Genomic DNA, 72089 nt, shown 5'->3' on the forward strand with positions numbered 1-72089 from the left:
ATGAGTTTTGGGGGGGGGGAGGTCGGTCCTTGTTTTTCATTTTGCATTTGCTCCTTATCTTGATGCCTTGTTCGATTCGCCCTAGGTAACATTTGCCTACTATGGAAGTGCAGTTTTTCGAAAACATGCATTTACGGTAAATCATTTGTAAGTAATGCAATTACTTTTAAAACTACCGAACAAAAGTAAATAGTTTGATCAAATCGTAGACTGTAACATGCTTTGAGACATTGCGACCTTCTTAACTCATAATTTTGAGGACCCCCTCAAAACTTTGCCCCACTTTAATGTATAGGTCTGGCAATTCATTCCTTGGCGATCCTTGATGTAGTGAGATTGACAAAAACTCAAACTCTTGCCCTGGTTTCTGACCATATAGGGGAATGAAGATTTTATTATGATGTGATGGAACCTTTAGGGCTGCCTACGTATCCCCTCTTAAATGTGAATCAGCTCAAGTGTAGTTCATGTTACATCAAAAGAAAGTGCAAATAAAACCTCAAATATAATATCTCTTGACGACGTCCGAATTGATAGGTTTTGGCCATATTTCTTCATGCATCTCATCAAGTATAAGTGCTCCTCCTATCAGTACTCAGTGAACCATATAAGGGCCTTGCTAGTTAGGTGAGAATTTTCCTTTTGCCTCGTCCTGGTGCGGGAAGATCTTCTTCAACACCAATTTCCCTGGTGTGAATTCCCTCGGTCTAACCTTCTTGTTGAAAGACCTTGCCATTATATCCTAGTAGAGTTGACCGTGACATACTGCGTTCATCCTCTTACCGTTAATTAGAGCTAGTTTCTCATACCGACTTCGTATCCATTCCTGCGTCGCTGAGCTCGGCCTCCTATATGATTCTTAGGGAAAGAATCTCCATCTCAGCGGGTATAACAGCTTCAGTACCATAGATCAGTAGATACGAGTTGCCCCAGTTGACGTGCGGACTGTGGTGCGTTATCCGAGCAAAGAAAGTGGTAGCTTCTCATGCCATTGCTTGTAGTTATCCACCATCTTCCTTAATATCTTCTTGATGTTCTTGTTGGCGGCTTCCACGACTCTATTCATTTGCGACCTATATGCTACAGAGTTCTGGTGCTTGATTTTGAATTTTTTACACACGGCTTTCATCAAATCACTGTTGAGATTGGCAGCATTGTAGGTAATGATTGATTCAAGTACTCCGAATCGGCAAATGATACGATCTCGGATGAAGTTTGATATGACCTTTTTAGTCACAACTTTATAGGAAACATCTTTGACCCACTTTGTGAAGTAATCTATAGCCACCAAAATGAATATGTGTCTATTGGAACCAGCGAGTTCAATCGGTCTGATGACGTCCGTGCCCCAGGCAGAGAAAGGCCAGGGTAAGCTTGTTGCATTGAGCTCCTTGGGTGACACCCGTATCATATCAGCATGTACTTGACATTCGTGGCACTTTTGAACATATTTGATGCAGTCTGTCTCCGTAGTCATCCAGAAATACCCTGCCCTTAATATCTTCTTGGCTAGAATAAACCTATTCATGTAACGTCTGCAGGTTCTGGCGTGTATCTCTTTGAGCAACCTAGATGCCTCCTTGGAATCAACACATCGCAACAATCCCAATTCAGGAGGACTTCTATACAGAATTCCTCCTCTCTAAAAGAACTGGTTGGCCAATCTTCGTAGCGTGCGCTTTTGAGTAAGTGTAGCATTTCTTGGGTATTCTCCTTTCTCCATCGGGATAGGGTCAATAAAATTCTTTTCTGGATGTTGTATCATTGAAGACAAGGTAGGCAATGCATCTGCGAACTCATTTTGAATCCTTGGAACATGTTTGAATTCCATCTTCGTGAACCTCTTGATCAAATCTTGCACACGATGTAGGCATCACAATATTTTAATGTTCTTGGTAGCCCATTCTCCTAGTACTTGATGTACCAGCAGATCTGAATCTCCGATTACCAACAACTCCTGAATATTCATATCGATGGCCAATTTGAGTCCCAAGATGGAAGCCTCGTATTCCTCCATATTGTTGGTATATGGGAACCTGAGCTTGGCAGATACCGGGTAATGTTGATCGGTTTCTGATACCAAAATAGCTATGATGCCCACTCCTTTAAAGTTTGTGGCTCCATCGAAAAGCATCCTCCAACCATCATATGTTTCGTCAATATCTTCTCCTATAAACGACACTTCCTCATCAAGAAAATACATCTTCAATGGTTCATATTCTCCATCTACGGGGTTCTCTGCCAAGTGATTGGCCAATGCTTGCGCCTTGACCACCTTTTGAGTCACATAGATGATGTCGAACTCACTTAGCAATATCTGCCACTTTGCTAGCTTACCAGTAGGCATGAGTTTCTGAAAGATGTATTTCAGCAGATCTATCCTCGATATGAGATATGTGGTGTATGTGCAGAAGTAGTGCCTAAATTTCTAAGATATCCATGTTAAGATGCAACAGGTGCGTTCCAACAAAGAGTACCGGGCTTCGTAAGGTGTAAACTTCTTACTCATATAGTATATCGCCTGCTCCTTTCTCCCGGTTTCATCATGATATGCCAGGATGCAATCAAAGGCTCCATCCAACACGGACATGTATAGCAATAACGGTCACTCGGGCTCTGGTAGGACAAGCACGGGTGGCTTGGATAGGTACTCCTTGATTTATGGAAAGCCCTTTGACACTCTTCCGTACAGCTTGCCACAATATCTTTCCTCTGCATTTTGAAGCCCGGCTCACATATTACCGTTGATTGTGCTATAAAGTGGTTTATAGAATTGAGGCGTCCCAAAAATCTCATGACATCCTTTTTGCTCTTTGGTGGTGGCAAGTCCTGAATAGCTTTGATTTTTGACGAGTCTCACTAAATACCGCGGCAACTGATGATAAAACCTAGCAACTTTCCATCAGGGACTCCGAAAGCACATTTCGTAGGATTCAAATTCAGATTATTCCTTTATAGTCGGTCAAAAAATCTTTATATCTGCTATGTGATCCGAACTCCTCTTGGACTTGATAATGACATCATCCATGTATACCTCTAATTCTTTATGTATCATATCATGGAAAAGAGTAGTCATGGCCCCCGTGTAGGTAGCCCCGATGTTCTTTAAACCAAATAGCATCATTTTGTAACAATATATCCCCCATGGCGTGATGAAGGCTGTCTTTTCGGCGTCCTCTTCATCCATCCAAATCTGGTTATATCTTGCGAAGCAATCCACAAAAGATTGGAGTTCATGCTTGACACAGTTGTCGATCAGTACGTGTATGTTGGGCAGCGGGAAATCATCCTTAGGGCTTGCTCTGTTCAGATCTCAATAGTCAACGTACACCCTGACCTTCCCATCCTTCTTTGGAACCGGTACAATGTTGGCTAGCCAAGTTGGATACTCGACCACCTGAAGGACCTTGGCTTTGATCTGTTTGGTAACCTCTTCCTTTATCTTTAGACTCATATTCGTCTTGAATTTCCCGAGCTTCTGCTTTACAAGCGGACACATAGGGTTGGTAGGTAGCTTTTAAGCCACTATGGATGTGCTTAATCCTGTTATGTCATCATAGGACCATGCAAAAATATCCTTATATTCCCTTAGAAATCTGATGTACTCTTCCTTCTCTTATGGCGATAGATGAATGCTAATTCGAGTTTCTTTGACTGTTTTAGAATCCCCTAAGTTAACTACCTCAGTTCTTCCAAATTGGACTTGGGTTTATTCTCAAAATTTTCTACCTCTTTGACAATTTCCTCAGGTACTATATCAGCTTCCTATTCTTTTGAATCACTTTCCTTATGTTGCATTGTCTCATTACATGTCACAGTCATAGGTTCATCAAAATATGTAATAATTATGCGGAAATAGAATGTAAAAAGATATTATATAAATAAACGAAAAGCAATGATGCATTAATAAAACTTAAAAACTGTCAGCAAGCACGACTCGATGTCTCGAGTAATTATTTCAAAACAAAAGACTGAAAATGTCTTAAATGCCAAAAATAATTTTAAAATAAATCATGCTAATTATTCCAAGGCTACCCAGGTGCTCGGCGAGACCGGGATGGTACAACAGTCTAGTTCCTGAGAACAGGCCCTTCTCTCACTGTCTGAATGGTAAGGTCTTCCTCCTCCTCCTCCAAGATTGCACTGTAGTCCATATTTTCCTCGTCCAGCTACATCTTCCTCATGCCAAACAAAACCTCATCTTCCTCGGATCCCAAATCACATCAGTCTGGCAGAATGTCTGGTGTAGTGGTGGTATGGGTTGTTCCAATGGATAGTAAAAGTCACGCCACAGTGGTATCCAATCATTATATTCTTGCACGATGTATTCATATCCGAGACCAAAGGTGGTGCCATGATATTGTGGTCATATCGGTTCTGTGATCCCTTAAAGCTTTGGACTAAGACTTTGCTTGGTTCATACCCTAACCACATCAGTATGCTCTCTATCTTGTTGCTCCACCATCGCCCTTTCTCGTTTGCATTTATCCGCTCAATGCTGTGATATGTTTCTCTTGCCCTAAATTTCCTCCTGTTCTCGAAAGCTAGCACAGTCTGGTTAGTGTAGATAGGGTTACTTCCATCTCAATGAATAATCGCCTCTTGATGATTCCACTCGTACTTCATAGTCTAGTGCATAATAGAAGTGACTGCCATAGCTGCATGTATCCATGATTGTCCCAATAACAAGTTATAAGTAGCGGATATATCTAACACCTGGAATTCAACGTCGAACCAAGTTGGGCCCATTTGCAAATCCAGTTTGGTCTCTCCAATAGTGGCACTCTAAGACCCATCAAATGCGTAAACGTTCATACTTCCCATCCATATCTCATGCAGGTCTATACCTAGTCTCTTGAAAGTAGTCAACAGGCATATGTTCAGACTTGAACCCCCGTCTATCAGAACCCTAGCAATGAACTTGTCTTCATATTGCATAGTGATGTGCAATGCTTTGTTTTGACTTAATCCTTTTGGCGGTAGCTCATCTTTGTGGAAAGTAATCTTGTGGCTCTCTAGTATCTGTCCTACCATATTCGCCATCTCTCGACTAGTGATACCGGTGGGTACATAAGCTTCACTTAACACCTTCATCAAGGCATTCTTGTGCACATCTGAGTTTTGTAACAATGATAAGATGGATATTTGAGTGGGAGTCTTGTTTAAGTGATCAACAATAGAGTATTCCCTCGCTTGTACCATCCTCTAAAGATCATCAGTGCCTGCCTCCACGACAGGTAGTTTCAGTGCGGTCTCTTTACTTGTTCCTCCAAGATTTTCAGGTGTGTAATCCCTGTCGGTTCTAGTCATTCCTTATGCAACACCAGTCTCTTCCATCTTGGCTTTTCCTTTTCTCCTTGCCTTTGACACATAATTACATATGACTATATCAGACTTATAAGACGGTGTTGGAGCTACCATCACAGTGAAAGGCCTAGCTACCTCGACCTTGAATGGTGCCTAGGTTTGCACCACAATTGGTGAGAGGGTGACAGGAGATGTTTTTGGAGCGCCCCCCTCTTAGATAAGTCCGATAGATCCTTCTTGATCCTATTTTTCATTAGTTTCTATCACATTTACTTCCTTGCCCCCTCTTGGCTAAGTCCGATGGATCCTTTTTATCCCATTCTTCATCAATTTCTATCACACCGGTGCAGACTCCTTTGCTTGTATAACTTTTGTGTCAATTAGTGCTTGGATCTTTTCTTTCAACATGCGATATTCCTCGATAGTATGACCCTTCATGCCTGAATGGTAGGCACAAGTCTTGTTGGGATTAACCCACTTGAAAGGATTTTCAACAGCAACAACATGAATGGGAGTGACATAACCAGCGACCTTCAGTCTCTCATATAGTTAGGCTATGGGTTCAGCTATAGAGGTGTATTTTCTAGGATTTCTGCGATAAAATTTTGGTCGTGGATTTAGGTAGATTTGGCGGGAGGGAGTAGGTAAATGGTAATATGCAGGTTGGGTATTATAGATATTGTCAGTAGCGGCAGGGTATTGGTATTTTGGGGTGAGGGTTGATATGTGGGTGGAGGTGTTTGACAGGTAAGGGGAGACTTAAGGCCCTGGGTTACCATCATATCACCCACTTCCTTCTTCTTCAAGATAACTCCTAACTGTAAGGCCTTGTTGGTAGCTTGCAGCACCTCAAAATTTGTCACTGTATCACTTTTGATTCCTTCTTCTATCCTTTCTCCCAACTTGATGATGTCAAATAACTTGTGATTCTCTATAACCTTCAATCTTTCATAATACTGTGGATCCTGAGCTCTGACAAAGAAATTGTTCATTTTCTCTTCTTCTAGTGGTAGCCTCTTATCTCCAATGAGTAGGATACTCACGAAAGGTTTCTGTTGGATTCTTCTTGAGATTTTGGATAAGAAAATGTTTGATGCGTTTTCTGTGTTAAACCTGAATCTATCCATAAAATCGGATGCCATGCTTACCCAGTTCGCCCACTTCTTCGGATTCTGGCTAATATACCAAGATAAGGCATCACTTGTAAGACTTCGCATGAACAGTTTCATGCGGATTTTCTCATTCTTTCCCACCCCTACAAGCTTGTCACAGTTGGTTCTTAAATGCACCTTAGGTTCACCAGCGCCATCAAACATCTCAAACTTAGGAGGTTTGTAACCCTCCGACAGCTCCACATCTGGCTGGATACACAAGTCTTTGTAATTCAAAACTTCAGTGCAGTTCCTACATTTAACACTCTGGACTATTCCTGTCAGTTTCTTTAGCTCTTCTTCTATGTTTCGGATGAGCAGGTCTTTCTTGGTTAGTTCAGGTATGTATAGGGTTTATTGTGGGGTATGTATTAAGGTTTCCACGTATATTGGATTGCCTTGGTGTGTTCCTGGGACTTAGGTGTATGGGTGATCATTGATTGAGGTTTGAGGGGGATGAGGGGTAAGTTGCAGTGCATTTTGAGGGATATGATAAGTAGTGGTTTGCGGATATTAGGCTGGTGATAGTGGTGTTGCTATGGGGTTTGCACTGGTGGGTAGTTAAGGTTTTGAGGGGGTGTGGGGTTGTGATATTGGTGCATTGCGGGAGGATTTTGTAGAGCCATGGGTGGCGGATTTTGGACTTGTGTGTTTTGGGGTGGTGTTTGATTTTAGGTGGTTGTGTTCTGATGGTTGACGTCGAGAACATTTAGAGTAAGGGAGAGGTTTGCAAGATTTCGGACCTACTCAAGCTCACCTTGTAGCTCCAAGATTTTCTGTTCCAACCGTAGGACCAACTCATTCTGTCCTAGTGTACTCCTTCTATCTTAGGTTTCAAAATTTTCTACCATGGTAGCGTTTTCCTTTTGATTACCACTTCGATTATTCATCTTCCCTTTGCCTTTGCTTATTGGGTCGCTAGGTGGAGGACCTCTGGATCTGGTGTGGTATGCTAATGATGCAAGAATTCACGAATCAACCCCTGGGAATGGGAATAATAAAAAGAAGGAAACCAAAAGGTAACCAAGTCAGTAAGAAGAGATAAAAGAGTGCTTGCAAATATTTAAGCAAGTATCACGTAAGGTCATGCAACATATAGACTTGGAGAAAATTCATGCCAACATTACCTCATTCCATTAATGTGAAAATAAATCAAATGAATCCTTACTAAATCGAAATAATAATATGAAGTCACTAATGACAAGAAGTCTTATTACATTGAAAGCTAACAAAATCTAATCTAGAAAGCAATAAAGAACATTATCTCTTAGTCTATTTGGTCCTAGAAGGACCTTCTCCATGCTTGGCTCTTTTGACTCCATCGATCCCCCTTCTCAAGTCGCCTATGTCGAGTAAAAAGTAAGTCATTGCCAGCTTCCCTCCTTCATCATAGCCCATACCTTGACAATCTCAAAGTCTCTTTCTCATTTTCCCCTCTAGCTCTATCAATCCTTGCTCTAGGTGCTCCAACCTCTCTATCGACTTATTTACAATTTCCTTCTTTGCTTCCATGTCCATCTTATGCTGCTCTAGATGCTTAGATTCAGATTCAAACACTCTTTTGCGTAGCCTTTTGTACTTTACCTGAGCCTCAACCACCTCATCTATGATTCTATCATTCAGATTGACCCCCGATATGATGACCCCGGTTATGTTGTCTTCCAACCATGGGAGGTAGTAATACATATGACCAACACAATACCTATTTGATTCAATAGTCTCTCCCATCCACGTCAATCTTTTGGTTCCATATGTGTTGGGCCTTAAATTTGAATAGGATATCATCTCCTTTAAAATCTATTTTATACTCAACAACGCTGGAAACCTGAGGTATGAGTTGCTTCCTCTCAGCCTACCTCATCACCCTTATAGGAGCGTAAGGGTAGATGTGTCGCAATCCAATCAATACCAGATAGGTGGTTCCTTTAGACCTGATGATGAACTCACTACTAGGGAACCTCTCGAACATCTAACGCACTTGCTCGTCTATCAGATTACTGAAGAAACGCACCCAGCCTACAGTATTCCCAGGCTTTGCAAACCTGTCTGGCGCGTATATCATATTTTTTGGATGATGACTGGCTATATAGTCATTCAGTGGCCTACGTAAGAGCTCTTAGCAATAATTTCTCCTTTGAAAGTGTTCTGGCAGCCAAACTTGCAGTAGGAGATTGCAACCCTCAAAATGACCAAATCCATGCTTGCATCGATCCAGAGCACAGTATAGCTCGGCTAAGATCATAGGGATGATTGTGTATTTCTTCCCCTCGATACCCTCCATCACGGTCCTGGCGACCATGGATAAGCGAGTGTGAGTTATCCCTCTTTGCATCAGAAAGATCAACAAACACTATGAAGACGTAAGCCCAACGGTGTACCCATCCCAAAAAGGTAATGTCTAGCTCCTCGTGATGCAAGCGATATGATTTATTTTGCGCATATTAGAGAAACTTGAAGGGGATGTAGGATTTCTTCAGGCAAACCAATTCACCGTTCTTCTTAAACCCTAGCATTTTCAGAAAACCGTGTGGGGTGCGATTTTCTGGCACCAGTAGACTCGGACTATTTCATAGTAACTTGGTGAAGCCTCTTATTTATTCTAGAAGAGGAGTCATTCTATATTGCCAAATCTGAAAACAACTCTCTTTTTATCCCAGAACATGGTGGTTGCCTCAATTAATTCCCTATTGGGTCAAATATTCAACAAAGATGGCAAGTTACCTATTACTCTTCTCACGTGATTCTTGTCACATGGTGCAAGGTCATTCCACCAGTCAATTAGCAAAGGGGGTATATTCTGGACCATACCAAACCTAGGAATTTCTTGCTTCATTTTTTGCAAATAAATAAAATTTAGCTCTTTCCCCCTCCAGATTCGACTATTTATACAATAATGATCAGCATGTTGGCATGTTTTTTCTCCAAGTAATACACATAATATGATAGTGTCCTTTAGGATAATGGAAATCTTATTGGACTTTGGACAAGGTTTATCTAAGCGGGTTGATGCGTCAATGATGTCTCAATCCATATTAGGTTTACCATGATGCGTGTACATTTCAAATCAGAGTGTGGTTTCTAGAAGAGTCTAGATTGGTACTCTCAAGTGGACTACTTGAGAGGGAAAGGCACGAGACTGTCGACTGCACCATTGATCGACTAGTCTACCTCTAATAAGCCTATTTGGTTTAAAAGGGTATTTTTTTAGGAAAGCATGGATACCCATTAAGCGCCACTATGTTGATAATAAGCACAAGTGGAGTATGATATTGAAAGCATGCTTTATGCAGAAATAGTAACACATTTCCAAATATTTGCATGATGAAAGTACATAAAAACAGTAAATAATATAATAAAGATGACATGAGAAGGAAAAGAAAAAAGAAAGACAAAGTAGAGAAGTTAGCATAACTCATACAAACGAAGAAAATTGGGGAGATAGGGACGGGAGATATGATATAGCAGTTTTAATCAAGATAAAGGAAATAGGGGATATACATGTCATAGCAACTTAAGCAAATAAGGGAGATAGGGAGGGGATGTACATGACATAGCAGCTTAAGAAAATAAAGGAAATAGGGAGGGTATGTACATGACATAACAGTTTAAGCAAATAAGGGAAATAGGGAGGGGATGTACATGTCATCAAGTAATATGTTAATCAAAATAAGCGAAACTTCATTATGGTAAGAGCCTAAGTATTTTCCCAGCAGAGTCGCCATGCTGTCGCCCCTGTTTTCTCGCGAAAGTGAGTTTCAACGTGTGACAACTCTTTTAAATGGGTATTAAAAGAGAAGAGTCACCACCTAAAGATTTTAAGGTACGTTAGGGCACCTATTGGCAAATAACTCTGTTTTAACTAGTTCGCATCACCAAAGATCGGGTAAGGGCTTAAATTTCCTTGAAGAGAAGGTATTAGGCATTTTTCGAGTTCCACAACTATGGGCCCCAGACGAAATTTATGTTACATGGAATTATTGGATTATAATTGCCCTATGTGATCATGTAAGTTGAGGGAAGACATGGAATTTAAGTATTCAACTACGATATAAAACAAGTATAAAGAAGATTTTACATAGGAAGGAATTAGACTATATATAAACAATCAGTACAAGTCTTTGGAGGTTACAAGGTACAACCTAATTTGTTCTAAGTTCAAAGAAACGAAGGCGCGAGTAGACAACATAAAAAAGAGGGGTCCTAAGTTTTTTAGCCTAATGGATCACTCCGTGCAACATAAATAATACTCTGTAACTCCCTTAAGGTAGGGTTGCTCATATTATCAGCGGGCAAATACTATCATCTCCTGCTACCTAATTACTATGTTAAAGTTTCTTACCTAAAGCGCTCTAGTTCAATTCTAGGCCGTATCCTATGCGTGCACTACCCGTCCAATGCCTATGGTCCAGGAGGCTTTGGACCTACTAGTTGGGTAGTTCTAGACTGTACTTAGGGTGCTCAAAATGATAAAATTAGGCACACATTCTAAACAAGTAGGACTACATATAAAGACAATGCATGACTCTAGTTAGCCTCCATACATAAGCAATAAAAAGCACGTGAACAAATTCAGATTCTGCAGTAGGCAGTTTTAGAATTGAGATGTAATAGAGCTGTTTAAAACCTATAGGCATGTCTTCTATGTGACCACACGGTTTAAGAATATCTCATGGGCAATAATTCAAATTATCAAAATTACAGATTATATGTGTTATAAAAGCCTATAGACATGATCTCTAAGTGATTTGCGCCTGGGACAGTGAAGCCATTGGAAAACTCAAAATTACTCATTTTTTATCCTATTGGCACGCTTTCTAAGCGAGTAGCAGTATTCTGTAGGTTGATTCTTCAATAGTGGGTATTTTAAAACATATTTACCATGCTTATTCATATAGGCATGTTTTCTAGGCGAGTAGTGTGATAAGAACAACAAAACAACCAATTAGTTAATCAATTAAGGTCTTATAGGCATGGTATCTAGATGAGTATCAGTGGAAGCATTACTTAACACAACCCTATAGGCATGTTATCTAATAATCACACACTGCAATTGCACAAGTTGAAAAAATAGTCAATGATGTTTGATTCCTATAGGCATGCTATCTAATAGTGCATAGAAATAAACATGTGAACAAGTAAAACACTTAGGTTCTTACAAACATGTTTCTAATATTGTGTGGGCATTAGACAGGTTGAGTAGATGAAGCGTTTGAGTTCCTATAGGCATGATTTCTATTAGTGTATAACAATAAAGAACGTCAAACAAATAGCAAACAAAGCCATGAAACCCTATAGATAGGTTTTTTACCCATTCATGCGAGAATTAGAGTATCCCAACCCCCTTTCACTAATTTTTCCATCATTCAATTTTACAAGTTATTGCATACCACATTTAATAATTACAGGCCCATTTATAAATACAGAATAACCCAGTAACACATCTGGGCCTTCAAATAGGCTTAGAACTTCATGCGGACAGTAAGCCCAAACTCCAGATGCAGACAATGTACTTCAAACCCCCAATACCAAAGGTAGGCCTAGCATATAAGGCCCAAACGATTGAAGTAATTAAGCTAATCGATGCCAAATTAAGCCATACATGTAACTAACGACTCATAGAATTGAGTAATAACTTAAACACTTAGTTCTTATAACTGAAACTAATTGTAGCTTCAGCCTATAAATAGTGTAGACATATAATATTTGACCCTCCCCAAGATTTTATGCATTTTAGTTTAAATATTTAGTTTAGGTTTAGTATCGCTATTCTAAATAGTTTTGACTCTTTTACTTTATTTTATCACAAAACTGAAAATTACAAAAATATTTTCCTTTATTTAGTTAATCAATATTCTATCTAGTTACGTTTAGTTTACCTACCTTTCATAAAATTCAAAAGTACAAAAATAGTTCTACTTTGTTTTCAGAAATATTATTTTTATTTTGCAATGATTTTAATCTAATTCCATTTTTATCTTTTAGTATGATATTTGAAAAATACCAAAAATAGGGTTGTTTTAACGGTTAGTTTTATTTTAATAGTTATTTTCTTAAGTAAGTTTAATTAGTATTTTTAATAATTTATCTTGTTTGCTATATTATCTTTACATACAAAAAAAAAAGGAGGGAATAGAGTTAATTTTTGGGCTAATTTTTGTCTTGCTTTTAGCCCAATTAAGCCAATTTCTTAGCCCATTAACCCAACAGCCCAAAACTAGACACCCCTCCAGCATAATACAGAAAAACCAAAAAACCTAGAAGGACCCCTAAGAGATATAGCAGTCGTTCTCCTTCATCTTCTCCAGACCCAAGATCACCAGCCTTCAACTCAAAAAAATACATACACATACACACTACCTAACGCCCTCCTTCAAACGAGATCTGCCGTTGCAGCCCTTCTCCGCGTCCAAGACAACCCCCAACTTCAGCTTTGAATCACCCCAAGACTGCCATAGAACGTCCAGCCATGGACGCCATTAAAGCAGCCAAATCGTCCCCGAAAATCATCGCCTAGAACCTCAGCCAACAGCCATGAAACCTACCTGAAACCTCCGTGAAACAGTCCGATTTCCTCGCCTGAAGTTGTCATTTGAAAGCTCCAGTCGTCGGTCCATCTTGTTCGAGTTCCGTTTGGAGTCGCCGGCGAAGTTCTCCATGCCTGGTCCATCTTGTTCGAGTTCTCTCGTCGAGTTTACATTGTTGTATTCAACTTCATGTATATAAAAGGTCAGTCATTTTGATCTAGTTCACACGTTGTCGTCAATACCTGGTTGGTTTACTTTATTTGTTATTTGAGTTAATGTATAATCTATCCTCCAACTCTTTGTATTTTTGACCCGTTTTCCTTTACTGTTATTGCCTTGCTATGCTTTATTAGAGATAGACAATAGTAGTATTTCTTCGTAAAGAATCCTTAAGCTTGAAAAGTTTTTGTGATTTGAGAGTTGTTGATGTTGCCTGTTGGTAGAGATACTTGTTATCATCGAATTCCCTTGGTATCATAGATTTCAAAGCTCAAGGATTTCAAATAGTAATAGGGAGGAGAATACATATTCTTTCACGAAAATCATTTCGGCTGCTGAATTTGCTGCATTCTATCTCAAATTTTGAATCTTCTGTTTCCTACTTGATATCCAGTGCACAAGGATTATTTTAAAAAAAATACACATTTCTTCTATTTTTACACTTTCTAAATATGTTGAATGGTAAAAATAAATACATATATATTAAATATATTTTTTCATGTAAAAAGTACACATAATTTGGATTGCTAGATAAGAATTAATATGCCATTAGAACTAGTGTTGCCTTAGGCCCTCCCACATTCCTTCCATAAATAGTTCTTAGATAATTCTCATTGTGAGATGCTTTAGGCGCGCTCTTAATTAATCAAATTATCGTGATTGTGTACACGTTCATGTGACATAGTTATGATTCTTTTATAATTAAAATCAAGGTATGCGTTCGTGCAACCTTAGGCGAAACAGTCTTAATAATAATAAAATGTTTTGAATTGTGTACACGTTCGCGTGACACGAGTACGATTTTTAAAATGAATATTCGTATAAAGGCTTTTAGGCGTGATTTTTGTTGTTTTTATCATGATTACGTTCCTTTCAAATAAATTCAAAATATGCGTTCGCACAACTTTGACCAAACCTTTTTTTGAATAAACTAAGTGTTAGAAATTATGGAAACGTACGCGTGACATGATTCTTGACGCACCGAATGAAATGAGTACACGTACGCGTGACTCATTTTAAGATAACTCCATAATTATGAATAAATCAAGTAATTAAAAGCGGTTAAGGGGGTAAATGCACATAGGCTATAAAACAAGTGATAAGACAATTTAATAAGCCAGGCATGATCAAAGCGATCGTGCTAAAACCACGGAACCCGAGAATGCCTAACACCTTCTCCCCGGTTAACAGAATTCCTTACCCGGTCTTCTGTGTTCGTAGACCATAAATAGAGTCAAACTTCCTCGATTCAGGATTTTAAACCGGTGACTTGGGACACCATAATTCCCAAGTGGCGACTCTGAATTTGAATAAATAATCCCGTTTCAATTATTGTCACTTTAATTGAAAAAAAAACTCCCTTATATCCCTTTCGGGGTAGAAAAAGAAGGTGTGACAGCTCTGACAACTCTACTGGGGACAAGAACCCAGAATCTCTGGTTCAAGGTTCAAGAATTCGAGCTTGTTTTGTGATTTTTACTTGGCTTTATTTATTGTTCATATTATCGTATTTGTGGACCTAATGTGCTAACTGCTGCTTATTTATCACTTTGATATTATTTGAATTGTATTAAACTGTCTTATTACGCCTCCCTTTCGAGTCTTCTAAAAATGGTGCACACGTTCACATGGCCCATTTTTCTGTTAGAAGTTATACCATATAGAGTGAGGCTGGGCCAGCAACAAGGCCGGGTAGACTTTAGTGCTCCCGGTACGTTGCCCCCATCTCGGCTCGAGCTGTCCACTCGGGTAATCCAGGTCTAGAACACAACCCTAGATTTAAATCTAGAATAACCTCATGTCGGATCCCTAGTAGGAACGTTTGTTTGCATCACGTGCATTTGACTTTGGGGATTCAACACAGGGGTTGGGTACGTCTAAGACAGGTGTACCCAAAATAACAGACTATCTTGGTGCATCATACGTGCTATATGAACATTTATTTATTTCGGCTTGCATGTTGACCGGCTAGGAAAAGAAAATCAAGAGAAAAACCAAGAGTGATGTAGGAAAGAAATAAAGCCCAGTTCTGAAAATTCCAGTATTTGAAAATGTCTCGAAACTTTGCCGAAATTTTTTAAAAAAGGAGTTAAGGAAAAAGAGTCATCTCAAAATGGGTCAATAACATGTCTTTTCCGATTTTGTCAAAATTGACCAAACTACGCATGTCTAATTCTCACCGGATGTGAGATACGTAGGCAACCTACATAAGGTTTGACCTCATTTTTGCAAAACAAATAAAAAAAATAATCAAATAAAGTGTAGTTTAGGTCTTTGGTAAAAAAATAAGCGGACCCAACTTCGGTTATGTCTTAAGCCGTTCTTGCCGAAATAGCCCTAGAATATCTTTCAATTGTCGAAGAGCTATTTTCGTAAATAACGGATAAGTCTGTCGATAAGGTGTCATTTTTCCATGAAGTACCTTCCCCCGACCTCAAAATTTATTTGGAATTGTGAAAGGGGCGCGTTTACAAAAACGACCACTTTTGTTAAAATAGCATAGGGGGCCATTTTCCGTAGATTTTCTCTTTTAGAAATTGAAAACTTATTTCACAAAAGAGTCCACCGGAGTCAACCCTAACCTATACCATCCACAGGTACAAATGAACACTGTCCAGAAACCATTGCAATTGGTCATACAACAGGCTCAGCTGCAGCTTCGTATGTGGTGGAATGATCTAGATGAAGATGGTCAAGATTGGGTAAAAGAGAAATTGGGTACCCTTATAGACATTATGGAAATCAAACTGCGGGAGGATCTAATCAAGGCTTTGGTAACTTTTTGGGATCCTGTCCATAACATTTTTCGTTTCTCGAATTTTGAGCTCACTCCTACTTTGGAGGAAATAGCCGGATATATTGACTTTGGTCGGGACTTGAGGAAACATAAACTTATATTCCCAAGGGCTCCCTCTATGCACAAGTTCTTTGATCTCCTGAGTATCAGTAAGCAGATGAAGAAAGCCCATATAAACAGAGGATGTTGTTCCTTCTACTTCTTGTATTTCAGGTTTGGGCACTCAGCTGGGTTCGAAACGCATGAAAAGGGATTAAACAACAAACATGATAAGAGTATCTAGGAAATTCATTGTCGATTTGCTTTCATAGTGGCATTTTTAGGAATTATAGTCTTTCCGAATGCAGAAGGGACAATAGATATCCGCATGGCCAGAATTGCATAAACCCTCATCACTAAAAAAGATCACACATTTGCTCTGTTAGTGCTGGCAAACATTTATCGAGCATTGACATTGTGTAAGTCCGGGGCTCAATTCTTTGAAGGCTGTAATGTTCTTCTACAAATGTGGTTGGTCGAGCATCTCCGCCATCACCCCAAATTCATGAGCTATGGTTCAAGTAAAGATAACTTCATCAAGAGTTACAAGAAAAGGGTGAAAGAATACAATGCTCCAGAAGGGTTTGAAGCCTGGGTCTCCCACTTGAAAACTCTAAAAGCAAGTTAGGTCGAGTGGACTATAGGATGGCTCCCGGTGATAAAAATCATACATATGACGGTTACAAAGAGTTACCTAATGTTGATAGGGTTTGAGGAGTGTCCAGCCATATGCACCGCAAAGAGTCTTAAGGTAGTTAGGGAGATACCAGGTGGTGCCCGAAGATGAAGATCTAACCTCCCAGGTCATTGAGCTACATCTAGAAGTTACATTGCCCGAAGCTTTAGTCCAGCAGGATTGGAATGGTTGCTGATATCTGAAAAATGGCACCCAGGTACCAAATGTTGCAAAGGGGGAGGTGGATCCAGATTATGCCGTGTGGTTTGAGAGAAGGTCTAGTGAAAATAATGAGCCCGAGAGGCCCGCCAAGAGACCTCATGTTCAGGCTTTTGATGATAAAGTCCGAGAAAGGTTGGCCTGGGGAGAAAAGGAGAAAAAATATCAAGCCGCCATTCATACCCTAGAAGAAAAATTGAGAAACATCGAATTCAATAATGATCTCCAGGCGCAAGAAGCAGAAGGTGAAATAAGGAGGTTGGCCTAAGAAAATGAAGCCATCCGAGCCCAAATCCAGAAGATGAAAATAGCAGCTGAGAACCCTGCCAGAAGTGGAAAAGATGAGAAACTTATAGACAGCCTCAGGTGGAAAGTATGTGACTATGGATTTGATTTGGAAAAGACTGAAGGTGAACTAGCAAAAGCCCAAGCAAAGTTAGCTCAGAATGCGGAGGGACGGGCAAGCTTCATTCGACAGTTGAAGGAAAAGTACGACAAAAGAATCATGGGTCTGAAGAAAAAGATCAATACCCTTGAGAGGGAAATGACCAAGTAGGTAAGAGACTTCAAAGCAGAAAGAGAACACTGCTATGCCCTGATGTCGCAACTAGAAAAATACCTACAACAACTGCAAGAGCAAAATCATACGGCCACACAGGTTTTGGAGGCCAGATCTCAACAGATTGGACATCTGCGACAAGAGAAGGGTATCATCAGGGAGAGGGTTAGAAGGATTGTTGACTATATTGTGATGAAGTGCAACGAATGTGAGGACATGACCAGGTCCATGTTTTTCGCTGCAGTTATGATTTTTGTCCGTCATATAATGGACGATCTATATCACCTCCGAGAAGATATGGCACGTAGGTCCGCGGCGAGACCGATTAATGGCCCGCGAGCCCCTGGAGCAGCAGTAGGGGCACTTATGTATTCTTGATTTTATTTTTCGAGTCTGTATTGCAGTTTCTTTTGGAGTTTTTTTAGTCCATTTTGAGTCTTGTTTTAGTTATTGTAATGCTTGAGTTTTTAGGGCAGAGTCGTTGTAATAGAGGAAAAACCGAAATGTTTTTATTTAATGAAAATTTGAAAACCCAAAAAAATTATATCTTTCTTTTATTTCGCATTTATCCCCTGAACTACGTAATGATCTGATTCATGCGGCGTCATGATACGTAAGCAATCCCCATAGTATTCAATCATAACCATAAAATGAAAAGAAAAAAAAGAGAGAAAATAAAAAAAAAAGAAATTGAGTGGAAAGAAAGAATGGCAAAACAAGAGAACAAAAGCGAGAAAAAAGGGAGCGACAAGATCCGAGTGGGAAAATCAATAGTGACTCAAAAGGGAAGTAGTGATAAAAAGAAAAAAAGGGAAAGAGAGAAAGAAAGTGCAAAGTGAAAAGAGTTATTTAAAGCCGGGATGAGACATGCAACCGTTCAAATACATAGTACAAACTTTTAATTGTTCAGGTGCATTGCATCCCAAACGTGTAGTTGCCTTCTGTTAAATCTTAAACACTAATAAGTTTGATGTTGTCATTAAGATCAGGAAGGTGGTTAGTTTGTTTGGCATTCTGGCAACCCACCCATACAATACCAGGTCTAAACACAAGGCAATCATGGCTGGAAAAGAATTGGACGCGAGTGTTATTGACCCACCGAGAGAGGAGGAGGAATCTGAGCCTGGTTTGAAAGAGGAGTTACATAAGCTGAAGCACCAAATGGCCGAAATGTACCAGGCATGGATGAAAGGGCATCCTCCACCATCATATCCCGCCAACCCTGCTTTCATCCCACTACTGACTTAATCTCAAGAGCCTCCCACTGTTGATTTATCCCCACAACATGCTCCAAGCTTCACCCCTTACCACCACTATCATGGCATAACTTCCCAAACCACCCAAGCTCCACCAGCCAAAGCAACCACATACCCCCTCCGCCAGCTACCCATGTCTTCGTAGCACCTCCACCGGCTACACTCCATCGATCTTCCAGTGAGCCAGTATTCCAAGCCCAATATAACCATTACTATGCCCCAGAGCCCACCTTCAAAGTCCCAGATCACTACTCCTACACTCCCCACTTCGAGCTTCCTGTCAAAACTGAGAAGCCACCCAAAAACAAGGAGCACGAGGAGATATTTATGAAGGTAAAGAGCTTGGAGCAGTCACTGAGAAATATGCAAGGATTAGGGGGGCAAGTGAGCGTGGCTTATAAGGATATATGCTTGTTTCCTGATGTCCAGCTACCTGTTGGATTCAAAATGCCCAAGTTTAACTTGTATGAGGGGCACGGAGACCCCATGTCCCACTTGAGAGGATTTTGCAGCAAAATGAGGGAAGCCGGTGGGAAAGATGAACTGTTGATGGCATATTATAGCCAAAAGTCTGAGTGGTGCAGCATTGGAGTGGTACACCCGCCAGGACAACAACAGGTGGTACACTTGGGATAATCTTGCCCAGGTTTTTGCTCGGCATTTCCAGTAAAATGTAAAGATTGTCCTAGACCGCTTTTCTTTGACTAAGATAGAGAAAAAGCCCAGTGAGAGTTTCAGGGAGTATGGTTTCCGTTGGAGAGAACAGGCGGCACGAGTCAACCCTCCAATGGAGGAAGATGAAATGGTGGAGTATTTTCTTCAGGCCTTGGAGCCTGGCTATAGGCAAGTCTTTCAATGAAGTGGTTAAGATGGGAGGAATGGTAGAGGAAGGACTCAAATCGAGCAAGATCATGAGTTACTTTGCCATCAAAGCAACTACGCAAGCAATCCAGAATGGCACTGGGGGCTTGTTAGGGAAAAAGAAGAAAGAAAATGTTGCTATGGTTATCTCAAGATCGTGGCACGACCCAAGGGGCTCCCCTACCACTACACCCAGCCTCAAACCTACACCCAAACTCCATATAATCCACTCCAACCCTACTTCTCACCACCAAAGTTGCAGTATTCAGTCAGGCCACCCCAATACCATGTCCACCACACATAGTCATATGCTCAACCCCTTCCTTACCCGCAATAGCGTGCACCAGCTCCACAAAATCCTTACCTCCCTCCATGAACATATCGAAACCCTACTGGTCCAAACTTTTGACCTATGCCAGAGTATAGAAATGAAAGGCTGCAGCGGAAGAAAACTTTCACCCCGCTTGGGGAGTCTTATACCAGCTTATTTCAAAGGTTGAGGCAGTTGGATGTTTTAAGGCCAATTGAGTCAAAACTACCAAACCCCCCTCCAAAGAACCTGGATCATTCCCTCAGATGTGCATATTGTTCTTATGCTCTGGGGCACGACACAGAAAAATGTTGGCATTTGAAGAATGCCATCCAGGAGCTCATCAATACAAACCAAATTGTGGTCCAGAGTCCGGAAACTCCGAACATCAATCAAAATCGATTAGCCCATGCCAAAATGCATATGATTGAGATAGTGCATAAGGATGGGGAGCCTAAGAAGCCTTTAAAGTCTGTTATGATGATCCGTGCCAGTGAAAGTAAGCCAGTCAAAACTCCAAATGTTACAAAGACAACATCTTCGATAGCTGAAGAGCTGACAAACAAACTGAGCACGCCCAATGATAGGCCGCCTGTGGTAGTCGTGAAGAGGATCCCAGATGATGTTAAAACAAAGCAAGGAAAGACAAAAGTGGTTGTCCGGGGGTAGCAAGTGAGCCTGTCATTATTGTGGAAGGGGCTTGCATTACCCCTATTATTATTAAACTCGTGACCCAGTTGCCAATAGATAACACCAAGGTTGTTCCATGGAATTACAAGCGAGTGATAGTAACTTATAAAGGGAAAAAAGTGAAAGAGGAAGTTAATGAAACCATGGCTTGACTCGTTCGGGGAGATGCTTTTCCCCAGAGGAACTAAGGAAAGCTAAGCCACTGAAAGATATTCCAATTCTAGTGAAGAAACCAGTCACTGAAGAGGAGGCGGAAGAATATTTGAGAAAAATGAAGGTGCAGGATTACTCAGTAGTGGAACAATTGAGAAAGACCCTCGCTCAGATTTCTCTTCTTTCATTGTTGATACATTCAGACGAGCACCGCTGGGCCCTCATGAAGATTCTGAATGAAGCTCATGTCCCTGACATGATCACAGAGAACCATTTGGAGAAGATTGCCAATAAGATAGTTGAGTCAAACAGGATCACCTTCTCGGATGATGAGCTTCCTCTGGAGGGTACGGAACACAATTGGGCTTTTTATCTCATAGTGAAATGCGAAGATTCTGTGGTCACTAGGGTGTTAGTTGACAATGGTTCTAGTGCAAACATTTGCCCTCTCTCCACTCTGCACAAGTTGAAAATTGATGCTAAGATGATCCACAAGAACAATATATGTGTCCGAGGTTTTGACGGAGAGGGAAAATATTATGTTGGCAATATCATGCTCGAACTGACAATAGGACCAATTGAATTTACCATGGAGTTCCAGGCATTGGATATGGCCGTTTCTTACAATTTGCTATTAGGTAGGCCCTGGATATATGTTGCCAAAGCAGTCCCGTCTTCTTTGCACCAGATGGTAAAGTTCAAGTAGGATAGATAGGAAATAGTTATGCATGGTGATGAGAACTTATGTGCTTATAATGATACATCCGTCCTGTTTATTGAGGCTGAAGATGATAAGGGGCCTTGGGTGTACCAAGTTTCCGAAACAGTGTCAGTTGAGAAGGTTCCAGAAGGAGAATACATTCTAGGTCTAAAGCTAGCTTCTGCGACCATCATGGTAGCAAATGAAATGTTGAAGAATGGTTTTGTGCCGGCAAGGGTCTGGGCGCATCTTTGCAAGGTATCGTGCAGCCAGTGTCTCTACGTGAAAATTTGGGTACATTTGGTCTGGGGTTCAAGCCTACAGGGATGATGTGAAAAAAGCTAAAACCATCCTTAAGAAAAAGGCTTAAGGAGCGGCCACGCCTCTCCAGGTCTTTTGTCAAGTCAGGGGTAGTGAAACGTTGTGTCAGCAGTTCCAAAGCCTGTGGTGGACTTTGATAAAGAGTTGATTGAAAGGCTCCAGAGTCTATTTGATGAGGTGAACATGGTAGAAATTGGGGAGGGTTCCAGCAAAGAAGACGTGCAGTTTATTGGGCCGAAAGTGAAGCTTAATAATTGGAATGATACTCCTCTCCCTACTCGGAAGGAGTCTTGGTAGTTTGCTTTATTTTCCTTTCTGTTATCTGGATTATTCTAGGGTTGTAATCCAGATTTTTATTTTTCACTTGTTTTGATGTACAAACCCTCATATCCTTTATTTTCAATGAAATGCAATTTCCCTTTTTCCATTACTCCTGATAGTGTCATTTTTTTTCTTTCTTTGTACGGTTCTTTTTATGCTGGTTTCAATGACATGACATGCATGAGGAATCTTTGGGCAAGTCTTAAAAGCCAATCTAACTCTGAAATAATAATTCAAGAAATAAAGTGTGATGATGAAACAGAATATGATGAAGAGGAGGCATTCGAGGAAATTAGTAAAGAATTAAATCATTTTGAAGAGAAACCCAAGCCTAATTTGAATGAACTGAAACAATCAATTTAGGGGATCCAAATAATATCAGGGAAACCAAGATAAGTGTACACTTGGAACCACAAATCAAGGAAGAAATAATCAAAGCATTATTTGAATATAAATACATTTTTGCATGGTCATATGATGATATGTCGGGTTTGAGTACTGACTTGGTAGTTCACAAATTGCCAACTAATCCGGCATTCCCTCCCGTCAAGCAGAAGTTAAGGAATTTTAAGATTGATATGAGTGTGAAGATCAAGGAAGAAATCACAAAACAGTTGGATGAAAAGGTCATTCGAGTCACGCGATACCCCACTTGGTTAGCTAATGTTGTGCCAGTACCAAAGAAGGATGGTAAGACCAGGGTATGCGTTGATTACCGCGATCTCAACAAAGCAAGTCCAAATGATAATTTTCCATTACCAAATATCCATATTTTGATTGATAACTGTGTCAAGAATGAGATCGGGTCTTTTGTGGATTGTTATGCGCGATATCACCAGATCTTGATGGATGAGAAAGATGCAGAAAAGGCATCATTCATCATGCCATGAGGAACATATTGCTACAGGGTAATGCCATTTGGTTTGAAAAATACTGGGACAACTTACATGAGGGCAATGACTACTGCGTTTCATGACACGATACACAAGGAGATTGAGTCTTATGTAGATGATATAATCATAAAGTCAAAGCAACAGTACGACCATGTTGGGGACTTGAGGAAGTTTTTCTAGAGGCTCCGCAGGTACAATCTTAAGCTCAACCCTGCCAAGTGTGTATTTGGTGTTCCGTCTGGAAAACTGTTGCGGTTCATAGTCAGTCAGCGAGGCATTGAGTTGGATCCGTCAAATATCAAAGCTATCCAAGAATTGCCACCCCAAGTAATAAGACTGAGGTGATGAGTTTGCTCAGGTGTTTAACCTACATTAGCAGGTTTATTGCTCAACTCACGATATCTTGTGAGCCCATCTTTAAGTTGCTGAAGAAGGATGTTGTGGTGATATGGACTAATACGTGTTAGGAGGCATTTGAGAATATCAAGAGATACTTGTCAAACCCACTTGTGTTGGTCCCGTCGGAACCCGGGAGACTGTTAATTCTCTATTTGACAGTCCTAGATAATTCCTTTGGTTGTGTGTTAGGTCAATATGACATCACTGGCAGGAAGGAGCAAGCCATCTATTATCTCAGCAAGAAGTTTACATCCTATGAGGTTAAGTATACTCCCCTCAAAAGGACATATTGCGCCCTGACTTGGGTGGCACAAAAGTTGAAGCATTATCTGTCGTCCTACACTACTTACCTTATTTCTCATCTGGATCCTCTAAAGTATATCTTTCAGAAGTCTATACCCACAGGAAGACTTGCAAAGTGGAAAATTTTGCTCACAGAGTTTGACATCATCTATGTGACTCGGACCGTGATGAAAACTCAAGCATTGGCCGATCATTTGGTCGAGAACTCGGTGGATGAAGAGTTTGAGTCACTGCGGACTTACTTTCCTGATGAAGAGGTGATGCATATTGACGAGGTGGAGCAGGATGAAAAGCTAGGTTGGAAACTTTTCTTTGATGGAGCCGCTAATATGAAAGGTTTCGGAATAGGGGTTGTACTTATTTTTGAAACAGGGCAACACTACCCTGTTACGGCCCAGCTTCATTTCTATTGTACTAATAACATGGTTGAGTACGAGGCATGGATTCTGGGTTTAAGGTTAGCTTTATATATGGGAGTCCAGTAAATCTTGGTCTTGGGAGATTCGGATCTGTTGGTGCACCAGATCCATAGAGAATGGGAGACTCGAGATTTAAAGCTCATACCGTATCGATAATGTTTGCATGATCTTTGTCAACGGTTCAGATCAGTAGAGTTCAGGCATATTCCTATGATCTATAATGAGGTTGCCGATGCCTTGGCTACTTTGGCGTCAATGTTACACCATCCGGACAAAGCTTATGTTGACCCTCTGCATATTTAAGTTTGTGATCAGCATGCCTACTATAATGTGGTTGAGGAGGAACTTGATGGTGAACCGTGGTTCCATGACATCCGAGAATACATCAAGATGGGGGTGTATCTGGTACAGGCCACAGGTGATCAAAAAAGAACAATTCGACGCTTGGCTAGTGGATTTTTCTTGAGCGGGGGAATTTTGTACAAAAGAACTCCAGATCTTGGACTGCTGAGATGCATAGATACTAAACAAGCCACGACTATCTTGACCGAAGTGCATTCCGGAGTTTGCAGACCGCATATGAGTGGGTATGTTTTGGAAAAGAAAATTCTTTGAGCGGGGTATTATTGGCTCACCATGGAACGAGATTGCATCAGCTCTGTGCGCAAGTGTCATCAATGTCGGTACATGGTGACTTGATTCATTCTCTGCCGTCTGAGTTGCATACAATGTCCACACCTTGGCCTTTTGTTGCTTGGGGCATGGATGTCATTGGACCGATTGAGCTAGCAGCATCAAATGGGCACAGGTTTATTCTGGTGGCCATCGACTATTTCACTAAGTGGGTTGAAGCTATGACTTCCAAATCTGTGACCAAGGAGGCAGTGGTTGATTTTGTTCATTCAAACATCATTTGCTGGTTCGTAATCCCCAAGGTAATCATCAAGGACAATGGTGCTAATCTTAACAGCCATTTGATGAAAGAAGTATGCCAACAGTTCAAGATTACGCATCGAAATTCCACCCTGTATCGCCCCAAGGAAAATGGAGTTGTTCAGGCGGCTAACAAGAACATAAAGAAGATACTTCGTAAGATGGTGCAAGGTTCTAGGCAATGTCATGAAAAGTTGCCTTTTGCTTTGTTGGGTTACCGCACTACTGTTCGCACTTCAGTAGGTGCAATGCCTTGTTTGTTGGTATATGGGACTGAAGCATTATACCCGCGAAAGTGGAAATTCCATCCCTCTGAATTGTTGTTGAAGCTGAAATTGATGATGATGAGTGGGTCAAGACTCGATTGGAGTAATTAAGTCTAATTGACTAGAAAAGATGTTACACCCCGCAATATTACGATGATGTTAAGCCTTGCAGTATTACATTACGATGATGTTATGCTTCTCAGTATTAAGTTACTATATGTTGTACCCTGTAGTATTGTATGTTGAATTTGTCATAAGGTAATTGACATCAGTCCAAGTAAAAGATTATTTGAAGATAATAGGAATTATGCTATTTCACAAGTAATGAGTAAATTCGTGAAGGTGAAAGGGGAAGCAATTCAAAGAAAATGAATTTTCGTCAAAGTTTGGCATTTTGGGGTAAAATACGGCCCGAACTAAAATACCCGACATTTATGGACTAGTGCCATACGAAGTACCACATGACCATGATAGTAAGGTGCATAAAATGTGTTAAAAGTGAATAGTATTTTGAGTAACTTGAGATAATTCTTGATCATGTGGGTAATTGATTAATTATTGATTTAATGGGAGATTAACCAAATTAATTAAAGGTCGTGGATAATTATTTAAGTAAGAATTTGATAATTATTAGGGGGGACAATAATCCACGTGAGATTATGAAGATATGACACCAAATTGCCAACTAATCTTATACTTAAGGAGGAGGTGGCACTATCCATGTGCACTTTATCTTGTTTTGGATTCAAAGATTCTATTACGGCTTCACTAAATTGACAAAGTGAAAGGCTTACGAGTTTGCAAACCTACAACAAAAATGCAGATGGAAAATTTTGACAAAGTGGGATGTATTAATTCATTTTGGGGGAAAGTTGAACAAGGTCTTTATTGCTAAGCTACTATAGTATCTTTTGCTAAAGGAGCAGCAAATTAATGTACAATGGCAAGATGAACAACGTGATATTAAGGGCAGATACGTTTTCTATTCAAGGTAAGAAAGGATTAAGCTTTCTCTACTTCATTCTACCGTCAATTTTACGTTTCTAATACTGATTCCCTATGGTTGTTAGCGGATCAAAGTTAGCTCGTAGTAATGCAAAAAGGAAGGAAGTTTAAAAAAGGGAAACAAAAGTACACTCCATCATTAACGACCTTCTACAAGCTTGCTGCTAATTCATTGTTGTTGCGTTATTGTCGTCTCTCGTAGATTAACATGTGTTGCAAGGGTTGTCGTTGTGGTTACTAAAGAAGTCCAACAAAGGTATGTTAAGTCTATCCCTTCTTTCTTTTGGCATGATCTATACGACACAAACGAAACGTACAAATGCAAAAATTCTATAAATGACTCTATTCATAGAAGTATTAGAGATATCTATGTTCTTGAAGTTCCATGTGTCATAATATTTTATCATATGATCATGGGTCTCAAAAAAATATGAAAGTTGAAAAGAGTTTACTTTATGATATTACTCAAAGGCAAAATGGTCTTATGAAGCTCCGAAAGATTTTATAACGTATTTTTCATGCATTTCATACATTTGCATTGACCCATGACCATATGGTGTTATATACGCGTATATATGTAAATATATGTATATGGGATATGGGAAAAGGTTACGGCGTTATATACGCACCACCACCTGATCAACTGGTATATGATGATGATGTTGCCCACAGTGGCTGAAATATGATTCAAACGGCATTATATACGCGTATATATGTGTGTGTGTGTGTGTGTGTGTGTGTGTGTGTGTGTGTGTGTGTGTGTGTGTGTATATATATATATATATATATATATATATATATATATATATATATATATATATATATATATATATATATATATGGGATATGGGAAAGGTTATGGCGTTATATACGCACCACCACCTGATCAGCTGGTATACGATGATGATTTTGCCCACAGTGGCCGATATGATATGATGGGATGCCCTCAGAGGCTGATGATGTTATGAAACATATACCTATGCACGACATGACATTCATACGCATATGCATGACGCTAAAAGTATTTCATGATTTACAGAGTTATTCAGACTTATAGGTTGAGTCAAGCACTTTATATTTCTTCCATGTTTGTTATGTACTTATTTATGTGCCTTACATACTCTGTACATTTTTCGTATTGATGTCCCTTTTGCCTGAGGACGCTGCGTTTCATGCATGCATGTCCCGATAGATAGGTCGAGAGCCCTCTATGTAGGCTATCAGCTCAGCGAAAGATGTTGGTGCGCTCCATTTGATTCGGAGTTGCTTGTTTGGATGGTATGATTTAAACATTTATTGTTTGGTATGGCAGGACTCTGTCCCGACCTTTATGACATTTATGTACTCTTAGAGGCTTGTAGACATATGTCGTGTACGTGAAAGATTGTACGGCCTTGTCGGCCTATTTATTAAGTTTATAAACAATCATGTTGGCCTATTAGGCCAGTATGTCACGTGTATATGATAATGTAATAAGAAAGATACGTTAAGTTGGTACTCAGTTGAGTAAGGTACCGGGTGCCCATCGCAGCCCATCCGTTTGGGTTGTGACAAAAGTGGTATCAGAGCAGTTCTGTCCTAGGGAGTCTACAAGTCGTGTCTAGTAGAGTCTTGTTTATGGGTGTGTCGTGCACCACACTTATAAGCAGGAGGCTACAAGGCATTTAGGATTGTCACTCTTTCTTCTTATTCTAGATCGTGTGGTAGAGCTCATTTATAAGAATTCAAATTCCAAAATTCTATTTTATTCGTAATAAGACGATATCTAAAGAAGGTTGGAAAGAGATATGGTTTTGGAAGAGCTGAGTCAAAGGACTTGGATTTTTGTATAATATCTACGATAAGTAAATGTGTGGTCTTTGGCAGATCATGGGTGTACTGAAAGGTGTAAGCTTCATGATAAGAAGACTTAAGGCAAGAATACCTATCCACCTTAATGGTGAAAGACAATGAGAGATTCAGAAGATAAATACAAGTTTCAACAAGCAAAAGAAGCAAGATGATGAAGAGTACGAGGTGCCTAGTTGATGAAGATTATTAGCATTACAGTTCCGACAGAAAAATATAAGCATTAAGAGTTACCCTCAAAAGTAACAAAGGTATGTACAATTGGTTGTACCCATCTCAGTTATGCCCTATGGGAGCTAACAGGTGCAGTTTAAGAAAATGACGGAACATCAAGACCTGGCTGGGGTTAGAGTAAACCAAAATGGTAAATGGATTGTTTTTTAGTTAACATTTCCAAAGGATATTGCAAGTGAGCTAGTAAATCTCCTTGTGAGACACACATATGATACACTTTAAAATAGTGCAGCTAGATATGAGTACTACAAAGACATGCACTATAAGCCTTGAAGGAATAAATATTACCTTAGTGTGGCTCCCGCCCCCAGTAAAGAAAGAATGTTAGTCAATTGAAAGAGCCAATGGATGGAGCAAGGGGAGCTAAAAGCAAAAGAATATTTTGTTCGAGTTTTCAGAGTAAAGAAGTAGACATAAATAATTAGCGGAAGATAAGAAGAGAGTTAGTGAAGCATTATGAGTAAGATATGATACATGAATGATAATGGTAGGAAAAAAATGAATGACAGTATTACAGAGTCTATATTCAAGTGGAGGAAAATACAAGAGGTGACAAGCCTTGAGGCAACAAGGGAGTATAGGCCATAAAGTTATATCCTCATTTCGAGAAACAAGTTTGTGACTCCAACACAACTACCAAAAAGAAGAGTTAAACCCAGAGTTATAGAAATCAGTATGGGCTGGTGAACAAGACAAACTAAACATGAATTAGGGGCTAAGTGATTTGATAATAGTCAGCATCATGAGAATTTCAGATTTGCGTTCTGGCAATGATAGAATAAACAACAAAAGAAGATTCATGAGGAATTCCGAGAATGGTCGTTCAGGAAGATGCTTCCCTATAGTAAGCAATGTGAGCAAATTTAATCTTAAGGGACTGTAGGTGCTAGTTACACTAAGTGCCACCCTCGCAAGTAAGAAATTTTGTTTTCTTGGTACATAGAGATTACCGCAAGGCGAGTAAGGGGCATTGATGATGTGAGAAGACGCCACGGATGAAGAGGTAAAACATCTATAGGTAGACCATCGTAGTGCTAAATCTTAGTACACCCCTAAAGGGGGGAATATGGAGTGATGTGGTATTAAGTCAGAATTAAGTGGTTCTAGTGACTACGGAGTGGTAAAGGAAGAATGTGATAAATGATAGAGGAATGAGATGGCACTTATCCTAATCTTACATATACGCTACGGTTTAAGAATATTGTGAAAGCACGATGTCAAGAAGAGGAAGTAAAGGTTCCTTCTCGAGCTGTTATTAATAAATAAGGAGCCAGTGCAAGATGTAAGTTAAGACAAAGGAAATAACTCAAGAAAGATTACGAGGAATATTGATATGAGAATGGGCCAATGAGTAGTTAGTAATTGGTCAGGAAGATCCCAGTTATAGCTAAACAAGAGGTTACAGACGAGTCATCAGATTGTGTAAGATAAATATAGTAGAGCCCAACATGGAGAATTCAGTCTCGAAGAATATCATTATAATACTTGAGATATATTCAAACAAGAGTTGGGGTAGCTAAAGGTACCGTATGAGTGTTATGGGGATAAAAGAAAGTGCCACTGGGAAGGCAGTCAAAATATCAGTTCAGAAGCAACCATACAAGCACAAGGGCATAGAAGTAAGCAACTACGGATGATTATAGGCAAGTAAGGACATCAAAAAGGTCCGTAATAAGCTCACAACTTTACAAGAGTCAAGAGTTCTCCCTTAATACTACAACGAAAGACTAGGTGAGGAGATAAGAAATAAGGCTTCAACCTAAGCACAACGACCTAAAGAGGAAATGATCATGTAACAACAATCTCGCAGCAACATTATAAGCACTCCAAAGGAAAGTGGCACCTACCGTGACTAATGAACAGGAAGTAAAATTGAAAGTAATATTCGAGATCATATGAGTCGCACAAAAACTCTAGCATGTGTGGGCACTAAGATAAGCTAAGTATGGACGCAACAAGGGGGTAGAAAGACCAGAAAAAGTAATAGCTTTCGTTTAAAGAAAGATAAGATGGAACGAAAGGAATTATTCGATCAATGATCCAGAGTTGGTTACGTTATGAACACACTTAACGGTTTGAAGTTTTATACATACAACATATACATCCATAGAAGGTTTTGGTATATGTTAAAAGAAAGAATTGAGTCCAAGTCATAGACAAAGGATTGAAGTGCTAAAGGATTGTATCATGAATATTCCATAAAGCCATGAACATCTAAAAGTAATAACTAACACCATGAGCCGCAGATCGGGAGATAGATTAAGCCTACCTAATGGTTGATCAGAGGAAAGAAGAAACTAAAGAGTTACATCAACTAAGTAAATCAGGAGTTTGATTATTGAACCCAGAAAATTATGGACATAGTGATTGAGAACATTGTAGAATCACTCTTAAAATCAGAGGTCCAGTTAGAAGAATACCGACCTCATAAGAAGTCAGTATAAAGATCTCCATTAATCCTGTAAAAAGGTGCAAGTATCATAATAGAAGTTTAAGTTGTGGATGTGAATTCCAACTATATGGAAAGAAGGTCATGAATGAGATAGAAAATGTAATGCGAGACTTTAAAGTAAGTAAGGTAAAGGTGAACAACGTGCGAAATACTCAAGTATAGAAGGATGAGAGTGGTCCATACTTCAGGTAAAAGACTAGAAGCACTAGGATTCAGTTTGCAGGAATGATAGCAGCATCGTTAGGGGCATACCTTCCAGCCTATGGCTTCTAAGTACCGAAAGGTCTAATTAGAGAGTAAAATAAAAGTTAGAGACAATGCGATGTCTTGCTTGATATTCTAGAAAAGCATAAGAAAATCGATCGCAAGCTAAAGTATGATAGAACGACAAGGTTTTAGAAAGACAAGAGTAAGGATGAGAAAGGGCAAGTGAGAATTTGACGAGAATGGATAAGTCCTCAGGATTAAGCCCATGAAAACAAGGGAGATAATGGTTTCTCTAAGTTATTGAAAGTTCAGTATGGCCTGAATAAACTCAAAGGAGTCTAAGATTAATAGCATTTAGAAAGAATGAAATACTGACCTGGTAATAAAATGACGGTATAATTGTGACAGATAAAGGATGATGTTTGGGCCTTCATTTGAATACTGATTTGAATAAAAGAAAAGAAAGAAGAGAATGAGAAAACATTTCGTTGGAGGCATGAAATTAGGATACCCCCATAAGGTGAATAACATTGAGATACTTATGAAATACGATTATGGAAATTACTTTAAATATTCCTCAATGCAACATAAGCCCTAGTGGCAATGTATTACGTAAGAAGTTTCAAGTCTTCAAGTGGAGGATTGTAGATCAACATTGAGGTGAATCAACAATGGATGGATACAAGTTACAAAGTATGACATAAGATTAGGCCATCCTTCTTAAGACGAACGGTAATGAGGGAGCATTAAAGGACTGAGATTTATACCTAAAGGATAAGCAACGAGAGTAAGCTGGGATTTGGTAGAAGACCTCAGCAACGATAAATTAAATAAGAGTTATGGCAGTAAATTCATACGGATGGCTAAACAGACCTATGCGATGGGATTTAGCAATATTTATGAATTCAACAAAGTACCGAATGAAGAACTTCAGTTTACTCATAGATGCCCAAAGGGACATCTTGTCAAGCTCTACATATGAAACCTAGAGATTGGGCACACTTACAAGGTCAAAATCGATTGGAAGGATTCCTACTACAAGTTGTGGTGTGAGAAGAAGGCTTAAGGGGGGAATGCCCTGGACTTTGGACTTATTCACAGAACATTCGCCTAGATGGCAAGGGAAGTTCTAAAGTATTCGGAAGATATAAGTTAAGAAAATGATAAGAGCAATAGTCAACATTCGAGGACGAATGTTCCAAAGGGGGGAATGATGTTACGCAATATTACGATGATGTTACGCCTTGCAGTATTACATTACGATGATGTTACGCTTCTCAGTATTAAGTTATTATATGTTGTACCCTGTAGTATTGTACATTGAATTTGTCGTAAGGTAATTGACATTAGTCCAAGTAAAAGATTATTTGGAGATTATAGGGATTATGCTATTTCACAAGTAATGAGTAAATTCGTGAAGGTGAAGGGGGAAGCAATTCAAAGAAAATGAATTTTCATCAAAGTTTGGAATTTTGGGGTAAAATATGGCCCGAGCTAAAATACCCGGCATTTATGGACTAGTGCCATACGAGGTACCACATGACCATAATAGTAAGGTGTATAAAGTGTGTTAAAAGTGAGTAGTATTTGAGTAACTTGAGATAATTCTTGATAATGTGGGTAATTGATTAATTATTGATTTAGTGGGAGATTAACCAAATTAATTAAAGGTCGTGGATAATTATTTAAGTAAGATTTTGATAATTATTAGGGGGGACAACAATCCACGTGGGATTATGAAGATATGACACCAAATTGCCAACTAATCTTATACTTAAGGAGGAGGTGGCACTATCCATGTGCACCTTATCTTATTTTCGATTCAAAGATTCTATTAAGGCTTCACTAAATTGACAAAGTGAAAGGCTTACGAGTTTGCAAACCTACAACAACAATACGGATGGAAAATTTTGACAAAGTGTGATGTATTAATTCATTTTGGGGGAAAGTTGAACAAGGACTTTATTGCTAAGCTACTATAATATCTTTTGCTAAAGGAGCAGAAAATTAATGTACAATGGCAAGATGAACAACGTGATATTAAGGGCAGACGCGTTTTCTATTAAAGGTAAGAAAGGATTAAGCTTTCTCTACTTCATTCTACCATCAATTTTACGTTTCTAATACCGATTCCCTATGGTTGTTAGCGGATCAAAGTTAGCTCGTAGTAATGCAAAAGGGAATTAAGTTTAAAAAAGGGAAACAAAAGTACACTCCATTATCAACGACCTTCTACAAGCTTGCCGCTAATCCGTTGTTGTTGCGTTATTGTCGTCTCTCGTAGATTAACATGTGTTGGAAGGGTTGTCGTTATGGTTACTAAAGAAGTCCAACAAAGGTATGTTAAGTCTATCTCTTCTTTCTTTTGGCATTTTCTATACGACACAAACAAAGCGTACAAATGCACAACTTCCATAAATGACTCTATTCATAGAAGTTTTAGAGATATCTATGTTCTTAAAGTTCCATGTGTCATAATATTTTATCATCTGTTCATGGGTCTCAAAAAAAATATGAAAGTTGAAAAGAGTTTGCTTTATGATATTACTCAAAGGCAAAATGGTCTTATGAAGCTTCGAAAGATTTTATTACGCATTTTTCATGCATTTCATACATGTACATTGACCCATGACCAGATGCATTATATATGCGTATATATGTAAATATATGTATATGGGATGTGGGAAAAGGTTACGGTGTTATATACGTACCACCACCTAATCAGCTGGTATATGATGATGATGTTGCCCACAATGCTTTCAGAGGCGTGATGATGTTATGGCGTTATATACGCGTATATATAAGTATATATATGGGATATGGGAAAAGTTATGGCGTTATATACGCACCACCACCTGATCAGCTGGTATACGTTGATGATTTTGCCCACAGTGACCGAGATGATATGATGGGATGCCCTCAGAGGCTGATGATGTTATGAGACATGTACCTATGCATGACATGACATTCATACGCATATGCATGACGCTAAAAGTATTTCATGATTTACAGAGTTATTCAGACTTATAGGTTGAGTCAAGTACTCTATATTTCTTCCATGTCTGTTATGTACTTATTTATGTGCCTTACATACTCGGTACATTTTTCGTACTGACATCCCTTTTGCCTGGGGACGCTGCGTTTCATGCCCGCATGTCCCGATAGACAGGTCGAGAGCCCTCCAAGTAGGTTATCAGCTCAGGAAATATGTTGGTGCGCTCCATTTATTTTGGAGTTGCTTGTTTGGATGGTATGATTTAAACGTGTATTGTTTGGTATGGCGGGACTCTGTCCCGACCTTTATGATATTTATGTATCTTAGAGGCTTATAGACATATGTCGTGTAAGTGAAAGATTGTACGGCCTTGTCGGCCTATGTATTGAGTTTATAAATAATCATGTTGGCCTATTAGGCCCGTATGTCACGTGTATATGATAATGTAATAAGAAAGATACGTTACGTTGGTACTCGGTTGAGTAAGGTACCGGGTGCCCGGAGCAATTAAGTCTGATTGACGAGAAAATACTGACGGCAGTATGTCATGGTCAGTTGTATCAAAAGAGAATGGCAAGAGCATACAACAAGAAGGTATGTCCCCGATAATTTGAAATGGGTCAGCAAGTATTGAAATGCATCCTTCCACATCAGGCTGAAGCTAAAGGCAAGTTTGCCCCAAATTGGCAGAGGTCGTTCGTTGTAACAAGAGTGTTGTCCAATGGTGCTTTGTATTTAACAGATATAGAAGGCAAATGTGTAGATATGGCTATCAATTCTGATGCAGTCAAAAGATATTATGTATGATTTCTTTGGTTTGTCTAATTGTGTTGTTTGTACTTGGCATGTTGTGAAGATTGGAATGACGAAGGCATTTTATTCTGCTATCTAAACACTCTATCATTTGTTACCCCTTTTGAGCCTTATTTATTTTCTTTCATATCTCTCTTTTGGAATCAGAGGCAGAGTATAGAAGCACAGGTACATAAAATATGAATAAAAAGAGAAAGAAAGAAAGAAAAGGGAAAAAAAGGAAAAAAAAAAGAAAAGTAAAAAGGTAGAGCAAAAGAAAATAAAATAAAAGAAAATAAAAGAAAAGAAAGAAAAGTAACAAAAACAAAGCAATTCCTAGACTTGAACTACGTTAGACCTGATTCCTTTTAAGGATACGTAGACAGCCTCACGGCTCGGTCCCATCAAAATAAAAATTCAAAATTCCCCAAGCAAAGAAACTGGGGTAGAAGTTGTGGTTTTGTAAGAGATCTTATTCCAAAAGTTGTAATGCAGAGCCCTTTTAAGCTGTTTTGAGCCTTTATGATATCCTTTCTTTCTAACCCTATCCAAAAGCCTACATTACAGTCTGAAGAAAGACCTTCCGATCAATCTTTGAGAATGCCAAATCAAGCGAGTTATAGGTATGATTCACAGGGCAACACTCCGTTCTACACAAGGAAAAATAAATAAATGAGAGAGTCTTATAGGTGAAAACCCTCACGGGCACCGTAAGACGATAGAAAGTTGAGAGAAAACTAAAATGAGAGTCTTATTGGTGAAAAACCTTGCGGGCACCGTAAGGCGACAATGAGTCGAGAGATGAACAAATGAGAGAGGTTTGTTAATGAAAACCCATCAGGGCACTACAAGCCCAATGAGGATCGTGACTTTGCAGAGAGATTGGATTATGGAAAAACCCCGGCATAAAGTATGAAGACTGAAAGGTGATTGGTTGAATGAATTAGGCTGATTAATCCGAAATGCATGTCATGATCATTGGTGCCAGCTGCCTCACTCAAATAAGTCTCTTTTTCATTCTTCCTCAAACAGTCATCTTTGTTTCAAATGTTCTTCTTTCCTAATTCTCGAAGTCGCTTAATTTCATTTTCTTTTGGGTCTACTTCTATAAGTTGTTTCCAGTGTTAGCCTTGTTAAGCAAGCAAGAAAGTATTTCAAAGCTTATTACCAACTTTCAATTGCACGAAGCAAAGTGCGGCCAAAGCATACCAGGAATAGCATGATGCAAAATGAGAAATAAGGTGTTAGTGGGAGTTCAATTGGTCAAGTGGTTTCGTAAACTTTGAGGAAATACAGAGGCTCAAATGGGGAGGACAGAAATGCAAAACAGCAGGATGAGCGTGAGGTGCTCGGGTCATTCAGGGTTCTGTGGTTGAGGTTCGATCAGAAGGTCAAACAATTCTTTGCCAGTCCAAGGCAGCTAATTGAAATAAAGCATGACAGTGGAAAGGTCACCTTCAGCAAGAATGCCGCAAACTAACCACCACATTTTCAAACTGATAAGATTTTCTTTTGATTGAAACAGGGGTAGGAAATTTCATTGTTTTGGAGGAACCCTCTGTGGAGAAAGCATGCGCCAGATAGGTTCAACCATAAGTTTTCAGGACCCTCTTGGATAATGGGACTTAGTTTTAAGACCTTCATTAGATAATGAGATTTAGCATAAGTTTCACTTTTAGAAAGTCGAATTTAGCTCTGAAGTTTTCACTCTTAAGATGAGATTTAATTCCAATTTTCAGGGCCCTCCTGGATAATGGGATTTAGCTGTTGAGTTCTTATAGCTTTTTTGATAACAAGATTCGATTAACACTCACAGATGTTCCCGATACCAAACTGGGGAAGAAAAATTTCTTTTGTTTTGTCTGTTTTGTTTTAATGGCAGGCGCCCACCTGGAGAACAAGGGAATGCAGTTCAAGTTTTGGCAGCAGGCGCCCACCTGGAGAATAAGGGAATTCATTTCAAGTATCGGCAGCAGGCGCCCACCTGGAGAACAAGGGAATTCAGTTCAAGTATCGGCAACAGGCGCCCACCTGGAGAACAAGGGAATTCAGTTCAAGTATCGGCAGCAGGCGCCCACCTGGAGAACAAGAGAATTCATTTCAAGTATCGGCAGCAGGCACCCACCTGGAGAACAAGGGAATTCATTTCAAGTATCGGTTTCAGGCACCCACCTGGAGAACAAGGGAATTCATTTCGCGTATCGGCATCAGGCGCCCACCTGGAGAAAAAGGAATTCATTTCAAGTATCGGCATCAGGCGCCCACCTAGAAAACAAGGGAATTCATTTCAAGTTTCAGCATCAGGCACCCACCTGGAGAACAAGGGAATACATTTTAAGTTTTGGCATCAGACGCCCACTTGGATACAAGGGAATACATTTCAAGTTGAATCATCAGGCGCCCACCTGGAAAACAAGGGAATTCATTTCAAAGTTGAAGCATGAGGTGCCCACCTGGAAAACAAGGGAATTCATTTCAAGTTGACGCATCAGGCGCCCACCTGGAAAACAGGGGAATTCATTTCAAGTTGATGCATCAGGCGCCCACCTGGAAAACAAAGGAATTTATTTCAAGTTGAAGCATCAAGTGCTTACCTGGAAAACAAGGGAATTTGTTTCAAGTTTTTAGTCAGTAACATGCACCAACCTGGAGAACAAGGGAATTTATTCGAGTTTTAAGTCAGTTGGAGGCACCCACCTGGAGAATAAGGGAATTATTTTCGGGATTATTTCAAGTTTCAAGTTAGTAGCAGGCGCCTACCTGGAGAACAAGGAAAGTCATTTTAGAATACAATTCAAGTTAGAAGCAGCATAAGCTCACAGTAAGAAGGCGAGTCAATAGTCCAAGATGACCAATAGAAGTAATATCAATCCGGAATAAAAGAAAGGAAAGAAGAAGTGAATCCAAAATGCAGAAGCAGAAGCAGAAAAAATATGTGAATTGCTCAAGACGTGGTTGATGTCACGAGCGCTACATGTCCGATCTTGATCCGAAAAGGCTGAAGAAGAATGAACTAGTCCCTGCAGCTAGCAAGCGTCAAGGTTCAAATTTGAAGTCTGCATGAAGAACCATTCAAGACTCAAGATCAAGCTTTAGAAGACTTATAGATAGGAATCTTGTAACTCATTGTTGACAGGCTTAGTTAGTCTTTTTCATTTTTTGATTTTGATGTAATAACAGAACCGCGGACCGGAACCTCGACGGAACGACATCTCAATCGCCTCTCCACCTCGGTATACTCCATCATTGTGCCTACTTCTGAACTACATGTGGCCCGATTCATTTATAGCCAAGGATATGTAGGCGGCTCAGATACTAGGGCTCGGTAACATTCTCCCTTCTTTAGTTTTTGGTCTCTCTAAATAAGGGTCGGGTCAAAAGACCTGTCTCGTCATTCTTTATCTGAAAGCTCTTCGCGTTTCCAGTCAAAGAGGGATAGTTGTAGATATGTAATTTTAGACCCTCCCCAAGATTTTACGCATTTTAGTTTAGGATTAGTATCGCTATTCTAAATAGTTTTGACTCTTTTACTTTATTTTATCACAAAACTAAAATTACAAAAATAGTTTCTTTTATTTAGCTAATCAATATTCTATTTATTTACGTTCAGTTTACCTACCTTTCATAAAATTCAAAAGTACAAAAATAGTTCCACTTTGTTTTCAGAAATATTATTTTTATTTTGCAATGATTTTAATCTAATTCCATTTTTATCTTTTAGTATGATATTTGAAAAATACCAAAAATAGGTTTGTTTTAACGGTTAGTTTTATTTTAATAGTTATTTTCTTAAGTAAAATTAATTAGTATTTTTAATAGTTTATCTTGTTTGCTATATTATCTTTACATACAAAAAAAGGGAGGAGGGAATAGAATTAATTTTTGGACTAATTTTTGTCTTGATTTTCGCCCATTAGCCCATTAACTCAAAAGTTCAAACCTAGACACCCCTTCAACATAATACACAAGAAAAACCAAAAAACTAGAAGGACCCCTAAGAGATATAGCAGCCGTTCTCCTTCATCTTCTCCAGACCCAAGATCACCAGCCTTTAACTCAAAAAAAAATACATACACATACACACGACCTAACTCCCTCTTTCAGAAAAGATCTGCCACCACAGCCTTCTCCTCATCCAAGACAACCCCCAAACATCAGCTTTGAATCACCCCAAGACTGCCATAGAACGTCCAGCCATGGACGCCATTAAAGTAGCCAAATCGTCACCGAAAATCATCGCCTAGAACCTCGGCCAACAACCATGAAACCTGCCTGAAATCTCCATGAAACAGTCCGATTTCCTCACCTGAAGTCACCGTTCGAAAGCTCCAGTCGTCGATTCCGGTTGGAGTCGCCGGCAAAGTTCTCCATGCCCGGTCCGGCTTGTTCGAGTTCTATCGTCGAGATTACATTGTTGTATTCAACTTCATGTATATAAAAGGCCCGTCATTTTGATCTAGTTCACATGTTGTCGTCAATCCCTGGTTGGTTTACTTTATTTGTTATTTGAGTTAATGTATAATCTATCCTCACCCTCTTTGTATTTTTGTCCCGTTTTCCTTCACTGTTATTGCCTTGCTATGCTTTATTAGAGATAGATAATAGTAGTATTTCTTCGTAAAGAATCCTTATGCTTGAAAAGTTTTAGTGATTTGGGAGTTGTTTATGTTGCATGTTGGTAGAGATACTTGTTGTCATCGAATTCCCTTGGTATCATAGATTTCAAAGCTCAAGGATTTCGAATAGTAATAGGGAGGAGAGTACATATTCTTTCACTAAAATTATTTCTGCTGCTAAATTTGCTGCATTCTATCTCAAATTTTGAATCTTTTGTTTCCTACTTGATATCCAGTGCACAAGGATTATTTTGAAAAAATACACATTTCTTCTATTTTTACACTTTCTAAATATGTTGAGTGGTAACAATAAATACATAGATATTAAATATATATTTTTCATGTAAAAAGTACACATAATTTGGATTGTTAGATAAGAATTAATATGCCATTAGAACTAGTATTGCCGTAGGCCCTACCACGTTCCTTCCATAAATAGTTCTTAGATAATTCTCATCGTGAGATGCTTTAGGTGTGCTCTTAATTAATTAAATTATCGTGATTGTGTACTCGTTCGCGTGACATAGTTATGATTCTTTTAAAATTAAAATCAAGGTATGCATTCGCGCAACCTTAGGCGAAACGGTCTTAATAATAATAAAATATTTTTTGAATTGTGTACACATTCGCATGATATGAGTACGATTTTTAAAATGAATATCCGTATAAAGGCTTTTAGGCGCGATTTTTGTTGTTGTTATCATGATTACGTTCCTTTCAAATAAATTCAAAGTATGCGTGCAACTTTGACCAAACCTTTTCTTGAATAAATTAAGTGTTAGGAATTGTGGACACATACGCGTGATATGATTCTTGACGCACCGAACGAAATGAGTACACCTACGCATGATTCGTTTTAAGACAACTCCATAATTATGAATAAATCAAGTAATTAAAAGTGGTTAAGGGGATAAATGCACATAGGCTCTAAAATAAGTGATTAGACAATTTAATAAGCTAGATATGATCAAAGCGATCGTGCTAAAACCACGGAACCCGGGAATACCTAACACTTTATCCCGGGTTAATAGAATTCCTTACCCGGTCTTCTGTGTTTGCAGACCATAAATAAAGTCAAACTTCTTCGATTCGAGATTTTAAACCGGTGACTTGGGATACCATAAATTATCCCAAGTGGTGACTCTGAATTTGAATAAATAATCGCGTTTCGATTATTGTCACTTTAATTAGAAAAAACTCCCTTATATCCCTTTCAGGGTAGAAAAAGAAGGTGTGACAAATAGGACCATACTAAGCTGAAAGGCATCAAAGACACATATGAGCAAATAATTCCAGAAAGCAAAATTTAACAGTGACAAGATAGGATATCATAAGCTAGCAAACTACTGCAAACAGTGTTTCAAAGTAGAACCAACTTAAAGAACTTCAGATGACAACCTAGCTGAATCATAGACAAGAATAAGGTGGAGCACAGTCTTCGTATGAGTATTTTAACATGAAAGACTAGCATAGCAACATACTAGTAGCACAGTTTGGCGAACATACTTAGCTGAACATGAAACTTAACATGATGGACATTAATTGTGGCACAAAGATTCTAAAGAACTCATAGCAGATAAAAGAACATGTCAAATCTAGGCTAACAGGACAAGCAAACATTAGGATTCATGTGAGTCAACCATTAATGAGGGAAAGCTATACATTGATATTTATCCTAGAAGCAATGCTAAAGAGTGCAGAATTGACAAGTCAAGGAACACAATCATCAGAGTTACAAATAGCAGACAAACATGCTTGGCTATATATTAAGACAGTGCTATAAAATGGGAGAGTCAAAGATCAGTTTGCAGGAAGTAGTAGATTACACATAAAGGATTTAGCAGGAAGAGATTCATAAAGCAGATTATGAGCAAGAAGTTTCCATAAAAAGTCCCGTAAATCTAGGGCATGAATGTGAACTCACAACAGGAAAAGGACACAACATTCAAGGCTAACATAAGCACAACGAAGCCTATCAAGTTCGATAACAGAGAACATGGAACAACAAAATATCATTGAGACAATAGAATTACAGTAAAGCATACAACAATACAATACTAGGAGTTCACAAATAGCAAAGAAACATAGGTCATGCTTGTCTATAGAAGTTCAAACAGTGTTGGCATGCAGAATACATAAACACGAATAAGTAGGGGAGTAACAATTAAGGATGTAAAGGGTCGAGAACACTAACCAGTTACAAAGATAAAAGAGCAAAAGAGTGAATAACTTAGAATCTCAGCAGTGACAACAATTGAAAGAAAATAGTGAGAACCCTAGATTCTAGTGCGTCAGAGGTCACAGGAGCTTCAATGAGCCCCGAGTAGTTCTCGCACTAGGGAGGTTGATAGAGAAGGTTACAGTGGCCTTGGATTTCAGCCAGCCACAATCAAGAAGGCAGAAGTAGTACAAAAGGTGTGAAAGTGAGAGGATAACAGTAGTCGTTCCGGTCTGTTATTAGGGGAATTAGGGGAGGGTTTTTTATAGTAGTTTAATCAAAACGAGTAAATAAGGAAAGAAATTAATAAAGCATAAACAAGGAAAAAAAATATACATGCTATCAGTAAAGTAACCGATAAGGAAAGAAATCGAATTCCAAACCCTAGTTAGGGTTCAATGTTTGAAATCGGCCAACTGTGTGAGGAATCAGGCTCGTCTTCATGTATGTGGAAGAAATACTATCCAAATATCAAAGATTGAGGTCGATCCAGTCCGATCTAGGAGACGGTACTTGCCAAAATTGGGCAAGTACCTAGGTAATACCACGACGCGTGACCAGTAGCGAAGGAACATAGATATGGTAAGCAAATAATGGAGGAATTCCAATATCAACAGGATTAGTAGAGGGATTTAAGAGGGAAGCCCTAGGGTTCTTCAGAGAGAAGAAGAGGATGGGAGAACACAAAGGTGGCTGAACGGGGAAAATTAGGGATGAAGGATATAAGGAAATGGGTTGGTTTATTATATTCCATTGATCATTTGAGATCAACGGTCAAGATCAAAGGGAAACGGGGAGGGTTGTTCGAATGGGTCCGATCAGGTTTGTTAAAAGGTCATTTGGTCTGGGCTGTGAGGGAGTGGGCTAGGTGTTTTGCGCCTGATTTTTTGTCCGGAATTGACTCTAAATTGGGCTACAAATTAAATACGCAAAATTCATAAAAAATAAATTATAGAAAATGATTAATAAATAATAAAAATATTATTTATTCTGTAAAATGCTTGAACATAATAATTGCTTATTAAAAAAATATAAAATGCTATTTTAACGTGAATAAAATAATAAACGTAATTATTTATAGAATATAGACTATTATTGTAGATAAAATAGGAAAAATACAAATATAATTATGTAAAAAAGAGATGAAAATATTATAAAATATATGTATTTATAAAATTATAAATTTGAATGATTAAATCACCTTAAAATAGTTTAATGGGATAATTAATAAATATTGAACAAATTAAATACAAGAAAATCAATTTTAAATCTTTAAAAATTATAGAAAGTTATAGAAAATACTTGTGTGACCATTATAAATTAGGTAATAGTGCAAAATAATATTTTGAAAGTATATAGAATATTTTATAAAATATGAAGGCAAAATTGGGTATCAATAGGTGGAGGTGGGGGTGGTACGGGCACGCTGTCTTGTTGACACAGGCCTCGACGATTCAGTTGTGGTACTTGAAATATCTCATCGAGTTGTTTCTCCTCGCTGTTCAAGTCCCCCAATGTCATATTTTCGAGCTCATTGTTCTCCATTTTGTACCTACAATTTCTTCAAAAAGTTAGTAGCACGGAAGGGAAAGAAGATGTTTCAGGAACACACTCAAATATATAGCTAACACCGTTAAAACTCTCCGAAAACAGCACCAAAGTTATTCCACATCCAATCTGCATTTAATAGTGAGTGGAAAGAGTTGTTGGAAGAATAGTACACAACAAGAGCCGAGGTCAATTTCCTCAGGGAGTTTAATAGGGGTGTTAAGGTGTACACACGATGAGAGTAAATGAAATAGCTCAATTGCTCTTCCAAACAAGGGGTTTTGTTTTCTACTTTTAAAATTAACACTAACAATTGTAAACTAATGAGAAGAAACTAGAAAGCAAGTAATTTTTTTTTGGTTGTTTTTATCAAATGGGTAAAAGCCTATGGATGTAACCTTCCCCTAGGTGTTAGTCTAATGGGTAAATCATGCTAATGCTTGTTTTAGTAATCGGGGTATATTATAACTCTCAACTCTAAATTACCCACTCAATACATCTCGGTTATAGAGTGATTTTGTCAAAATTGGCTTTCTCAAGCCCAGTTGGATATCAATTTAAATAGTTGATATGAGCTCAAGTCAGATTTTTCATATCTCTACTTCAACCCCTTTAATTAGACTAACCAAAACCTTAAGTAGCCCAATTTCTTGTTAGCCATGTTTTCCTAGACTAAGTCCCTCTTTCTCAAGTAAGAGCAAGTCAAATATACATGAATCAATATTTACAACCATTTATTCTAGAAATAATGCATGAACAAGGCTAAATAACAAACACTCATCACAAACAATCAATAAAATAATCACCCATAAGGTTTATACATTAGGGTTGGGTCACAACCCTAGAGAAAATCTAGATACTCATAGTAGAAATTGAAGAAAACAAAGAAGAAGAATTAATTAAAGCCATAAACTAAGATTAAATTAATAAATCTAATTTTTCTTCACCCAAAATAATCACTATTTTCCCAAAAATAGTAAAATATAACCGCTACTATTCAAAATAATACAAAACATGACCTAAAAATTATTTTTCCTCTATTTATAGTGGCCCAAAATTCACTAACAAAAATTTCCTTCAGGAGGCTCTGCGGCTGCACAATTCCATGTGAGGTCCACACTTTTCTTGGCTTCAACAAGTGTAGAGATTCTGCAACAGCATAATTCCATCTGTGGCTGCACTTTAGCTTCTACGGCTGCACTTTTGGCAAGGATTCACACTTGGTCGGTTTGCACATTCTCTGAACTTTTTAAATTCTTGTCAGTGCGACCATATTTTTCCGCATATTTAGTATGCAGACCGTACTTCTCCAAAAATCCTCTGAGCTTTAGGTACCAAATCTGCGGTTGCAGAGGTATTTTTGCGAACCGCACTTTGGCATGTTGCACTCCTTCTTGCCTTTTTGAGTTGGACCACTTCTTTTTAAGTTAGAATTCTTTATTGAAGTCTAATTTTCCAACATGCCTGCAATTTTTATAATTTCATTAGTTTTGGAAACAAAAATTAATACTTTCGGACTAAAACTATAGCAAGAAGGTACTAATAAGTGGTTAAGATCCTTATCACGGAGTCCTCCTGAATGGAAATTTGAATGAGGGCTGCTATCTTGGAGTTGGCGAATAGAACTCTTCATACTATGTGTGATAATTTTCTATCAGTGACTAAAGCTAAGGAGGTCAGGCTTGAGGATATAATAGGAGAGTTGGATAAGGAGAACTCCGAGCTGCTCGAGCGAGTTTTTGATGTTGAGGCCGAGAATGCCCGATTGCTTGAACGGACCTCCACATCCCACGCCTCTGAGTTTCCAGTTGTTCCCCAGAAGAAATATAAAGAATGGATCCTCGCCGAAGCCAGAGTAGACGTGATTCATGACTTGAACCGGACGTGCTTTGTCTTTGAAACGGCCATTGAGGAGGCTCGAATTAAAGCTCATGAGGCCCAGCTCGAGGCTATGGTCCTGCACACCTCAGCCTGACTCCGTGGAAGGTGATGAGGGAGGTCTAGACCAGCACGGGGATAATGCTTGGTATGATTCTGCTTATGGTTGAACTGAGGAAGGAGGGGATGGTTGAGATCAAGGTGGCGATGGTCAATGAATTTTTTGTCTTTTGGTTTTTTCAACTTTTGTACTATTCCTTTTGTTGGCATTTTTGAACGTCTTTGTAAAAACCTTTCTATGAATACAAAGTGTATTTTGGTTTCATGTGTACCTTTTTGTCTTTGTACATTCTTGTTTTCATACTTATGTTTTGATTTTGTGCTTTCTTCATTGTTATCTTCTATTCGGGTTTAAGTCGAGGGCCGATAAGTGTTGCTCGAACAGGTCAAACATAGCGTTGAGTTAGGTTGAAGCCGAGGACTAATAGGAGTTGTTCGATCTGGTCGAACTTAGCGTCCATTAAGTCATGGCTTAAGGCCAATAGGTGTTGTTTGAGCTGGTCCAACTTACCTTTCATTAAGTCATAGCCGAGAGCCGATAGGTGTTGTTCGAGCTGGCTGAACATACCCTTTTTTTAAGTTTTAGCCAGGGGTCGATAGGAGTTGTTCGAGATGGTCGAACTTACCTTTAATTAAGTCATGTCCGAGGGCCGGCATGAGTTGTTCGAGCTGGTCAAACGTACCTTTTCATTCAAGTCGTGGTTGAGGGCCGATAGGTGTTGTTCGAGCTGGTTAAACGTACCTTTTCATTTAAGTTGTGATCGAGGGCTGATAGGAGTTATTCAAGCTGGTCGAACATACCTTTTCGTTTAAGTCGTGGCCGACGGCTGATAGGAGTTGTTCGAGATGGTCTAACGTACCTTTTTAGGAGAGCAGTTTCAATGAACTTGTATCTTATTTACTTCAATATCATTGCTTTAACTACATTATTTTGCCCTGAGATAATTTTTGGAGAAAATTATAAGTTTCGGGTGCCGGCTGGCATCCCAGTCCCACTATATCTAGTCCCTTCATTGTTCATCTTGAGAAATCGGGCAACGAAAAGTATGTCTTCTCTCGCGTACTCCAACTCTAAGTGTCCCACTCGTCATCTCGTTGAAACCCTCCTCGAGAATACCCTATTGGGACAAAACTCAAGTGAGGAATGAAATATTATGACTTATAGGGAATTTCTTATTTTTCAGAAGTTAAAGTATTTGAGGTGGCTAATATTCCAGTCGTTTGGTAGGAGCTTTCCTTCCATAGTTTCCAGTTGGCATGAACCCTTGTCTAGTTTTCCTATGATTTTGTATGGTCTGTCCTAGTTGGTTCCTAATTTCCCCTCTCGTGGATCTCTGCTTGCTTGGGTCTTGGCTTTGAGCATGTAGTCCCCGATCTTGAGTAATCATACATTTACCTTTCTATTGTAGTAGCGTTCTACTTGCTATTTCTGTGCGACCATTCTTATGTATGCCATATCTCATCGCTCTTCAATTTCGTTGAGGTCTTGTCTCATATTCTCGTCATTGTCGGTGCCACTTTTATGGGAGTACCTTAGGCTAGGTCTTCGACTTTGAATGGTATGACCGCTTCTGTCCCATAGACCAGAGAGTAAGGTGTTTTACCTATGCTCGTTTTTGGGGTTGTTCTTTGCAACCATAATACTTCTGGGAGCATTTCTTTCCACAGTCCCTTGGCCTTCTTGAGTTTCTGTTTCATGATGTTTAAGATAGAATTGTTGGAGAACTCTGCCTGCCCGTTACCGGCCGGGTGGTAAGGAGTTGAAAGTATCCTTTTGATGCGCCATTTTTAAGAAACCCCGTGTTTTTTCTTCCCGTGAATTGGGGCTCGTTGTCACAACTTATCTCTCTAGGAAGGCCGAATCAGCAGATGTTGTTTTTCCATATGAAGGCGATTACCTCTTGCTCGCGAACTTGGGTGAATGCTCCTGCTTCCACCCACTTAGAAAAATAGTCAGTTAACAAAAAAGGAATTTTACATTACCTCATCCTGGCAAAATTGGTCCCATGATATCCTCTCCTCATTTAATAAATGGACATGGAGAGGTGACAGAGTGGAGGCGTTCACCTGCTTGATGGATTATTGGGGCATTTTTTTTCCACTGCTTGCATTTATTCACAAATTCTAGGGTGTCTTTCTTCATGGTGGGCCAATAATATCCAGCCCATATGAGGCACCTGACAAGTGCTCGGTCACCAAAGTGACTACCGCTATGAACTTCATGAACTTCCTCAAGAACGCACTGGGTTTGTTTCGAGCCTAAGCATTTTTCTAAGTGGCCATTGTACATTATCATATACAAGTCACTGTGAAGGAGGTTGTACCTAGAAGTTTGCATTCTCAGCTTTTTGGCTTACTTTTTGTCATTTGGGAGGGTGTCGTCCTGCAAATAGTTTATAATACAATTGCGTCAGTCCCAAGTTAAGTTTACACAATTTACCTCGATGTGGTCTAAAGTTGAACTGAGGAGATGAACTATGTTCTTATCCTCGAGGGTTATACTTTTGGTGGCGGCGACCAATTTAGCTAGGTCATCTGATTCGACGTTTTGAGTTTGTGGAATTTGTTGGACTGTCATTCGTTGAAATTGGGCAGTAATTTGCAAATCTCGGTCTGATACTTCTGCTATGCTCTCTGATTTGGAAAGTCCAAGTAACTTGGTTGACGACGAGTTGAGAATTGCACCGTAGGTTTAATCACTTCACCCCATATTCGAGTTCTAGCCTCAATCCTGCAATTGCGGCCTCATACTCAGCCTCGTTGTTAGCCATATCTGGGCATTTTATAGATTGGTGAACTATTTTGCCGGTGGGAACCTCGAGCACAACTCCTAGTTCGGACCTGCAAGCATTGGATGTGCCATTGTTGTGTAGGACCTAAAGGTCTTATGTTTGGAGAGAAGCTTGAGTGGCTTCTTTCTTAGCCTCAAGCATTACTTTTGTGCTAAAGTCTATGACGAAGTCAACGAGCACTTGTGACTTTATTGTTGTGCGAGGCTGATAAGTGATGCCCTGCTCACTTAATTCGATTTCCTACTTAGTGAGCCTCCTCGATAGCTCAGGTTTGTGCAATATGTTTCATAAAGGAAATGTGGTGATGAACGAGATTAGGTGGCACTTGAAGTATGGCCTAAGCTTTCGTGAAGCTACGACCAGGGCCAGGGCTAAGTTCTCAAGGTAAGGATACCTCATCTCGGTGTCAATAAATATTTTACTGATATAATAAATTGGAGATTGCGTACCTTTGTCTTCTCGAACCAGGACTGCACTTACTACTTCTTCTGAAATGGCAAGGTAAACGAGGAGACACTCCCCGAGCTCTAGCTTTGAGAGTAAGTTTGATGATTACAAGTATTCCTTAAGTTCTTTCAATGCTCATATGTATTCGGGCATCCACTTGAGGCCATTATCCTTCTTGAGGACGTTAAAAAACATGTGACACCTATTGAATGACCACGAGATGAATCTGGATAATAGCCCCTGCGTTCTTCAACCCAAATGGCATGACCCTATAAAAATACGTCCCCATGTGAGTGATGAATGTAGTTTTCTCTTGGTCATCTTCCTCCATGAGCATTTGGTTGTAGCCTGAGTAGGCATACAGAAAACTCAATAGCTCATGTCTTGCTATTGTATCGATGAGTTGGTCGATATGTGGCAGTGGGACTGAAACCTTTGGGCATGCTTTGTTCAGTTCGGTGAAGTCCACACACATCCTCCATTTCCCATTCTTACTTTTGATCATTATCACATTGGCAATCCATTTAGGGTACTTTGGCTCCCTAATATAGCAGTTGCCTAATAACTTTTCTACTTTTTCATGGACGACCTCGTTGATTGTGGGGTTGAACTTTCGTCGAAACTGCCTTACTAGGGGATAGTAGGGGTCGATGTTCAGTCTGTGCATGGCTATGTCCTTGTTGATACCGGACATATCTACATAGCTAAAGGCAAATAAATCTGCATTAGCTATTAAGAATTTACTAAATTTACCCGGGTCCTGGAGTTTACAGTCGATGTAGGCTTTTTTGCTGGGGTTGATGTGATCTAGATGGACGGGATCGAGGTCTTCTATGGTCGATCTTGAAGCTTTGACCATTTCCATGTCTATAATGATATCTTTGGCTTCGACCGGTTGTGACCTCGACCCTGCTAATTGCTATGCTTCTTTTTCCTTTTCTTTCTTTTGTTGAGTTATCGTCCCGTCCATGGCAATCCAATAGCATTCCCAAGATGTGCATTGTTCCCCTCATACGCTGAATATTCCCCTGGGGGTTGGGAATTTGATCACCTAGTACAAGCTGGAGAGGACGACTCTCATGGGGTGTATCCATGGTCGTCATACGATGGCGTTATATGCAATGTCCTGGTTCATTATATGGAATGTTGTTTCTAGAGTCACCCACCGACAAAGACTTGGAGTGTGATCTCTCTCGAAGTTCGTTTAACTGCATTGTTAAAATCGATTAGTATAATATAACGCGACACTATCTTATCCTCAAGTATCATATGTGCGAGGCTCGAGGATGGATGATGCATGCTCTGCTTCCATCGTCTACCATAATTCTCCTTACATCAGTATCTAAAATTTGTAAGGTAATGACAACTGCATCATTGTGAGGGAAAGTCAAACCATCGGTATCTGACTCATCGAAGATGATACTCTCTTCGAGTCCATCATACCATTCGTGGGTGATTGATCTTTTAAGTTTGTGAGTGGCGGTGAATTTGATACCATTGATGGATGCATCACCATTGCCGCCAATAATCATGTTGATGGCGTGAGCTGGTGACGGCGACTTTGGTAGGCCTTAGCATTCTCGACTCCTTACTAAAATATTCCTACCTTTGTCACTGAGTAATTCTCTAAGATTTCCTTGCTGCAGCAAGTTTGACACTTCTAGTCTCAGAGCGTGGAAATCTTCCATTTTATGTCCACGTTCTTGGTATAACTTGCATAGGGCATCAGACTTCCTAGTTCTTGGCTCGGACATCATCTTTGGTGGCCACTTCAACTTCATCCCGAGCTTCTCTAGGGCGTAGACTACCTCTATAGGTGACACACAAAAGTTATCAGTAGATAGTAAGGGAGCATACCTCTATCATTCCTGTGATTGCCTGATCTTGTCCTAGACGGGCCATCTTCATAACAAAGGAGGGGATGGGTACTCTGACATAGGGTTGATGTAGTTCCCTATCTGGCTACGATACTAGATGGTCTCTCCTTATGTTGTCCCTGTGTTCCTTCTTAGGCTCAGATTGTACCGAGGTGAGTCGTCGAGTTGGCCGGTTGAGATCATCGTCGTCTACCCTAAACTCGACACAGTAGGCATTGTGAATCCCAAAAGGCCGGTGGATACCTCATTAACCGACTCAATAGCTTTCTAGTCGCCCTCGAACCCCTTTTGCTCAACCCAGGCTGAAAGGATGCCACAGACATCCCTTTAGAGATGTTTGGTAAGGTCATCCTCACCCTTTTAAATCGGGAGAGGAAATCCCTCAGTCCCTCTCCCAAGGATTGCTTGATGACGAAGATGTCGTTCACCTTGTTTCAGCTTTCTTGGTTCCAGCATGTGCCGCTATGAACTTATCGGCCATCTCTTCAAATATTTCTATAGAATAAGCTGGCAGCTATGGATACCACATCAATGCCCCTCCAGTGAGAGTTTCATCAAATATTTTCAGCAGGATAGAGGACACCTGCACTTTGGTGAGGTCGTTGACTTTCACAACGGTGACGTAGTGAGTTACATGATCTTCAGGGTCGGTCGTTTCATCATAGATTCTAAGATATGGGGGCATCTTGAAGGTCTTTGGTATGACATGTGGAGCTGCTTCTTCCTTGTATGGTTGTTCCACAGACTAACCGACGTCTCTTTTTGGTAATAATTTGGGAGCACCTGGTATTTTATCTATCAGTTTCTGGTGCTCTTTCATCTGTTCCTTGAGCGCCTTGTTCTCGTTTTCTATTTCTTCCATTCTTTTCAGCATAGCGGTGAGGATGTTGTCACCTGCACTGTCAATAATCACATGAGTGTTACCGGTAAAATGAGGGTTCAGTTGGTCGTTATGTTCATCCCTGCACTGTGCCACATGAACCCTCGTGTTTTATGTGGTCGTGCATGGGGCTTATTTTCTAATCATGCTAACCAGAGTGTCAGTCAACCATTTTTCGAGGAGCTTTTTCATAGCGGGTGGCATTCCCTAACCCGTGGACGTTGAGGCCCCCTTTCCATTTGGTTTGGTGGTGCTACAAAAAGGTGTAGACGAATTCCCTAGTCTGGGGGAGGCCGTGGGAACCACCTCCTCATCTTGGGTGTCATACCCTTCGTTGATGGAACTCATGAGGTTGAGCGGGATGTTCTCCATCGCCTTCATTCCACACGCTATTGAGTTTTTTCTTGCATACACAGAGAAAACATATAATTTTTGTGGTTTGTTAGATTAGCAAGTCACGTCAAATGAAAACTAAAAAGTTGACTGAGAAATTCCCACAGACGGTGCCAAAATGTATGACCCAAAATTTAGATCTAGGTTTATACAATTAGATTTATGGTGAAAAAGAGTTAATCTAAGTCAATGTTATATTCAAATAATAGATCAAGTTTATTTATGGAACTCCCACGTGTGCCGTTGGATAGCAATAAATAATAACAATAATGGAGTAATGAATGACTCAAGAATATGAAAGAGAGCAATAAATAACAATAAATGACATTTAAGTAAATAAATGAATAGATGTCACTCAACAAAGGTGAGATTCCCCAATAATTCCTCTGACAATGATGGATAATAATAAGCCTTTGAATATTCGGATCCATCTTGGATTGGAGAAGAAAAGATAGAAAAAATGTAAAAAGATGAACTTTGTATGTATATAATAAAAAGAGAATCTGCAGAGAAAATCAATATGTTGTTCTTTACAAATCAGTGTCTCATTCCCTCTATAACTACCTATATTTCTATTTATAAGAGTACATGAGCCACAAAACCCTAGGTAGTACAGATAGGGGAATATTCATTGATATATTCTCTAGGGAATAGTAATCTTGGAACTAGTCGTTAGTGCTCGTCGAGGAGGAATGCTCATCCTTGTCCTCGTCTTCCATCGAGTCACCTCGGCCTTGTCGACGACATGTTATCTTCCCATGGCATCGACCCTTTGAAATCAAGTCAATGTATCCTATTGACAACATGTGGCAGCCTCCGAAGGTTTTATACCCGTTGACCTAGTCAACATATAACATGATAGTTTTTGCCCATACAGGTGGAGTGAAGAAAAATGGAAAAATCAGCTTTCAAATGAGTTATTTTTTCATCATTACGTGTCCCATAGTCATATGTAATGACTTATTTGTTATAATTGTGTATTTTTTCTTACTTTATCTTAATATGTAATGTGTACTTTACCCCCAACTTTTATTTTTTTTTAGTTTCTTTCTATAGATATAATGTCTATTAGTTCCAACTGCGTATTTCTTAAGGCTAAATTTATGAAAGTTTTGGCTTGAAATCCATTATTTTAGCCAAATAAATTTCTAGTTGAAACAACAGAATACTAATTGTGTATTTCTTATTATTTTTCTTTAGATACAATGAACTGTGCATTTTAATTTTTAAGTGAAAATAGTAATAAAAAAATTGGTTACAACTTTATTATTTTTACCACATATAGAAGGTGTAGCCAAACTAATGAACTTGCAATTGTGTATTATTCTTATTTCTTCTTTAGATGCAATGGCTATTTTATTTCAACTTTGTATTTTATTTTTTGGGAAGTATATGTGAAAAGTACTTGCTTCAAGCTCCATAAGTTTTAGGTACATTTAATTTTTTTTAGCCAAAATAATAAAGTTTAAGCTATGTATTTTTATATCTTTTTTAGATGCCATAATTATTTATTTTAACAGTGTGTTTTCTCTTTTTCAAATCAATCAAAAGCAATAATCAATAATAGAATACGAATAATAAGCAAATCCAAGTTAAGAATACCTACCCAATCCAAGTGGGTGAAAATCACCTCAAATATCGCCCCAATCCGAGCTCCCAATCTCAATATATGATAAATGAGGCCAACCCCTCTTTTAAAATAACACTGCCAAGCGATTCCGCTTTTTTGAACACAAATGTTGCTTCTGCAACTACACTTCTACTAAAATATGCTCGCATCTACGAGCTCACTAACATCCCCAACCCTCCATTTCCACATACCAAGGCTCGCTTTTGCACGCTTCTGCGCAACAAGCCTCGTAGATGCGCCTTCGCTTCTGCACTGAATCCTTTGCAGATACGGACTTCTAGCTTTCCATCCAACATTACTTCTGCGACCTCACGTCCGCTTATGCATTCTCGCACCTGTGGACCAAACCTCGCAGGTGCGAAAATACCAGAACCAGACTGCGATCCAACTCCAAAATATTCTGAAACACATTTGAGGCCCCCGAGACTCCGTCCAATCATACCAATAAGTCCTAATACTTTTCCCAAACCTATCTAAAGGATCAAAACACTGAAATTAACATCAAAACCACGATCATCGATCAAGATCCATCTCGTAAGTTCATAAACTTCCACCGTCAAACCAAGCGTCCGATTAAAGCCTAACCAATCCGGAATAAAATCAAACTTTGGACACAAGTTCCAAATAATAAAATGGACCGATAAAAAATTTCAAAACAACAATTCGAAACTGATAGCCTCAAAGTCAACTCTCGGTAAAACTTATAAACTTTCCAATCCTTCAAAATTTTAGTTTTCGAAAATTAAAGCCAAATCTACCTAAGAACCTCCAAATCCAAATACGGACATACGTCTAAGTCCAAGATCATCATACGAACCTATTGGAACCATAAAAATATGAATCCAAGGTCGTTTGCACAAAAGTCAGATCTTGTTTAACTCTTACAACTTAAACTCCCAAAACGAGATTAGGTGTCTCAGTTCACTCCATAACCTTCTCGAAAGTAATCCCAACCATCCCCGCAAATCATCAAACATCACATACACATATGAGAAACAACAGGTAAAGAAATGGGGCTAAAATATACAACACGACCGACCAGGTCGTTACAAATATGTGGGCCACAAACGTCTCCTAAATATCAAGAATAATCTATCATGCCTTTGTAAATAACCATAAACCTACGCATAATATCTAACATTAATAAGAAAGCGAAATAAGTCACATGCGCCAAACAGATCATAAATCAAGATGAGCACATAATCAAAATAAGGCATAAAATATCTCAGTTCTACCCCCGCCATAATGTAAACTTGGTAAGTGTATATACACTTGCCACCCCATATATACACCCCTCCCACCACCACCACCACCAATATCTTAAAGATATACAATCAAGTCAGATCCTAAGGGTTTCCCTCTACAAAGGTTAGCCAAGAGACTTACATCCATCCGGTATCCAAATATCAACCAAAAATTGCCAAATCGTCAAAATCAAACTCCAAATGGTTCGAGTCTAGTCAAATACTACATAATAATGTCAACAAAGCCATAGAAATCAATTTCAAACAATAATGTTTGAATCTTTAATCAAATATCCAAAAGTAAACAAAAGGCAACCGGGCTCACACGGTCAAAGCCCAAGTCAAAAGGTAGATTTTGATTATCTATAACTCCACGAGTCTAAATATATGATTAGATTTCAAAATCGAGTCCAAATCGGTACTCAAATTTTCAAAATACACCATCTTAAGTTATAGATAAAAATCCCAAATTTCACTTTAAAATCCATGTTTTAGGTGTAGAAATCCATGAAAAATCAAGATATAAAGTTAAATACATGTAAAAATTCCTTATCCCCAAAGGTGTAGTGAAATTACTCTTCAAAATCTCCAACTCTCAAAGTCTAGGGTTCAAAATGTGAAAAAATGGGCAAAATGCCAAAATAAGTCACTTAAGTGGTCTGCCCAGGCATACCCTTCGCGATCGCGGTCCAAAGCTTTGCGATCACGAAGCACAAATTTGTTGCTTCCGAAAATCACACTATGAGATCGCGTCTGGAACTTCATGAAAGCCAATTAGCAGCTACTCCGTGAATGTAACACGCACCTCGTGAATGTGGAGACCAATACCCCCAGTCAGGCACCGACCCTACGCGAACGGGGTCACTCCGATGCGATCGCCATGTACCTGCCCATTCCTCTACGCGAACGTAATCCTTGAGTCGCGATGAACAAACTACCTGTACCAGAAAACTAGCAGTTCCTAAAGAAAGAGAAATGGTATGAAACCACCTCGGATCACACTCGAGCCTCCCAAGACCCTGTCTGGTCATACTAAAAAGTACATACACCTAATTCAAACTTATCTAACGGCTCGAAATACCACAAACAATATCAAAACTAAGAATCGACATTTGAAAAATCCTTCTCTTAAGTTCAAGAACTTGGAACTAAGCATTTGATTTAAGCCTAACAAATCCAGATTACATTCAGACTTCACACACAAGTTTCAAATAACAAAACAAACATATTCTAAGCTCCGAAATAACAATCCAAATTTGATATCATCAAAGTCAACTCCCGGTTAAATTTAAGAACTTTCTGAACTTTCAAATTGCCAATTGTTGGCAAATATGGCCAAAACCCTCTAGGAAACTCCAATCCAATTTCGAATATATGCCAAAGTCTAAAATTACCATACGAACCTATTGGAATCATAAAATCACCAGTCGAGTCATTTATATAAAAGTCAAACTGTGGTTAGCTATTACAACTTAAGCTTTCAAAATATGACTAAATGTCTCAATTCACTTTCAAACCTTTGCGAAGCCAAACCAACCATCCCGCAAGTTATAAAACAATAAACAACATACGAGGAGCATCAAATAGGGGGAATGGAATTCAAATACACAAAATGATCGACCAGATCATTACAAGAACCATCCTACTTTCTTTTATATGTGTATACACTTTATATAATTTAGTAACTCGAATATTCCACAAATGGAATACTATTTTGTTTACGCTACTAACCCACTGAGATAATTTTCCTTTTTTTTTTCAACGAAGAAAGGGAAAGAAGAGTCTCAAGGTTAAATTTGTCGCTAGATAATGGTTTACTGATCTTAAAGGAAGCTGCATTTAAATTTCTAAAGTTTAGGCTATGAAAAATGTACTTCAGGCACATAAGGTATGAAGTTCAATAGAAAAAAGGCCCTGAAGTTTGGTCATGTCAACGCCACAACTTCAGTAAAAGAAAAAGTCTGAAGTGTTGCTTTGTCAAGGCCACAACTTCAGTAAAAAAAAATGTCTGAAGTTAGCCTTAAAAAGCAAGTCAAAACTAGCAGTCCTTAACTATTAATTCCATGTTTAAATGTTAAAGGACAGACAGTCCTTAGCTTTTAATTTCTTGTTCAAAAGTTAAGGACTGGCAGTCCTTAACTTTTAATTCCATGTTTAAATATTAAGGACTGACAATCCTTAACTTTAATTATATGTTTAAATGTTAAAGGACAGACAGTCCTTAGCTTTTAATTTCTGATTCAGAAGTTAAGGACTGACAGTCCTTAAATTTTAATTCCATATTTAAATGTTAAGGACTAACAGTAACTTTAATTATATGTTTAAATGTTAAAGGACAGGCAGTCCTTAGCTTTTAATTTCTGGTTCAGAAGTTAAGGATTGACAGTCCTTAACTTTTAATTCCATATTTAAATGTTAAGGACTGGCAGTCCTTAACTTTAATTATATGTTTAAATGTTAAACGACAGGCAGTCCTTAGCTTTTAATTTCTGGTTCAAAAGTTAAGGACATGCAGTCCTTAAGTTTTAATTTTTGGTTCAAAAGTTAAGGACAGACAGTCCTTAAGTTTTAATTTCTTGTTCAAAAGTTAAGGACTGAAAGTCCTTAACTTTTAATTCCATGTTTAAATGTTAAGGACAGACAGTCCTTATCTTGGTCTTGCACTTACAGTACACCTGTTCTTAATTCTACAAGGATTAAGGACTGACAGTCCTTAACTTTTAAATACATGTTTAAATGTTAAGGACTAGCAGTCCTTAACTATTAATTCCATGTTTAAATGTTAAAGGACAGACAGTCCTTAGCTTTTAATTTCTTGTTCAAAAGTTAAGGACTGGCAGTCCTTAACTTTTAATTCCATGTTTAAATGTTAAGGACTGACAGTCCTTAACTTTAATTACATGTTTAAATGTTAAAGGACAGACAGTCCTTAGCTTTTAATTTCTGGTTCAGAAGTTAAGGACTGACAGTCCTTAACTTTTAATTCCATATTTAAATATTAAGGACTGGCAGTCCTTAACTTTAATTATATGTTTAAATGTTAAAGGACAGACAGTCCTTAGCTTTTAATTTCTGGTTCAAAAGATAAGGACATGCAGTCCTTAAGTTTTAATTTTTGGTTCAAAGGTTAAGGACAGACAGTCCTTAAGTTTTAATTTCTTGTTCAAAAGTTAAGGACTGACAGTCCTTAACTTTTAATTCCATGTTTAAATGTTAAGGACTGACAGTGCATAACTTTAATTACATGTTTAAATGTTAAAGGACATGCAGTCCTTAGCTTTTAATTTCTGGTTCAGAAGTTAAGGACTGACAGTCCTTAACTTTTAATTCCATATTTAAATGTTAAGGACTAGCAGTCCTTAACTTTAATTATATGTTTAAATGTTAAAGGACAGACAGTCCTTAGCTTTTAATTTCTGGTTCAAAAGTTAAGGACATGCAGTCCTTAAGTTTTAATTTTTGGTTCAAAGTTAGGGACAGACTGTCCTTAAGTTTTAATTTCTTGTTCAAAAGTTAAGGACTGGAAGTCCTTAACTTTTAATTCCATGTTTAAATGTTAAGGACAGACAGTCCTTATCTTGATCTTGCACTTACAGTATACCTGTTCTTAATTCTACAAGGATTAAGGACCGACAGTCCTTAACTTTTAAATACATGTTTAAATGTTAAGGACTAGCAGTCCTTAACTATTAATTCCATGTTTAAATATTAAAGGACATACAATCCTTAGCTTTTAATTTCTTGTTCAAAAGTTAAGGACTAACAGTCCTTAACTTTAAATTCCTTTAAATGTTAAGGACTGACAGTCCTTAACTTTAATTACATGTTTAAATGTTAAAGGACATGCAGTCCTTAGCTTTTAATTTCTGGTTCACAAGTTAAGGACTGACAGTCCTTAACTTTTAATTCCATATTTAAATGTTAAGGACTGGCAGTCCTTAACTTTAATTATATGTTTAAAAGTTAAAGGACAGACAGTCCTTAGCTTTTAATTTCTGGTTCAAAAGTTAAGGACATGCAGTCCTTAAGTTTTAATTTTTGGTTCAAAAGTTAAGGACAGACAGTCCTTAAGTTTTAATTTCTTGTTCAAAAGTTAAGGACTGAAAGTCCTTAACTTTTAATTTCATGTTTAAATGTTAAGGACAGACAGTCCTTATCTTGGTCTTGCACTTACAGTACACCGGTTATTAATTCTACAAGGATTAAGGACTGACAGTCCTTAACTTTTAAATACATGTTTAAATGTTAAGGGCTAGCAGTCCTTAACTATTAATTCCATGTTTAAATGTTAAAGGACAGACAGTCCTTAGCTTTTAATTTCTTGTTCAAAAGTTAAGGACTGGCAGTCCTTAACTTTTAATTCCATGTTTAAATGTTAAGGACTGACAGTCCTTAACTTTAATTACATGTTTAAATGTTAAAGAATAGGCAGTCCTTAGCTTTTAATTTCTGGTTCAGAAGTTAAGGACTGATCGTCCTTAACTTTTAATTCCATATTTAAATGTTAAGGACTGACAGTCCTTAACTTTAATTATATGTTTAAATGTTAAAGGACAGACAGTCCTTAACTTTTAATTTCTGGTTCAAAAGTTAAGGACATGCAGTCCTTAAGTTTTAATTTTTGATTCAAAAGTTAAGGACAGACAGTCCTTAAGTTTTAATTTCTTGTTCAAAGGTTAAGGACTGAAAGTCCTTAACTTTTAAATCTATGTTTAAATGTTAAGGACAGACATTCCTTATCTTGGTCTTGCACATACAGTATACATGTTCTTAATTCTACAATAATTATGGACTGACGGTCCTTTACTTTTAAATACATGTTTAAATATTAAGGACTAGCAGTCCTTAACTATTAATTCCATGTTTAAATGTTAAAGGACAGACAGTCCTTATCTTTTAATTTCTTGTTCAAAAGTTAAGGACTGGCAGTCCTTAACTTTTAATTCCATGTTTAAATATTAAGGACTGACAGTCCTTAACTTTAATTACATGTTTAAATGTTAAAGGACACGCAGTCCTTAGCTTTTAATTTCTGGTTCAGAAGTTAAGGACTGACAGTCCTTAACTTTTAATTCCATATTTAAATGTTAAGGACTGACAGTCCTTAACTTTAATTATATGTTTAAATGTTAAAGGACAGACAGTCCTTAGCTTTTAATTTCTGGTTCAAAAGTTAAGGACATGCAGTCCTTAAGTTTTAATTTTTGGTTCAAAAGTTAAGGACAGACAGTCCTTAAGTTTTAATTTCTTGTTCAAAAGTTAAGGACTGAAAGTCCTTAACTTTTAATTCCATGTTTAAATGTTAAGGACAGACAGTCCTTATCTTGGTCTTGCACTTACAGTACACCTGTTCTTAATTCTACAAGGATTATTTTTTAACGTATGTCCTTTGTTTCCCATTTTCTTGACTTGTAGGATGGAAACAATATGCATAATAGTTGCTTTTAATTATAGATGGACTGAACACTATAAATATCTTGAAACAGAACATAAATCATGAACTAGCAAATGAAAAAGTACCCAATGCCTCGAGTGCCACCAGTTACAAGAGCATTCATGCCATAAAGGGACCATTTATTCACTGTTCCACTACACTTAGTGGCAGTGGCAGTAGTTGTGAGTCGAACTGAACTGCAATTCATCCATGGGTTTATTATAAAGTTTCTGGGTTTTGAAAGTTGAAGTTTGTGCTTGAGAGAAGCAAGAACAGTGTGTGAAATGAAGAGGGGTTCCGACATTTTCTTTTAGAGAGAGAGAGACAAGGGATTGAGGGATTGATATGCCCAGATAAGGGATTGAGGGATTGATGCTGTTGACCAAGCATGGAGGAGGCCGACCATGAAATCACCTTGGGTATTCCAGATGAAAATGCAACGCGAAAGAGAGGAAGAAAGGGTAAAATTGTCTTTTTTCTATTAGTGGTGGCTATTTTTGCTGAGCATTATAATTAGTGGATAAAAATTAAAGACACCCTTAATTAGTGGCTACTACACGCCATTTTTACAAATTATCACAACCCAAAATTCAATTAGTCGTGATGGCACCTAACTCAACCCGCTAAGTAAGCCAATTAACAACTAACCAATTCCAATAAAATTTAGTAAGGCAAATAAGTAAAAAAAAATATCTAAATCTTATACATTTCCCAATGACTGATAGTATAAATCATGAGCTTCTAAGATTGGAATTTGCAAAGCTGGTATAAAATAAATACATCATCTGTTCGAAATGTACATAAACAGAATTTTATAAATCTAAGGCTACCATGAACAAGAGGCAGCTACAACCGGAACACGGGTACGTCTTCAATTTTAGCTCTCATCGATCACAACAATATCAACATCCAACATCTGCATGCAAGGTGCAGAAGTATAGTATGAGTACAACCGAGCACACGTACTCAATAAGTATCAAACCAAACCTTAGGTTGAAAGTAGTGACGAGCTGAGTATGGAATTGCAATTTAAACAAATAATTCCACAATAATATGACCTCAGTGGGTCCCAACAGAATAAGCATAAAGCCTAGATATGATTCCTAATATGGATCACAACTTAATAGCTCTAGTACGTAGAGATTTCATGGTTACAGATATGATTAGATAACTACACAGTACCACAGGAATAACGGAGTCACAATTCACATGGTGCACGCCCACACGCCCGTCACCTAGCATGTGTATCACCCCAATACTAAACATATAATACTTAATTCGGGGTTTCATACCCTTAGCACCAAATTTAGAGTGTTACTTACCTCGAACAAACCAAATCCAATAGCATGCAAGCCCAACGATGCTCCAAAATGCCATCTCGCGCATACCGATCTCTGACGGCTCGAAAATATCCGAAAGTAACTCAAATATATCAAATAAAGCCCAAGTAAACAATTTCAAATGATAAAGGTCAAATCCTTAATCAAAATCCAAAATCGGCGAAAAGTCACACCCGGACCCGCGCCTCGAAACCCGAAAAACTTACAAAATTCGAGCACCCATTCAATTAGGAATCCAACCATACTAGTTTTACTTAAATTCGACTCCAAATTTATGTTCAAAACTCAAAAATTCACTCTATGAAACTTTAGGCTAAAACTCCCAATTTCTCTTTAAAATTCATCAACCAATTGCCAACAATGTATATAGATTCATGAAATAAAATCAAAACCAAGCGTCGAATACTTATCCCAATCCTTGTGATGAAAATTGCTCAAAAAATCGTCTCAATCCGAGCCCCCAAACTCAAAATATGATAAAAGAACCAAAACCTCGATTTTTATAGCCTCTGCCCAATGGTTTCCGCATTTGCAGACAAATCGTCGCATCTGCGGTAAGTGTTTTGCTTCTGCGACCACAACTAACCAGCCGACCACTCGCACCTGCAGAACAATTTCTGCTTCTGCGCACTCGCAGGTGAGACTCATCCTCTGTGTCCGCGATGATCTCCAGTCAAGCCTGTTACGCTTATGCGGCCAATCGCCCGCATCTGTGGACTCACATCCGAGTCCATTCTTCCGCAGATGCGGAAATACCAGAACCAGAAATCTTTAGCAATGCAACATGAAATAAAAATGATCTGAAACTCATTCGGGTGACTTGGGACCCCGCCCAACTATCCCAACGAGTCCCATAACATAATACGAGCCTAGTCGAGGCCTAAAATCACACATAAACAACATTGAAATGACGAATCGCACTCAAATCGAACTTAATGAACTTTGAACTTTTCAACTTCCAAAACTCATGCTGAAACATAGCAAATCAATCCGAAATGAACCCAAATTTTGCACACAAGTCCCAAATGACATAACGAAACTATTTCAATTCCCGAAACCACAATCTGAATTCGATATCCAAAAAGTCAACTCTCGGTCAAACTTATGAATTTTTCAAACTTTCAAATTTTACCAATTTGTGTCGAAACCTTCTAGAAACATCCAAATGCAAATCTGGGCATATACCCGAGTTCAAAATCACCATCCGGACCTAAAGGAACTGTCAAAACTCCAATCCGAGATCAAATACTAAAAAGTCAAACTTGGTTAACTCTTCCAACGTAAAGCTTAAACCATGAAATTCATTCTTCCAAATCGATTTCGGAGAACCTAAAAAACCAAGACCTACGATTCATATAAGTCATAATACATCATACGGAACTACTCATGCCAATAGACTACCAAGCGAAGTGTAAATGCTCAAAATGCCCGGTCGGGTCATTACATCCTCCCCCACTTAAATATACATTCATCCTCGAAAGTGCCCAGAGTTATTCCAAAGCCGCCAAACCGCTTTGTAACCTTACCATGAACATACCCGGGGTGATCCCACGTCACCCTATTCTATATAGGCCCGACAACACAATATATTGAAGATCATTACTTCAACCTTAACCCGCAAACCATAGAATCTTATTTCCAACATCCGAAATTTCTTATAAGATTTGAATCTCGTATCTACTCAAATCGCAACACATATAACCTACTAGTAGAAAGAAATTCTCCGCACAATATCATAAAGGTCTCACATCTGTAGATTACCCTGCAGGTCATAATCCACATGTTTAGCCTCAAACTGGCATCTTTTTATACCCTTTTAACAGCCATAACTACTATGCAATCACTTAATCTTCCTGAGTCTAAACTCTTCAACAAGACATGAGAACCTAATTCATTCCATAGTTAAATAACATGAAAGATCCTCCAATACACCCATAACTCGAGACTATACGTCACATTAAGACAGAAATTCAGCACCCAATAGTGCTTTGTACATCACAAGCAAACTCTTCTCTTGACACTCAATCTATCTTAACACATCCCGCAGTCATATCATACTCATCATATGGCCATCCATCCGCTTATTTAGTCACAATTTTCACTCATAGGGACGCTACTAGACATATAAGTCCAAAAGTACGTGTTCACACAACCGAAATCTCCGTGCTCAAACCACAGTCAAAATTCCGACCTCAAGTCCTCTAGACTGGCCCATCATCAGCACACAGAAATCACATCCCGTACCTCATCCATGGAATCACAAATCGTCGATACACCGCTAATACTGAGTGCTCGCATGCGCATACGAATGGGTGGAAGAAATTCAAAGAGTTACGCTTCAAGCTGAATCGATGCCGCACGAAAGGAAAGAAAGATAAGAAGTATATCCTAAATGTCTGCTAGCCTCTCGAAGATAGGTATGGACGTCATTATATTAGAAATTCAAAGAGTTACGCTTCATGAACTTCTAAGATTAGAATTTGCAAGTAGTTCAATATGAGATAATGATACATCTTGACTTTTAATATTGACAAAAGAATAATGCGATGAAAAATTGCCTTTGCTTGGATCTAAAACGTATTTTGACTCGGACGGAGTCAACATTATATTGAGATGATAACTTTTTATTTAAAATATTTTCTGATAAAATCTTAATTTCAATAACTTGATTTATAAGTCTTATAAAGATTAAACGCATGCTGTTACCCAATACAATATTTTAATTTTACTTATTTTTACTAACTATTCTTAGGGTACGCGCGTTGCGCGTGTATCCCGTCTCGATGAGTATAAACTTTCAAAAAATACTTATAATGTGTTAAGTTATAAAATAAAATTTTTAAAAAGTGTAAATTTCAAAAACTATGACTATTGATCATATTTAGCTAATTTAATATAGGAAGCCCCGTAAAAATCTTTAGTCATCTCAGTCAATCTATTTAATTTAAAATTTGTCCAGTTTTATAATTGCTTACTTCAATTTCAAAAGTCATCTTGGGCAAAAAAAACACATAGCTCTTGAATATTTAAGAGTTTTTTCGTTTTTTTTTTGGAAAAGGCATATTCTTAAGGCAATACCCCATCACCTTGGAGTTTATGGTTGCACTTTATTCTAGAAGGCATAAACACTTAAATGGTGTTAGTTAATAATGGAAGCAGTCTTTTTTTCTCGTGAGCAAAATGCACAATATTCTAATTTCATTAATCAATAAAATATACTTTAGGAATTGTTTTCAACAAATTAGAAAAGAAAAGTTTTCTATCTTAAAAGAAGAGTCCAACCTATCACCTGAATCATGCTTATCGTTCCTGAATGAAGAAATAACAAAGAAATATAAAAAGCTACAAAATGTTTACAAAAATTATGGCTCAATAGTTGTGCATCCAACCTCAAGATTATCAATTATTTTTTATCTTCTACAAGTCTTTAGCTAAAAGAAGTGCAAACAATACTCAGTGAACAAGCAGCCACTGTTGTTCTTACTTATGGTGGCAATGAAATTAATCCAATGTTGTTCTTACTTATGGTGGCAATGAAATTAATCCAATAATGGGGAAAATATCTTGTTGTCACTTGGATCCTGAAAGTCCATATACCAAAGCCAAAAAGTAGTTATACTTCAAAGTTTCGAATATATTAATTTAGTTAAAGTTTAAGATATTAATATAGTTACAAGTTGTAAATTTACTTTTTAAAGGATATAATGTTGGTCAAATAAGGAAAGCATTTATATAAAATAATTTTAATTGCTTTAAAAATCCTAATTATTCGAAGTTCCTGCATAATTCTATCAAAAAATTAATATGTAAAATTTTAATTGATATTAAAGTTCTAAATATTAGGAAAATAATAAAATAATAATTTTATTCAATGTAATATATTTTAAAATTATATAAAGATCAATATTTCGTAATGGAGTTTTGTGCTACATCATATTAATGACTACATAATGTTAAAAAAGATATGTTAATATTGTTGAATAATATACATGAGTTATAAAATAAAAATTTAAAAAGTGTAAGTTATCGAAAATAATAAATGTTATCTCTCGACTTTCATGAGTGACGATTGAAAAATTTATAATTATCAAGTTCTTTACTTCTATGTCATTCAAGTAGGAATATATTTATGACCAGTGCCAATTAAAAAAAGGCAATAATTGAGTTTAGTTTATATAGATGTCAAGCCATCACAATATACATGTCAGAAAAGTCCTAAAATTTTCTCGATTTCTGCTATGTGTTTTTGGTCGATTAGAAACCAAAAAGAAAATTAAAGAAGATTGCTATATTATAAATTAAATATTGCTCCAATCAAATTCATGTGTATCAAATCAGTGTAGCCCCATCTCAACTCAAACTTACTGCGCAACAAATCGTACTAAAATTTACAATTCATGAACAAACATACTTCTTTATAAGGAGAGAAATATATGCTCCGGTAATATTTTATAGAAATTTAAAAATTAGAAGGAATTGTGCTATTTAAGGAAAGAGATTTAATTCACCGTCTGCATAGTGATGTATCTATAGTTAAAATCCAAGAGTACAATAAAAATTATTAAAAAAAGACATAAGAAGCTTGCCCCAGAAAGGGTTGAATGTAAACAATTCGTGGGCGATACAGATTGTATCCCATTATGATATTTACACGTACGAATTGTAATTTACTTAACACGGAAACAAAGTTCTTGTTGGTCAACCTCATAATTTGGCACTTAGCAAAAATTATTTTTCTCCATTAATTAGAGATTCTGGAAAAATAGGATAGCAATATCTAAAAAATAAACATAAAAATAACTAATTGGAGAATCGTACCTAAAGCAACGACGCCGCAACACAAATATATAGAGAAATTAACTACAATCATACATATAAAATCCCGAAATAAAATTAAAAAATATATAGAACGGAAACCTAAATAAATCCAGAATCATACCTGCGAATTACAATTCTTTTTTGGTACCAATAAACGAAACAAAACTGCAAAATAGATAGGAAATCAAGTAAATTTAACTTGCAAGTCCTTATCTTGAACTTAGGTGCGTACGCTACTTTAGTATTGCGCAACAATTGAAAGACCTGCCATTTACAACCACAAACAAGCAAAAGATATAAATCAATTAGGAGAAAAAATCGCATAAGTTGGATAACAAAAATCTATTAATACTTAAAAGTATTGATTAATGAATGAATGAGTTACGCAGAAATATATTTTCTTTATATAGCTTGTTTATACTATGTTAGACAGTTATTAGGAGTAAGAGATTTCTTGCGTAAAAATTAATCAATTTCCTTGTATAACCTTAGAAGTATTAATTAATTAATAAATACAAGGAAATAATAATAAAGCTTTTATAAATCAAAGATACAATGTATGTAGTATTAATTAATTAATAAATACAAGGAAATAATAATAAAGCTTTTATAAATCAAAGATACAATGTATGTACAAATTAGGACTCGTACATAGTTAAAATAGGAAAATGTTTAGTAGCATATATTTTAGTCGATTTCAAACTCTTAAATATATGTAATAATTAAATTACTATTTTTCCTAGTGTGAAATTTATTTTTGAAGGGTAAAAAAGGCGAACGACAATTTGCTAAGGGCCTTCGTGCTTTTAATATAACTATTTTCTTTGTACGTGCGTTGCACGTGTACCTCGCGCTCATCAATAAATAATTAAATAAATAAATAAAGCATAAATTATTAAAAAAAAAATAGTTTACACTAAAACAAATGCAATACTTTTTAATACTAAAAATTAATATTATTACATTAGCATAGTAATTGTATTCAATATATCCAAGATATACAAACACGATAAAAACATATAAAAAAAGAAGAATTCTCATATTTATCATGATTGAAGAGAAATCTAATGAGTGTTAACGGTCAAGATCACAAAAAAAAAATCTCTAACGACAATTCAGAAAATATAGGGAACTGTCATTTGTTGTAACAAATGCAAAATGAGAAACTATTATTTCATCCTTATTGCTTCAAGTTTGAATTATTTATTAACTCTTAATACTATATTATCACCGATTATATTTTATTTTCTGATTGCTTTTACTACGAATGCTCTTTTTATTGAAACAGGTTTATGTATCCTAAGAGTTTTTTCACTTGAATTTTTTTTAACTAATATGATGAATTTAGAAAGGAATTGGATAGAATTATTTTGTTAATTAGTTAATTCAAATTATTTGCTCTCAACATTAACGAAAATAATTTATTTTTATTGATTCAAATTCTTAATATTAGTTCACCCAAATTTTAAATATTTAACTGTAATTATAATTTTATTTACTATAAATTATGTGTTAAGGGATAAAAAATCGATCTGATAGTTTACTTTTGGATATTTGTGTTTGCAGAATTATTAGTGTTACCAAATACTTTTCTAGTCTCTCCCTCTCTCTCTTTTATATTTTTAAATAGTATCTTAGTATTTTAATTTAATTATTAAGCATAATTTTTAAAGATATTATACAAAAAAATTACTAAATAGAAAAATATTGTTTGGAGAGAAAAGTAGTTCAAATATTAGTTCATATATAATAGCATGAAAGGAATTATAATTATGTTACATTATTCAAATAAAATAAATTTATGTAAGATAATTAAAATATTAATTGGCAAATATTAATTGGCTTTCAAGTCCAAGATAAAGATTTAACAAAAATAATTAGGTGCAAGAAAGTGATATCTTTTAAAGTATTAACCTTTATTTTACATGTATATTTGCACATTTTATTCATGATAAAGCTTTCTTGGTATTATTTCAAAATGTTGTAGTTGATATTTTTACAACTTATACGAAAACTAAACGTGGGAAAGTTATATTACTTATTTAAAATCCTAAATGCCTTTTAAATATTAGGCATAACGTTGCATGATCTATTAATTACTTTAATTTCATTAAAACACACGTTAGTTTACTCTTTTTTCTATAGAATCTACATCCACTAAAAGTAATATGAAAATAATTATAGTTACGTTATATATGGAGTTTAAACAAGGAAAAAAATATATGTATGGTAAAATACTAATTAATATTAAAGTCCTAAAATTTAGGACTACGTACCTATCACAAATAAGGAAAGATTTAATAATCAAAATCTTAGCCAATTTTAGAGTTCTAAATATTAGGGAATTAATTAAATGACTATTTTATCCAATGTGAAATCTATTTTTAAAGGGTAAAAAAGGCGAACGATATTTCGCTAAGGACCTTCGTGCTTTTAATATAGTATAGATATAGATATACACACACTCATATATATAATAAAAATCAAGTCTTATTTAGTAGACTATTATATCATTTGTTCCCGTTATAATTTGCAAATGACTTATATCGTTTTAGATCTTTGTTTATCCTTTTATTTTAATAAAATAATAGTTTCTACCTTTATATATCCAGAGATCTAGAACTTATACTTAATAATTTTTTTAGTGTTTCATTCAGGAGATAATCAAGGGTGAAGTCTTTCATAATTTTTAGCATTATTTTTATTTTAATAGTACATATAATTAGTAATTAAATATTCTTTATGTGTTATTTTTAACATAATATTTTGTGTTTTAATTTTAACTATTATTAAAATGACCTGTATTAGAAATATTTATAAGAAATATTCTTGAAGAATAAATATATAAGAATAACACATTAATAATTCTTGAAAACGTTAAGTTTATTAATTTAAAACTTTAGCTTAACATAATTTGCCATTATTGCTATTATATTTTCGGAAAAAAGATAATTCTAATATAGATCAAAGTTCCATAACAAAATTGAATTGAAGAATGCCGAGTCAAAATGGATTTAAAATAATTAAAATTTTAGTTACAGTAAATGAGATTCCATATATAATTCTTAACCTATTTGATAATGATATCCCATAAATTCTCTTTTAGATTGCCATGTAAAAATTTAATTATAGTAAATGAGATTCATATATTATTCATAATTTGGATTTCTTATTTGACAATCTCTCTACAAACTCTCCGTAAGCTTATCAAATGACTTGTTAATAACTTGCCACTTGGCTTAATTAAAATGAAAAGTTTATTCCTTTATTATATATTATGTGTGTGTAAATTGTAGTATGTTACGTTACTAGTTATTATTTTTATCAGGTTATCAATTAATGATTATCATATAAATTTACCATTTATTTATTATATAAGTGTTATAATTATTTGTTGCACTATGAGTGCTTATTGTATACATTTTCTTTGTACTAAATTAAGTTCACATTTTGATTTTCCATCTGTCTAAATTATGCTAATTTGACTTAAGAAAGAAAACTGTCAAAGATATTACATATTCCTTAATTTTTCCATTTTTTGGATGGTCGGCTAAGAACGAAGTTTTACGACTAGACCATAATATTTGCCACTAGTATCCTATTAATTACCGACTTTAACCCAAATAGGATTAGAGTAATAATTAAATTCGAATCCTAAAATGTTTTGCTTCTACCTAATCCGAGTAAATAATTGACTGACAACTAAACCCAAGTTTGAACCGTGGTTTAAGATAGTTTGTCAACTAAAGGTAACCCTAGTTAAAGAACTCTTATAAATATCAGCAGCTATAAACCCTTGAGCTTTTCCCATGCCTATTGTTCCGTTTCGTTACTTTTGAGAAAAGCAAAAGACTACAGCTTCGCTTTGTTTTTGCTTCCTTTGTTCTTTGAAGAAGACAAATCCCCGCAACGTTCGCACTACATGGTAAATCCTTTGTTTATTCTTTTTTATTTTAATTTAAGTTCATGTTTTTATCGATAAATCCAAGGTTTAAACATTTAATTTTGTCAAATTTAAATGTTTTCTTATAATTTTTCCGAAAACATGGCCTCGAATCTATTTGAGTACCTTGGAATTTAGTTGTTTTCGCCACAACCAGAATTCTAAATAAAAAATTCACGTGCTCGACTTCGTCAATTGACTGAATAAATTTGATGAATTATGGGTGAAGGTGCAGAGCGTGAGCGTGGATCCATCGGATCGGGACTCGGAGCCGTTTGTGGAGGTGGACCCCACAGGGAGATACGGGCGATACGACGAGCTTTTAGGCTATGGAGCGGTGAAAAAAGTGTACAGAGCGTTTGATCAAGAAGAAGGGATTGAAGTAGCATGGAACCAAGTGAAATTACGGAATTTCATGGACGATCAGCCGGTGATTGACCGGTTATACTCGGAAGTCCGGCTATTGAAAACCTTAAAGCATAAGAACATAATCGCATTGTACTCTGTTTGGAGGGACCAAAATCGCAACACTTTGAATTTCATAACGGAGGTTTGTACGTCAGGGAATTTGAGGGAGTATAGGAATAAACACAAACATGTTTCGATGAAGGCGGTAAAGAAGTGGTCCAAGCAGATTCTCAAGGGGTTGGATTATTTGCATACACATGAACCTTGCGTTATTCACAGGGATCTCAATTGCAGTAACGTCTTCATTAATGGCAATGTTGGACAGGTAATATTATTAATTACTACTTTTTTTCTTTGTTTGGTAAAAATATGTTACTACAAAATGGTTATTTATAAGTATCTTTTTTTCCTTCTTTTGGACAAGTTTATCTAATTATCCTTCTCTTCATTGAGAAATAGTTTTATTAGTTGTTCACTGTCATGGCTATTTTGTTCAATCACAAAAAGGATAATGTTTATTGTACATTCAAAAATTAGCTGTAGGACGCGGAGCATTCATTCATTTCACTGATTTGATTGGAAAGAAAAGAAAAGATTTGATTTATATTTGAATCATATTAGTCTTCTTGTTATCCATGTTAGTTCTTCAGTTTAGCTTGTTTTCTGTATCTTTTTATGAGCTTCAAAATTTGTAAGGAATTACGAGTAATATTATTCTTTATTCCTATTGTGCTGACATAGGTTAAGATTGGTGATTTGGGCTTTGCAACAATAGTAGGGAAGAGTCATTCAGCACATTCAGTTCTTGGGACCCCGGAATTCATGGCACCAGAGCTATACGACGAGGATTATACAGAGTTGATCGACATCTACTCGTTTGGAATGTGTGTTTTGGAGATGGTGACTCTGGATTTACCCTACAGTGAGTGTGACAATGTAGTCAAGATATACAAGAAGGTAATATCTGGAGTGAGGCCTAAGGCAATGGACAAGGTTAAAGACCCTGAGGTCAAGGGCTTCATTGAGAAGTGTCTTGCTCAACCCAGGGTTAGGCCTTCTGCTTCTGAACTCCTTGAAGACCCCTTCTTCGAAGGTATTGATGATGACGAAAACGACAACGACAACGAAGAATATACTGCTATTAACAAATATTGGCCTGCCTAGGTTAGCCATTGTTATTATATGATATTAGTTAGTACAATATTAGTTTTTGGTGTGGTGTTTTGGTGATACTTGTGGCAGGTTTGGATCTGTTTTGTGGATAGGATTTTTGCTTTTTCTTCCAAAAAGAAGAAAGAAAATGGTTTGCTTTTTTTGAAACTTCTGCAAAAGAAAGACAATAGAAAGAGTGGATTTTGGTGAAGTAATTTGTACATAAACTTGATATCAAATACTACTGGAAGAGTGGAAGTTTGTTTTGAATTCTTTGATAAGTCAATTCACTGTTTTCATCTTTATGCTACTTAATAATCCATCTTGAGAAACCTTAAAGGATAATGAAATAATAGATCCTTCAATTTTACGGTATTTACTTACAATTTCTTAATGTGTCTGTATGGAATGAATTAACCTTTCATTCCTCGGAAGTGGCAGCAGAATTAAGCCTTCAGATTAGGGGTGTTCACAAACCGATCCAAATCGAAAACCGAACCAAACCGATTAAGTAAACCGATATTTTTCTTGATTTGGATTGGTTTTGGTTTTAAATTTTAAA

General features: G+C 37.5%; 1 protein-coding gene and 1 long non-coding RNA gene across 3 annotated transcripts; both read left to right on the forward strand.

The window, feature by feature from the left end:
• The first annotated feature begins 27760 nt into the window (after positions 1-27760).
• LOC142164707 (uncharacterized) lies at positions 27761-34397 on the forward strand. Its single transcript, XR_012695634.1, has 3 exons — positions 27761-33130; positions 33210-33400; positions 34228-34397. It is a non-coding gene; the product is annotated as an uncharacterized LOC142164707 (long non-coding RNA).
• A 35428-nt stretch (positions 34398-69825) lies between these two features.
• On the forward strand, positions 69826-71797 carry LOC107826805 (putative serine/threonine-protein kinase WNK11). 2 transcript variants are annotated; one of them, XM_016653838.2, is made up of 3 exons: positions 69826-69949; positions 70197-70700; positions 71117-71797. In XM_016653838.2, exons 1-3 carry the CDS (start codon positions 69947-69949, stop codon positions 71537-71539), a joined length of 930 nt encoding a protein of 309 aa, XP_016509324.1. In that variant the 5' UTR covers positions 69826-69946; the 3' UTR covers positions 71540-71797. The 2 variants fall into 2 exon arrangements, with proteins under 2 accessions (XP_016509324.1, XP_016509325.1); XM_016653839.2 differs by having other exon boundaries at positions 69837-69949; positions 70203-70700.
• The last annotated feature ends 292 nt before the right edge of the window (positions 71798-72089 follow it).

The sequence above is a fragment of the Nicotiana tabacum genome, chromosome 10 (assembly GCF_000715075.1).
Source record: "Nicotiana tabacum cultivar K326 chromosome 10, ASM71507v2, whole genome shotgun sequence".
Lineage (NCBI taxonomy): Eukaryota > Viridiplantae > Streptophyta > Magnoliopsida > Solanales > Solanaceae > Nicotiana > Nicotiana tabacum.

What these genes read in the sequence shown, in the direction of transcription:
- LOC107826805 (XM_016653838.2), top strand. An exon ending in TTAATGGCAATGTTGGACAG is followed by an intron (nt 70,701 to 71,116) that starts GTAATATTATTA and finishes GTGCTGACATAG; the next exon opens with GTTAAGATTGGTGATTTGGG.